The sequence below is a fragment of the Lemur catta genome, chromosome 5 (genome assembly GCF_020740605.2).
Source record: "Lemur catta isolate mLemCat1 chromosome 5, mLemCat1.pri, whole genome shotgun sequence".
In the NCBI taxonomy this organism is placed as follows: domain Eukaryota; kingdom Metazoa; phylum Chordata; class Mammalia; order Primates; family Lemuridae; genus Lemur; species Lemur catta.
The window spans coordinates 30,564,627-30,615,998 of record NC_059132.1 but is presented as its reverse complement, the minus strand read 5'-3'; the positions used below and the strand labels follow the sequence as shown (position 1 = coordinate 30,615,998).

The window sequence follows — 51,372 nt, the reverse complement described above, 5'->3', positions numbered from 1 at the left end:
CTGGTATGTACCAGAGAACTTTCAAAACACAGTAAGAGAAGAAATACTTCAATAAAAATGAGCAAAGTATTTGAACAAGGAAGATATACAGATGGCAAATAAGTACATCCAAACATACTCAACATCAATATTTGGGAAAATACACATTAAAACCACAACGAAATACCATTACATACTTACTGGAACGTCTAAAACCAAAACACAGAAAACCTGACAATTTCAAGTTCTGACAAGGATGAGGGGACAAGCCACTAGAACTCTCGTGTGTGTGTGTGTGTATATATATATATATATATATATATATATATATATATATATATATATATATATATTGCTAGTGGGGATGCAAAATGCCAGCTTTGGAAATCAGTTCGGCAATTTCCTATATAGTTAAAACTATACTTAACACACCTACCAGGCTGGGCGCGGTGGCTCACGCCTGTAATCCTGGCACTCTGGGAGCCCGAGGCGAGAGGATCGCTTGAGATCAGGAGTTCAAGACCAGCCTGAGCAACAGCGAGACTCCATCTGTACAAAAAACAGAAACATTAGCCTTGTGTGATGGTGAGCACGTAATCCCAGCTACTCGGGAGGCTGAGGCAAGAGGATCTCTTGAGCCCAGGAGTTCGAGGTTGCAGCGAGCTCTGAGGACGCCACTGCACTCTGAAGCTTGGGGCAACAGAGCAAGACCTTGTCTCAAAAAACAAAAACAAACAAACAAAAAAACCTGTTCCCAAACTGCTAGAAAAAAATGTTAGTTCAGTGGGGTTTTAATACGCATTTCCTGGATTAGTGAAATGAACATTTTTTTTCCATGTATGTATTGGCTATTGATATTTCTTCTACAGATATCCTTTGTCCATTTTTCTATTTGTTTTTTGTATTTCATTGATTTGTTGGGACCATCTATAATCTGTATGATGTCTACTAACCCTATTACCATCCATATTGAAAATATTTTCTACCAGACTGCCACTTCTCTTTTAATGTTGAGTGTCTATATTCACACAAAGTTTTTACTCTGCATGGAGTCAAATCTGTTGGTATTTACATTTCTGACTTCCGGGTTTCATATGTCTTGCTAGGAAGGCTGAACCATTTATTGTTTACAAGGCACTTTCATTTCCATTTTCTCACACAGGCCCAGGTCATAGGGATCAGTGAAGTACATACTATCTCCACTGTGTAGATAAGAAAAAGGAAGGTCAGGAAGGGTTAGTGACTTATCTTGAGTCCCACGGCTACTTTGGGGAAGACCAAGAGCAGAATCAGGATTTTCAGGGTCTCAGGCCCGGGTAGCTGGTCGCCACTTCCTGCTACCTGTGTTATCTGGCCAATCCCATTCCCCGCACCCCTCAGAGCATCCTTCTGTCGTGGGAAGCAGCAGCTCATGCTTCCCTGTTGGGGGCCAGATCTGCCTCCCTGTGGCACCTGCTTGTCGCTCCCACGGACCCCCAGACAGCTCTGTTCCTGTCCCTCTGCAGGCCTCCAGCCATATGGACAGTCCCTGTGGTCTCCAGAGGTGCCACTTCTCCAGGGTGAGCACCCTGGTCCCTTAGCAGTCCTCCTGGGACGTGGTTTCCAAGTGCATCTGGTCATCCTCACTCTCATCAGATCTTCAACATAGGCGGGGTCCTCCATGCGATATTAACTTCTTAAGGCCCAATGCATTTGGAGGCAAGTGTGGTGACATGGCACAATCAGATGCCACGGGGGACTGGAGGATGGAGAGTCTGTGAGGGCTTCCAGGGCAGTGGCATTAGAGCTGGGCCTTGCAGGAGGAGAAATCCTCCAGGCAGAAATTGTAAGAGAGGGAATAGCATGACACAGTGGGGTGACATCAGGGCTCCCTGGGGCCAACCAGAGTGTGAAGGGGTGGAGCAGAGATGGGAGCAGGGATGGGGTGAGGGTCAAGTGCAGAGGGTTCCTGACCCAAGTGCTGGGTGCTCAGGCTTCATCCTATAGGCCTTGGGTTCTTAGTGGTCTGGAGGCCTCTAGAAGGTTGTACCTCCAAGGACAGTTCAGGGACCCCATCCTCAGAATCGCGGGGGTACCTGTTAAAATACAGATTCTAGAACCTGCCCAGCCTGCTGAATTAGGTGTGGGAGGTGGAACCTGAGCAGGTAACAAGATCTCTAGGAGATTCTCTTGCTTGCTCACAGCTGAGGCTGCTGCCCTTGAAAGTCCCTGGATGGCCTCAAGGAAACCTGAGAACCCTTAACACGGATGCAAAGTTCGCGTTTGGTCTTGGGTTGGGGTGCACGGCTTTCGTGCAGTTCTCACCAAGTCCCTGACCCAGGCTGCAGGAACCCCTCTCTGGTGGAGCATGCCTAGGTGGAGGAGGGATGTGGCTGGCAAGGGGGGCGGAGGCCACTGTGGCCCTGAGGGGTGGCCTAGGCCACCTTGGCAGGACTTGTCTCTGTCCCCAAGATCAGAGGATGCTGCTCACCTGGTCATTTCTGTCCACCCAGCTAACTCCTACAGCTCCTTCAGACTCTCTACCTCCAGGACTCCTCTCTGTCCCCGCAGGATGGGCAGGTGTCTTCCTGTGCAACCCAGGCCTCCGGGGCTCACCTTCATTCCAGCACTTTCCTTGGGTGGGAGGTCTCAAAGGTTTACCAGGTGCTCACTATGTGCCGGGCAGCGTGCCAAGTGCTCTTGGGAGTTTTCTCATTGAATCCTCAACCTTAGAGGTAGGTGTGCTGATTAGCTCTGTCTCGCTGAAGAGGAAACGAAGGCTCAGAGAAGTTAAATCACTTGCCTGAGATCGCACAGCTGGTGGCAATATTTCTGCCTCCTGTGGCTGTGGTAGACCCGACCATTCTGCTCCTCTGACTTTGAACGAGTCAATGAATGAATGCTGTACCCCAAAGCCCTGTGGGCAGGATGGTGCTCTGCCCTCCAGGGGCTATGGCATGTGGAGCCCAGTATTTTTTGAGTGCTCTTTGTGTGCCAGGCACCGTGCCAAGCTCTTTACTTAGCTATCTCATTTAAGGTTCTTAACCCATGAAGCTGGTTCTATTAATTATCCCCCCACCCCGAGCTTTGTGGATGAGAACACCAAAGCTCAGAGAGGTTGGGTCACTTGCCTGAGGTCCCAGAGCCAGCAGATGACAGAGCTGAGTTTAGAACCAGGCAGCCTGGCTGCAGAGCCTGTGCTTGGTGCCCACCACTCTGCACAGGGGCACCCTGGTCTCCCAGCAGCGAGTGTGCCAACTACCAGTGGACAGGGGCTGGAGGTGCCCTGGGGCTCAGTGGGGGGGAAGCCACAGTGATGAACAGGGACCCCAGATTGGCATTACCCCTTCCGGTCGGTAGCAGAGGAACTTTGAGAAGGGTTTGCATGTCAGCCCAAGGATTAGGAAATTCTGAAGCAAATGTGTGAGCCATGTCACGTTTATGCACATACTGAGAGGCTGGTCCTCGTCTCCCTGCCTGGCTCCTGGCCCCTGGGACCTCCAGACCCCATGTCAGGGACAGCTTAGCCCCCACCCTCCTGCCCACTCCATTCCAGCTGCAGCCCACATGCTGGGACCAGGGAGCGGAGGGGGCCCAAGCCAGAAGCCAAGAACCCAGCACCATGGCAGTTTGGCAGCTGGTCCCACTGTGACCCCAGGCCACATCTAGGGTTGAGGATTAGGTGAGTTCTAGTGTCTAAATTAGAGTCCTACAGGGTATTTGCTCCTATCCACTATCCCAGCCCCATAGTGCGGATCAAGCCCACACCCTGTGGCAGGGCTTGTAGGAGCCCGTGCTGTCTGACCTCTGCCTCCTCTTTTCTCTCCACCCGCCCTCCCTGCCATATCGAATGCTATACCGTCCCCTCCTGCACACGCCACACTCTTCCTTGCTGTTCCATGTGCTCCCGCCTCCATCTGGACCGTACACCCCTCTTCGCCTGACTGTGTCCCTGTCTTATGCGCTCTCATGGCCCCCTGAGCTTCCAGGCACTTCTCACTGTTGGCACAAGCCCCGTGATGAGGGTAGTTTTTGGCATAATGTTGCTCTGACCCCTAGCAGGAGCTCCCTGCAGGGCCTTCCGCCCTCGGGTCTTCTCCCCACCCCCCAGCACTTGGCCCTGCCTGGCAGATGGGAGCTCAGCCAATGTCCGACGCATGAACAGATGTGTAAACCGACCACCGAAAGAAGGGAGAGTGTGAACTCCACTCTCAGCAGTTCATTTGGTGAATGCTTCATCTGTCAGGCCTTGTTCTGGGCCCGGGAAGGCCCAGACTCTGAGCTCTTCCCGGCAGGCAGGGCCCTCACGTCCCAGTGCAGGGAAGACAAGTAGCCGAGTGGCAGGACTGCAGTGCAGCCGATGATGCCTGACATCTATGGACATTGGCGTGATTTATCATCCAAACGGGGACCTCCAAGACTGAAAGGGGTGCTGTTAATAATGGCACTAACACAGGGGCAGGAAGGGGGACTCTTCTGAGACACCCTGTCCCTTGGGCATGCTCCTTGTGCCAGCCTCTGGACTGAGCTCTTTGCACAGATCATCTCACTGACCCTCACAGCCACCTTCGGGGACAGCTGTAATTATCCCACGTTACAGATGAGGAAAGACAGGCTCAGAGATGGTAAGTGACCTGCCCAGTGTCACACAGCTGATAACTGGCAGAGCTGGGTTTTGAACCGAGGAACCCAGAGCCCACAAGTTCAACCACTGGCCTTCATCAGTGGCTGGGGCTCTCAGGAGGGTCAAGGGTAGAGGGGAAGAGTCTGGGCTTTGGAGCCAGACAAACCAGGAATTCATTCCCTACTCCTAGCCCTGTGACCACTCCCTGGCCTCTCGCGGCCTCATTGCTTCATCTGTAAAATGGGGACGGGGCTGGTGGCTTGGATCCAGTGAGACAAAAATGCAAGTGAAGCGCATGCAGCTCAAGGATTGTCCCTGGCCCTGGGGACATGGTGGTGAAAGGGCAGGCGTGGTCCCTCCCTTCTGGAACTCACAGCCTGTTGGTGAAGCCAGGAGAGGAACCAGGCCACCGGGGCTATTGCAGGATGTCCTGGGAGCACAGAAGAGAGGAGTCAAGGAAGGCTCTATGTGAGCTGAGAAGGAGCGAGAAGGATGAGAAGGAGCTGGGGGAAGGTGCAGGGAGGAGGAGGGAATGTTCCAGGAAGGAGAAACAGCACAGCAAAGGCCTGGAGGCAGGAGCATGCACAGGGCATCGGAGGCTAAGGGTGCTGAACAGACGTGAGGGTCCATAAGCGGCACAAAGGACGGGGAAGAGAAATCACTTTCAGCTGAGGAATCAGGAAGGCTTCTTGGAGGAGGTAGCTTATGCTGGACTTGAGCAAGACTTTGACCTTTAGCCATAGAGGGCTGGGCCTTCTAGGTGGTGAGGACAGCACCAACAGAGGTCCAGAGGCCCAGCAGCTCATGGCCCACGCAGGGGCGGCTGGGAGAGGCAGCAGGAGAGGTTGAAGTCAGGTCAGGGAGGTCCCTGAAGATCACAGGAAGGAGCCTGCACTTTGGCAGGCCCCGGGGAGCCACTGAGGGTGTATGAGCAAGGGAGAGCCAGGATCGTCGCTGTGCTTCAGGAAGATCGAGAATGAAGAAGAGAAACTTTCAGACATGGAAGCTTCCATCTTGTCCCTTCAGAGGGGGAAACCAGCACTCAGAATTCTGTGATTTTCCAGAAACTGTTACTTCCTCATGTCTGTGACTTTTCTAGTTCCTTCCCACGATTGCCCTCAAAACCCAAAACCAGAGACTGTGGAACTGTGAAGGGAGCCGGGCCAGGGGTGGGCTGCTCTGAGGCCTGTCAGGAGGGGAGGGGTGTAGGGGCTGCTGGGGAGGGCAGACCTGCCTGCCAAGGAGGGCACAGGGAGGGAGGGGGAGGATGAGCCAGCTGGGGCGGGGGTCACAGGGAGACAGCCTGGCTTCTGTGCTGTCCCCGAGTCCCTGCCCCAGGCCAGGGCCCCCTTACCAGGTCCCTAAACAGCTGTGGCAGATTTTATTCTGAGCTTGGGAACCTATCATGACCCAGAGTGTCCTCAGAACCCCATCCGAAGGGACGCCCACGCAGGGAACTCCAGGAGCCACACCCTGAGTCCCCAGGCTCAGCCTGCTGGCCCTGAGTCAGGAGCTGGACCTAGACACTCCCGGGGAAGGTGGTGGCAGGGACACCAGGCTGGCAGACAAGAGCTCCCTGTGTGTGACCGTGGGTAAGCCACTTAGGCTCTGAGCCCACCTTCCTCACCTGGGCCGACCTTCCCTTGCTCCCCTCCCAGGTCTATTGTGAGGGTCACACGGGACAGGCTCTCTAAGCTGTGAGGGACTTTCTATATTATATTTTTGGCAATGGATTTTAAAAGTACCAGTGTCTATTACATAAATACTTTGATAAAAATTACTTTCCTCAGCTCACAGGACTTTATTAAGGTGGAATCACTGCTAATTACACAGTAGCCACTTGCCTAAGCCAAAATCCGTGAGGTTCACTTGAATTTACAGTTACACAAACTAGAAGCAAATGGCATGTTCAAATTCATAAGGAAATATCCTGACGCCTGGTAAAATTAAATTTTGATTGTTGTAAAACTGACCAATATAGCTCAAATACAGAGGCCTCGTAGAGACAGTGCCCTAATTCAGACAAGAGCGGTGGACGGGGCTGGTGAGTGAGGCCCCCGCAGGAAGAGCTCCTGCCGCCTGTCCCTGTTTTTCCAGGAACAAGGACCCTGGCTGAGAGTGAGACGGAAGGATTGGGTGGCACAAGTGGCTCATCTGTCTGGGAGGAAAATCCCGGCTCACCCATGTTCCCTAGGCCGGCCTGGGTGGGGAGGCTGGGGGGCTGGGGCCAGCAGGGCTGACCTGCAGTTACCCCAGCCCCTCGCACCCGCTCTGCTCAGCGCCCTGAGAGGCCAAGCACATGCCCGAACGACTTGTTATTTTATCTAGCTCTTCCCTCTCACCCACCCCTTTCCTACTCTTTCTCTCCGGGACACACGGCACCAGAAAAGCCAGGAGTTGCGTCCCAGGCTCCCCCACCCTCTGGCTCTGCTACGTGGGGTGGGCACCTCAGTGCCCTGAGTGGTCACTTGGGAGTCAGCCCGGCCTGGGCTCTTACCCCATCCCCGCCACACCGACTAGATGATCCTGTGCAAGTCACGTCGGAACCCCGCTCGTAACGTGGGATGACAGCAGGGCTGGGCTCACAGGATTGACGAGAGGGTACAATGAGAAAATGTGTGCGAAGCAAGACAGCCCTGGCTCGCGGCAACTGTTGGGTAAGCGCCAGCTGGAGCCTTATCACCCTTGTCTCTTTGTGGCATCGTTAGCTCCCTTTACCCCTGGGGAAGCGGAGCCCGCTGTGGTGCCCCCCACCCAAGCTCCCGCAGGGAGCAGCCGAGGTCTCTTGGCCTCCAGACAGAGGCTTTCCCAGGAGCAAACACAATCCCTGTCTGGAATGTGGGCTGTTTTTTCTCTTTACGGGGCAGAGCTGGGTATGACGTTCCTCAGTGCCTGCCACAGCGGGAGGAGCAGAGAGGCCACAGGCTCTGGGCGTTGTCAGAAGCCAGGACCCCCGGGAGGTGGGCTTTGCGTGGCCAGGCCCTGCAGCCACTGGGGTTTTCCCTGGTGTGGCTCAGCTGCCCCTGAGTTGGTGGCTAGGCCTGTGAGTCAGAGCTGCCCCATGGCTCTGCTCCTGTCCCCACTGGTGGCCGCAGCCCCAGACGCCTGGAGACAGTCCAGGGAAGCCTGTGGCTCCCAAACGAGATGCCCCTTCCCCAGCTCAGAGAGAGGAAGGGCTGGTCCAGACGCACACTGAGTAGGTGCTGGATCCCAGGCTGACGCCGGGTCCACCTCAAGTAACCCTCCCACAGGGCCCAGGTGGAAGGGCCAGGAAGCCCCATCCTGGGTCTGAGACCCTTGCACTCTGCCCCCTGCCCCTAGCAGCTCTATCGCTCATGACCCTGTGTCCCACAGGCCTGGGCTTGGCAGGACAGCCCATGGCCAGCACCAGGCTGGCTAGCGGAGACCAGAACGCTGGCCCATGCTGGCCCCGCAGTCACTGAGCTGCCGTAGCCGTGAGGGGTTGGAGCCTGCTGGGTCTATACCCCTCTGCCCAGCCTAGCCCCACTCCCTCCCCTTCCTCTGTTCCTCTTCCTCTTCTCTCTGCTCCACCCTCTCTCCTTGCTTCTTGTTCTCTGGCCCCCCTGGGCACACTGTCTGCCCTGCTCCTACCTGGGACCTGGAATCCAGGCTCTAGCAGATGCTTCTCTCAGGCCACACCAGCCTCAGTCTGGACCCGTGGGCAGAGTGGAGGGGAGGGCAGCGAGGACGTCCCAGCTTAGTAGCCAAAGCCAAAGCACATGGTGGCAGTGGTTGGGGGGGGCAGAGGGGCCCAGGCTCCTCAGCTTTGGAGCATTGAGCAGAGTCCTGCCTGCCCTGCACCCTCCGGCCCAACTCAGGGCTGGGCACTGCAGTGCCAGGAACGCCTTCTCACTTCCCACCGTGGGAGATCAAGCCCAAAGCTAGGTCACCTGGCTGTTAGCACGGGGGAGAGTGCACGTGCCCATTGTACAGATGATTGAGATGAGACCCAGCTGAAGGGTCCTGTCTGGGGAGCCGCATTTGGTCCACCCACCCCACTCCACACCCACCCCCGCCCCCAAGCACAGAGACCCAAACCCAAGAGATCACACAGTCCATGAGTGAGAAGCACCAGGTTTAATATTAAAATCTTTCCCTTAAAAAAGTACACGGATAGGAAAACTTAACAGCATACAAAATAGCACTTTTGTTGTATAAATGTGAGTTAACGTGAGTCCTAAAAATACTTGTAAACCTAGGTGATTATATCTTTGGTACCGTATTGAGGACCCGCTTCCCCCTCCTTGGGCCAGGCTTTGGGGGTCCTGGGTTAGGAAGGTGCCAACCTGCGTGGGGAGCTGGTACCCTCAGATGGGCTGAGCTTCCTTCATCCTCTCTCCAGCCTTCCCCCTGCTGGTGGTCTTGGCCACAGCCTCACTCCCTGGCACCTCCAATGCCCACTGGGCTGGGGACAGTGAGGTGTCACTACTAGGCCTGGGCAGTGATGAGACCATACCCCCATGGGGTACTGCCTCAGGCATGGGGCAGCAGGTGGGTGCAACCCCCAAAGTGCCCACCTCTCACGCCCCTTTCTCGGGGTACCCATCTGAAGCTTCTTGTCCTTTATGGGACATAACTGTCCTCCCTGTCCATGCTGTCTGTGGCACAGGCCCGGGCGGCAGGTGCTAGGTGATGGGCTGCACAAGGTGAGCTGATCTGCCCTCTCTGGCCCCCTTGCCCAGGATAGCTCCAGAGGTCATTGTGGGTACTTAAAGAGGTCCTGTGGTCTTCCCATGTCCCTGGGCAGCTGCCGGGGGCTTTCCAGGACACTGGCTGTCACTCCGAGTCAAGGCCTGGGCAGCTGCGTTCTTGGGCCTTGCCGGGGGCCTGGGCAAGGGGTGCAGTTCCTGAATCCCCGGAGTGTGATATGTGGTCTGGAATCTCCCCAGAGTCCAGCTGACCCCAGAATGGCAGCTTAGGGTATTTGGCCTTGCTTCATCTGGACAAATGTGCAACCACCTGGAATATTCTAGAAGGTTAGTGCTGGCAGGGCACTTGGAGTTAATGAGTCCAACTTGCTCATTTTTCAAAGGAGAAAACTGAGGCCCAGAGAGGGTGAGGGATTCCTCCAAGGTCTCATGGCAGGTCCAACGCAGAGCCAGGGCCACATACTGGCGCATACATGTGGACACTTCACGCTGGCACGTCAACACCCTCATCGCAGATGCGGGGCCCGTCTGGCCCTGCAGACTCTGGTGGGTGCATTAAGACCGAGGGTGATGGAGAAAAGCCCAGGACGGATGGGCCTGAGGACAGGGACGCAGGCACCTTCTACAGCGAGGTGTGCCCCCAGCGCCCCGGGTAAGGCCTGCAGGCTACGGTGTCCTGGCTCAGCCTCCAGCATTAATTAGCATTAATTAGGCACGGATGGCCCCAGACCAGCTCGGGCCTGGGAGAGCGGAGACTGGCATCATAGAGAGACTGGCATCCTTCTGGGTGAGGCAACACTGCCCAAGGCCCCGCCCCAGCTCAGCCAGGAGCCAGGGAGGCCAGGGTCTCTTCCCTAGCTCTTGGGCGGATGAAAGTGCGAGGAGAGAACTATGGCTCCTTGAGGGGTAGCTGGCCACAGAGCAAAACGTGAAGTTACCACCGCAGTAACCTGGGGAGTCTCCCCAGAGATTCCGAGCTCCCTACCCGCCAGCCAGGGAGAGGATCCCAGAGAGTGGCTCACCAAGCCCGACTTTCCCCGCTTACATATGGGGAAACTGAGTCCCCTGGGGGGAACCCTGGCTCAGAGTCACATGGCCTCCCCAGAGGCAGAGGGCTGCTCGCGGCCCCTGCAGTTCTCTTGCCTCCTAAGCCAGCCCCAGAGTGTGGGGCACAACACGCTAGGGGCAGAAGCTGGAAGGGGATAGCTGGCAAGGGCAGCCTGGCTGACAGGAGGCCCGGCCAGGCCAGGCGGCACTGGGTGCTGGCAGAGGGGAGCTTCAGGCGGGGCAGGGAGGGGGCCAGCCCCCTACAGGAAGCTGTCCTCCGCTTCGGCCCGCGGCCCAGGGCAGCCTGAGTCTGGCGGCTGCTCCACCTCCAGCTCGGGCTCTGCCGGGAGCTCCGGCTGGGGCTCGGGCTCCGGCTCCGGCTCTTCCTGGGGCTCCAGGGGGCTGTCACAGGAGATGGTAGAGGAGGTGTTGACTTCATTCAGGGTGGAGCTGGAGGAAGGAGGCAAGTGGGTGAGGGGCTGGGAAGGAACCCAGTAAGATAATAACAGCATTAATTAAGAGCTTTCTACGTGTCTGACCTCGCACCCTGGGCTTTATACACTTGCACGCATCTAACCTTGCAGGGGCTGTGCAAGGGAGGTGACGTCATAGCCCCATGTCGCACAGCGGGCAAGTGCAGGAGCTGGGACTTCAGAGCAGGTCCAGCCGGCTCCTAAGTTCCTTTCTCACCCTCTGCACTCCTAAATGCACGCATTGTCTCTTTTAGGCCCCACAAGAACCCCTAATGGAAGCACTTTTACTGTTTTCATTTTACAGGAGAGGAAACTGAGGTTTAGAGAGTGAGGCTGAGGTACAGAGCAGGGCTGGCACTCGCATCTGAGCTGTTTGAATCCTGCTTACCTGCCTGGGCCCTGGAATGTAAAACTGTCAGAGCAACAAGGCCTTCAGGGGCCTTCTAAGGCCTGTGTGTGCTGCCAGCACATATGGAGAAACTGAGGCTCACAGAGAAGAAGCCCTCCCAGGGCTCATGGCAGCTAGTGGCAGAGCTGCGACTATAACCCAGCCTGGGGTTCCTGCAACTTCACCTTGGGCTGGATTTGTTTTGGGGGTGGGTCTGGCCTCCTGGGGAGCCCTCCTCTGCAGCTGAGGGGAGATCCTGTCTGGACATCAGGTCTAGGCAACAGCTGAGCCTTCCTGCCCACAAATCTCCTTCCCAGTCTGAACTCCGGCCTGAATTCCTGTAGACACCTCTGCTTCCTACAAGCATGTGAGGCTCCCGGTGGCCCCCAGGGCCTGGTGCTGAAGGACAGACCACAGGCCCACGCTGGCCGGGACCCCACAGTGACAGCTGGGGTGCTCCGGATGCTAAGCAGGTTTTCTCCTCCTTGGGGCTAGGACAGGGCCTAGAGATGGGACAGTGTAGAGGACCCGTGGGGACTCCTCTAAGGGAAATAGGCACTTGCACATACGTCCCAGCCCACCCTTTCCCTTCCCACCTTTCCACCTAAGGTCCCTGCCCTTTCCACCTAAGGTCAAATGAGCTCAGTTCTCTCTTCTATTCACTGGCAGGAATAAGTACTCACTCACGCTAGGTCACTTCTGCGCCAAGCCTCACACCGCTCAGACACGCGTGCGCACACACACCATGCACGCCATCGCCTTGGCCCCAGGCCAGAGTGGCTACCTGGCAAGGCTGGGGGAACCCTCCGGGGGGCCCTCCTCAGCAACCTCGGGTTTGGGGTCAGGCAGGGGGATGATATAGTCGTTGTCACCCTCGTTGGGCTGCACAGCAGTGTAGAGGACAGAGCTGGTGTCCAGGGGAGATCGGAGGCCATGGAACCCGGGAAAGCGGGCTTGGGACCGAAGGATGGCTGGGTGGTCGCTCCTCAGAAACTCCTCATCCACCTGCTGGTACTTCTGTTCCGTGGGGCAGGGAGAACCAGAGAACCAGGGATGGTCAGACCAGAATTGCCTTTAGCTATCATCTAACCCGGCCCTCCCCCTCTGTATAAACAAGGCAATCAGTGCTCATTTGTAAGGAAAGGGATTTGCCCAAAGCCACACAGCTGAGCTGCCCTCCACCTCCCATAGCATCTCGCAAGACAAGGTGAGCTCAGGACCACCCAGGGAGGGGCAGTTATGGGACCAGCCCCTGTGACCCTAACTCCCCCCACTTCAGAGTAGACAGGTATGGGCTCTCATCCTGCCTCAACCTCCTTCGGAGGGGACTCAGTTTCCCTTGCTATGAAATGGTGACATTTCCACTCCATCTCCCAGTGAGAGGACGTGAGAAATGGTGCTAAGGAAGGAGCTGTCTGTGTGCCAGAACCTTGTGCGTCTCCTCCTCACTCTGACCCCTGTCGTTGGACAGGGCAGGGTTTGGGGGCGCTACTGGCTCCATTTGCCTTGGACAAGCTTGTGACAGGATCCAAGTGGTCACGTAGCCTGGGGTTCACACTTCTGAAGGAGCCCTACCGTTTGGCATGGGTGCCAAGGCCTGAGGAAGGCTGCAGGATGGGTAGGGCTGTAGGCCCCTCTCCCTGCATCAAATGCACTGGCTTCCATGTAGGATTCAATTTCTCAAAGGTCTGTGTTGCTAAAGTAAATTCAGCTCATAGCTCCAGCCCATGCCCTCCTAATACTGGCAGGGACACTGAGGCCCAGAGAGGGTGAAGGGCGGTCCCCCAGATACCAGCCCATCACACAGAGCCTTGTACCCAGTGTCTGACTTCTGCGCCCACCCCCACGCTGCCTCGACATACCTTTCTGTAACCCTCGCCCAGCAGTCTCTCGAGAAGCAGCACCAGCTGGGAGAAGGGGGGCCGGATCTCAAACTTCTCCTCCCAGCACTTCTGCATGATCTCGTAGCTGGAGAGTGGAGAGGGGAGAGAGGTCAGGAGCGGAGGGTGGGGCTGGGGGCACCCCCTCCCAGGACAAAGCGAGGGGTGGCAGGTGGGTGTTGTTTTGCCCATTACCTCCTCTGGACGTTCCCTCGGGAAGCCCTCCCAGCACCCTAAGTCCACCTGGTTCCATGGGGCCAACTCCACCTGCGTGAGCATGTGACCCAGGTCTGGTGGGTGATTTTCATTCCCTCAGCTCAGTGGCTGGTTCTGGTTGGCATGTGACCCAGGTTGAGCCTTTAAAAGTCAGCTCTGGGCTCTTTGCTAGAACTACGGTGCCAGCACTATGACATGAGGCTGGCACTGCTGGCAGCCATCTGGGCAGTGCCAGCTTGAAAATGAGGCTGTAGTGGGCAAAGCCGAGCCCAGGGCTAGAACAAGAGATCCCGGTGACATCCTCTGAACAGCTGAATCCAGTCATGCCCAGGCTCTCCCGATCTCGGAGCTAATAAATCTATCTTTGGTTCAAGCAGGTGGAGTCGGGTATCTCTCGTTTGCATCCACAAAATCCTCCCAAACGCACAGGCCCCACTCACATCTCATCAGAGGCGTGAGCGGGCTGGGCCATGCGGTAACCCCGCTTGATGGCGTTGTAGAACTGCTCGTTCATGGGCAGCTCCGGGTAAGGGGTGCCACCTGCCGAGGAGCAGAGACAAGAGATACATTGGCTCAGGGGAGTGGACAAGTAGAGGTACCCTCCTCTACAGGACGAGGAGAGCCACGCTGGCCCTGGAGTGGGAGAGGGGGCTGCGCCCTTGGCATTGGGAAACATGGGCTCCCCACGGGCTCTGAAAAGAGACTGCACCCCTCCCCAGGACAGAGGAGCAGAGAACACAGTGCCAAGAAAGCTTTTTGATGTCACTGTCCAACCCCGTCAGCACTCAGATGGGGAGATAAAGATGCCCAGAGAGGGCAAAGGACTTGTCAAAGTCACACAGCAGGGAGAAGAAAGCAGCAGTGGGGACTTCAACCTGACCCCTGACCCCTATCCCAGGGCCCGTCCCACAGCCCCAGCAGGCGGAGGTGCGAGTGGTCAGACACCACGCGATGCCATGCCCCTGAGGGCGGGGGAGGAGGGAAGCGGACCCAGTGTGAAGATCTCCCAGAGCAGGATCCCGAAGGACCACACGTCGCTCAGGGTGGTGTAGAGGCTGTTGAAGATGCTCTCCGGGGCCATCCACTTCAGAGGCAGGAAGGTCTGCGGGGACATGAGGACAGGTGCTGATGTAAGGAGGGACTGAGAGGCCAGGACCCCAGCCCCCCTCTGCCCAGGGGCTCAGCTCCTGCTCACTGCCACACCTGGGAGGGCCCCACCCTCTGCCCCACGCAGTTCCCATGTCCAGCCCAGAAGAGCAGAGGCAGTTTCTGTTCTCATTAGCTGGGGACACAGCAGCTCCTGTCCCTAGGAAAAAGCCCTGGGGTCTGCGGAAAGGGGTGGGGGAGCCGGGGACATCCCAGATCACCACCCAGCTCTCATCCTGGCTGCCTGCCATCTCTGGGCCCAGTGTCCCTTTGCTTGGCACTCACTGGAGAGTGGGGAGCTGAGCGACAGACAGGATGTCACATTTTACCCAGACCGATCCCAACTACTGCCTGTGACAGGCTCATCTGTCTTGCTCTGTCACCTGGGCTTCTTCCTCTGCCTACCACTGCTGGAACGACACATTTGGCCTGGTCCCCCTTCCCCACACCCCTGCCCTATCCCAGCTGGCCCCTTGGCCCCATGCGCAGCTGGGTGGCTCCCCTTCCTGTCCCTGCACACACAGCCGGGCAGGCACAGCCCACACCGCTGGCAGGGCAGGCCACGCGGAGCCCCATACTCATCTCTCGTGAGCTGCGGCCATGCTGATCAGGAAGGAATCTGCGCCTGGGGCCAGAGGCACATGACGACAGCCCCACCGGCCCGGGGAAGGTACTCACGCTGCCTTTGGAGATGTAGTTCGAGTCCCGCATGATGTCTCGAGCCAGGCCAAAGTCACAGATCTTGACCAGCTTGCCCTCGCAGATGAGCACGTTCCTGGCCGCCAGGTCTCGGTGGACACACTGGATTGGGGGAGAGGGGAGCTGAGGCCTTGGGGACAATTGTCAGGAAAGACTCTCCGTGTCAAGGGCTTTAGGAAAAATGCATCACTTTGCAGGTGTGAGGGGCCGCCCAGGTGTGCAGGCGCTCTCTGTCCCTACCCACCAGAGTGGCCGTGAACTTGGAGGACTCTGGCTGGCTGGGTGACCCACCTCCCCACGGCCCCCACCCTGGCCCACCGCAGCCACACGTACATTCTTGGAGGCCAGGAACTCCATGCCATTGGCCACCTGGTAGCTGAAGCCCACGAGGTCCGTGTAGCTAAGCACTGGGGACTCGTTGATCAAAGTTGCCTGATAGGTCCTCTCGGGGGCTAGGCGAGAGCAGAGGGTCACCCGCTATCTCGTGTCTCCTCATGGCCCACGGGACCCCTGCCCTTTGGCTCCTGGGAGCCTGAATGTCCAAGCTACTGACCCTCTAGGTCTCCCCCAAAATGGAGAATAATTCCTGATATCTAACTAAAAGCATTCCTACTCTATCAGTGCCCTCACTGGCCAAAAAAAAAAAATTGGCATTATTAGCCCTTGGTTCACCTTTGCTTAGCCTGGCCTGCCTGCTTCTCAGGGACACTAGACCAGCCTGGGGCCAGCTCAGAGCAGACCACTTCTCCCCAAGGCCCCCAGAGGCCAGGTCTTCCCCCACCCAGCTCTCCCCCTCCCTGTGGGCTGTGTGCACATCTCCGGGCCCATAAACAGGGCTTCAGATCAGGGCTCCACTGCACAGCAGCGTTGGCCAGGGGGCTAGCCTCAGTTTCCAAATCTACGAAATGGGCACAAGGCCCCCTTCCTCCCAGGGTTGTTGCAAGGCTGGGTATGCGAAAGGCTTTGGAAGAATGTATCATGGCGCAGGCGTGAGCCTGTGCATGTAGGTGTGACGACAACACATCTACCCACCAGAGGGAATGTAGTTATCGTAAGGGGCCATGTAGCTGGAGGACTCGATGTCTGCATATTTGACGTCTCCTTTCATGTCCAGCATGGGCACATAGTCCACCGACTCGTCCTTGCTCATGTCCATGTAGCCACCATCGCTCTCCCCAGTCAGGGACACGTGGCTGGGGGTAGAGGAGCAACTCAGGAGAGTCACAGGCTTTCCCTTCCTTTCCCCTCCTGCCCCTTGCTCACCCCAGGGGCCCATGAGGTCCTGCCACTCGTGGGTCTCTTCTCTCGCTCATTCACTTATCCCCTTTCAGTCTGTCACAATGTGAATGACCACGACTGAGCCCCTTCAACCAACCTGTTGGGCTGAGCTGAGCACTGGGGCTGCCAAGATGCCATAAGGCCCGGAGAGCTCACACTCAGAGGCGATTGCAATGCCCCAGGACAAAGGTCATGAGACAGGTGTGTGCAAAAGCGCCTTTTGGTGGCCTCTCTAGCACCACCCAGCCATGATGCCTTGCGAATGCCCAGCCACAACCCAGCCTGGGCAGCAAGGAATTGCCTTAATACCTCTGCCAGCGGCATCAGCTCCCCATAGAGCTATGGGACCATACACACATGCGTCTCCATGGGCAGGAAAAAGACGGGAAGGAAACTGATCAAAAAGTTGGGGAGGACAGGGGTGAGTTTTAATGTCTTTTGTATGCTTTTCCAAAGTTACTCTTATCTTTGCTTTTGTAATCAGCAAAAGAGCTAAAAAACGTTCTTTCTGGAAAAGAGGAAGAGGAGTTGAGTTGCCTGAGGGGCGGTGGGAAGGCTGCAGCGAGGGGCAGAGCTTGGGGCACCACCGTGCAAGTCAGGAGGCCTGGCACTGGTCTCACCAGTGCCTGGGTGCCCCACGTGCCCTGGGACAGGAGGGCAAGACACCCACGACACAGGGATGGTGTGAGGACTCAAGAGGGGCTCGTCTGCACAGGGCCTGGCACACTGGGACAGACCCCATCACCATCATCATCATTACTGTTAGTCCCCCGTCTGGGCTGGACTGACTTGTGGAAAAGCCCTGGCTCCAGGAGTGATTCTGCGCCCCCTCCCCAGCCTCTGCTTCCTCTCCTGGACAAGGAGGGAGTGAGCAGGTGCTCCCAGGTGCCCCACAGATTCAAGTCCCCGGCCTGCCTCCCGGTACCTGGGCAGGGGCAGCCCAACGGGCAGGGCGTTGCTGTAGAGCTCGGCGCTGGGCGGGCGGCGCTTGTCCGAGTGGTGCTGCAGGAAGGTGTGCTTGTTCCGGTGCAGGTAGTCTACCAGGTCGCCATAGCGGCAGTACTCGGTGATGATGTAGATGGGTCCTGCAAAGGGACAGGCTCAGGGGCAGTCCCTGGGGAGGCCTCCAGCTTCCCATCAGGGCCTTGAGGCTAATAACGGGCTAGATGTGGGAGAGGCAGTTTGGCACGATGGCCAAGAGGCTTGGTGCCTTGCAAACCTGGGTTCTTTTCCTCTGTGCTTGCAAGCAAGGCACTTAGTCTCCCCGAGCCTTACTTTCCCCATCTGTTAAGTGGGGCTAATAATACCCACCTCAAAGGGCTGCCGTGAGGATTAGTCAGATAAGGCCTTTGTTGGCCTGGCACATGGCGAGCACACGGTGTTAGCTGTTACCGATGTGTTTTGTTTTTAAACTAAAGCTTGTTTTGGAGTCCAGTATATAAGGCATATAAAAGCAACAGTTTATTATTATTAGTTTACTAATTAAATTCACCTACAATGCATTTACTTAAAGTCAATCAGTGAGAGCTTGAAGATACTGATGAAAACAAAAATTTTGAAACAAGTGATCATTGCGGATGTAAATTAGTCTATGTATCCAATGTACTTCTGTATTTTGTTTTGGTTGCACAATACTAAGGAAAATCCCAAATCTCACAATAAGCAGCTGCGAATGGCGATAACATTTCTTTTCTTTCTTTTTTTTGTTTTTTTGCAGCCTAACCTGTAATCAGAGCTTCAAACAAACACAGTTGGCCAAAGAGGCTTTCTTTTACAATGTGAATGAAAGGAGGTCCCAATTAGCATGCTGGTGGTTTCCAGTGGTGGGAATATGACTCATCTTAGTGTCATTTGAGCTATTATTTATTACGATTTTCAAACTGTATCATAAAAGTTAAAAAATGTCAGAGAACACTTTGATTTGGCAGCTGCTGGGACTGGTGACATGAAGAATCCTTTGGTGGTGAGGGTGCTCTGATTTCTAAATCCCACACCCATCGGGGACTGTGCAATGCGGGCGCTGGGCAGGTGGGTGTAGACCTCTCGCTGGAGTGGACTGAGGGGGCAGGGAGAGGTGGCCCTGGCTGGCCAGGTGCTTTCCCAGAGCCCTCGGGGGAGCGGGTTTGGTACCTCCTTTGGTGCAGGCCCCCAGCAGGTTGACCACGTTCAGGTGGGGCCCGAGGTGACTCATGATCTTCAGCTCTGACATGAGGGCTTGCTTCTCGCTGCTGCGGGCGGTGGCTGAGGGAAAGGGGGTCTCACGCCAGGCCCAGTCTCTGAGGCTGCGTGGAGGCCCCCCCAGATCCTATTCTTGCTCTTCTGCCCCACCCTGGGCTGTAAGACCCAGACGGCCTAGGGGGTGAGGACCCACCCTGGGGAGCGGAGAGATGGGGGGAGGAGGCAGGGGACGGAGGGGACATGGCCAAGGGGGCTAGGATGAGGGACCCTCTTTCCCAAGCCAGAATCGGGAGCGGTGCTGGCTGCAGTGTGACTGCCCGTCCTGTGCCAGCCAATCAGATCAGGCCACTCTGGGAGAGGCTGAATGTGTGGGGTGGCCCAGGGGGCCCAGATATTGGGGGGTGGGTTCCAAGGACTCACATTTCAGCATCTTGACGGCCACTTTCATCGTGGCCTGCGAATGGCTCAGGCCATGAGCCGTGGCCTCCACCACCTGCCCAAAGGCCCCGGAGCCGAGGGTGCGTCCTGGGGCAGAGATGACCCCTCAGTTCCTGGCCCACCAGGAAGCTGCATCCCCCACCCTTCCCGCCCAAGGATGGGGAAGAGCCACTCTCTTAGGTCAACTAGACATCCCTCAAACCACCAGAGAGCACAGCTCCTCTGTGCCCCTCAGCCTCCCTAGCTAGACCAAGCACAGGCCTGGTACTCAGCCTGTCACCAATGCCTCCTCTTTTTCCACAAAGGAGTCCCATCTCACAAGTCACAGGGTCCTAGAACCTCAATGCTGGACAGTCCCTGGGGAATCAACTTATCCTCATTGTCCAGAGTGGGAGACAGAAGCCAAAGAAGGCAGGAAACCAGGCCTAGGTCTCATAGCTGCTCACGGCAAGGCTGGGCCTGGACCTCCCCCCATCTTGAGTTTCCGAACTGCCACCTGAGGCCTCCCAGGACTGACCAAGCACAAGCTGGTCCCGTGGCACCTCCCATGTGGAGTCATAGGGCAGCTGCATGGGGTCCACGTAGATGTACTCGTGGCCGTCAGAGCTCACAGACTCGATCACCTTCCATCGGATCTCGTAACGCGGCTTCTGCACGACCAAGGCCAGGAACGCATCATCAGAGGGGGTCTCTGGGCTTGAGGCCCTTTAGGTCCAGCCCCTTATAGGACAGACGGGGCAGGAGACCCTGAGGCCCTGTGTCACTTCAACACAGCAAGTGCTCAACTGAGCCAAGGCCTTCATGGGCTCAGAGGGAACAGGACCCGGGGGGCCCCAGAGCGGCAGAGGGGCCTTCGGGACTTGGCAGGCTGAGGAGCCGCTGACCGCCAAGGGCCTGGCTCATCAGAGCCTCCTTCCCAGATTCTCTCAGAGCCTCAGCTGCTCCTCAGAGGGGAGTGGAGGAGCAGGCAGCCCTGGAAGTGACACGAGGTAGGGGCACTCTGCAGGATGTGGCTGGCCCTCCCCATGCTGGGCCAGTCACAGTGGGAATCTCAGACACATGGAACCTTAGAATGTTGAAATCATAGGATGTTGGGATCACAGGATTGGAATCTTAGACTGAGGGATCACAAGGTGTTGCAATGCTGATTCAGGAATCTTAAAATGTTGGAATCACAGAATGTTGAAATCTCAGCACAGAACATTGAAATTACGGATGAATAGGATCAGAAGGCATTTCAGTGGAACCATGGGAGTCTACATGAGTAAGTGGTGGAAGAATCCTGGGGGCCCATATAGTCCACCCTGTGGTCCTCTGCCCTGTGCCTGAGATGGGAGGGATGATGCCGGAGCAGGACCTGGGGACTGGGGGACACAGCAGGGGCAGGGAATCCTGGATGGCTTGGGCCAGGCCCGTGTCAGCCCAGGCTGCTGGGGCTGGAGGCAGATCAGACACCCAGTGTCACTCCATGTGAATTCCCACCTGAGCTCTATGCTGGGCCCTGCACACAGCCAGATCATGCAGCATTTAAGGAGTGCAGGAGGCTCCATGCCAAATAATGGTGTGCCAATCTGCACCCATCGGGCCAGGGTGGGGCTTACCTTCTGCCAAAGCATGATAAGGATGATGAGGGAGATGATGGTGAGGACCACCAAGGCCAGGATGGCTGAGATCACCACCACCTTGAAGGGCAGGGCTGGAGGCAGAGAGGAGAGCAGGCCATGAGCACACTGGATGCTTGGCAGCTGCCCTCCCCTCACTCCAACTCGGGCACCACAAGTCCCTCTGTGCCCATCCTGCCCAGAATGGAAGCCCCCTGCCTCCCCACCAACCTATGCTGTCAGACCCTCAGCCTCCCACTCTGGGCCACACCTCTAGCCTCTCCTGTGAATGAAGGAACTTCCCCAGCTCAGACCCCTGCCGGCCCCCACATCCCTTCAGCCCTTGCCAGGGCCTGGCTGGCCTCGCTGCCACAGCTCTAGCCTGGGTGCAAACATCCTCTGGGCCCCTGCCCATTGCCTGGACCCCCTGCTAGCCCAGGAGCCCCTGAGGGCTGGGCTGTGGCTCATCTCTTCTCTGAGTTCATGCCTTTATAGGGGCTGTTCCGGGAGGTCAGACTCTAAGTTCCTTGCCTGAGTGGCCCACGGACTGAGTGAGTGACCACTGAGGGGCAGTGACTGAGCTCCCAGGGCCTGATGGATCCAGACTACAGAAGGACCTGCTTCCCCCCACGTTTCACCTCGAGGGCCAGTGGGGTCGGGGTAGTGATGGTAGCTATAAAGTGTGTCCCAGGGCTCTGGCGCAAGCAAGCAGCGCTAACACGGCCCCTGCCCTGAGTCTCCCCGACCCCGAGGCCTCAGGCTCTGTGCCGCACAGCTTCGCATTCCTTCCCGCTCTCCCCATCCACCCCCGCCAGACCTGCACCTCCTCTGCCCCGCCCTGCCCACTGGTCATCCATGAGACCCCCTGGGAACCCATTCCCTCCTCTGTCCCCCATCTGCCCTTCTCTGCTCCCCGGGGAGTCCTGTCCCGCCGCCCCCTCTGGGTCTTCTCCCTGTCCCCTCCTCCTTCCTTCCCACTAGTCCACATCCTGGGCGGGCCTGGGGCAGAAGCCCTCTGAAGGCACGCAGGGGCTTCATGCAGCTGTCCCATCCCTGGGCGCTGGTGCGTGGCTTCCCCTCGGGCTTTAGTCGCATGAAAGCTTCTTTCTGCCTCTGCTCAGAGCTGGCCTGCCGCTCGGGCTGTCCACACTGTCTGCCCAGGCGCCCACTTGCTCAGGGGTATGTGTGCACGTACGTGTGGGAGTGTGGGTACCATAAGGGTATTAAAGAAGCCCACCCGTCCACCACAGGGCAGGGGACAGGAGGCAGGTCTGTGTACACAGGCACGTGCATGTACACTCCCAGGGACCTGCCCAAATGCACACACAGGTGTCCGAAACTCCTCACATGGGCTTCAGAGCCCAGGCTGCTCCGGCTCCTGCCTACCCCCATAGCCCCATCCCTTACCACTTCCCTCCCCTTTTTCCCCCACCCCCACCCCTAAACATCCACACACCCTCTGCTCCAGCCAGGTGGAACTGAATTCCTTTCATTTCTCGGAACCAATTTTACCCCTGGGCTTTTGCACAGGCTATTCCCTCTGACCGGAACACTGTTCTTTACCAGGCTAGCTCCTAGGCATTTTTTAGTTTTGACGTACAGGTTCCTTTTTCTAGGACACCTTCCTGAATCCCACAGCTGGGCATGGGGCCCGTTCTCCCTCCAGGCTTTCCACACAGAGTGGTGATGCCAAGTGGGACTGCCTAGTTCCTCATCTATCTTCTCTCTCTCGGGACTGTGGGCACCAGGAAGGCAGGCAGGGCTGGGCCCCTTGACCTCTACACCCCAGTGAGAAGTTGGGTCCCCTGACTATTTACTGAGTGAAGAAACGGGTGGATCAGTGAAGTACATGCACACAGGTGCACGCATGCACAGGGATGGGCAGGTAGACATGCAAAAGCATCTGGGCACTGGGAGGCACTATTCATATGTGCACAGATTACACATGTATGTGAACCTCCAAACAGACATACACTGCACAGCAGGCATATGTGTATGAGGATTGTGCTTGTACACGTTTGCAGAAAGGTGGGCTGCAATTACATGCTTTCAGACATGCCCTATGCCAATTTGCACACATGCACAGAAATTGTACAGGCATTGCTTGTGCATGTGTGTGGGGATTGTGCACCTACAAGTGCGTGTATACAGACGTATGCTCTGTGGGTTTATACACATGTCCAGGGATTAGGCATACTCACATACATGGTTTGCGAACATACACTTGGTGGGTTTACACACACGGATGGGGTGGTCCACGCTTGAGTACATGCTCACGGATGTACACTCTAGCTTTGTGGGTTTATCTGGGGATTGGGCATTCTTCAGTGCAAGATGTATAAATCTACACACAGGGTTTGCACCTGTGTTGAAGCATCAGGCATGCTCACGTACACGGCTTGCAACATACATACAGTTTACATACGCTACGTGTAAGGAGACAGTGTTATTCATATCCATGGTTTATAGACTTGTGTCTGTACACGTGTGTGCCCGCAATGTGTGTTGTGTACGTGCACAGGAACACGTGCTGGTGGGTTTCACAACGCTCCTGTGTGCCCATGCGCAGGCTGACGCTCCCGCTGTGGGGGCGTGGGCACAGGCCCAAGCTGGGCAGTGTCAAGGTGGGAGGTGGGGTTGCCAAGGGCCGCCGAGGCTGGAGGACTCACAGTGCGGCACCACGATGACCTCCTGTGCGTCCTGACTCGCAGCGTTGCGCAGCGTGCAGTGCACTGACATGGGCCGGTCCACGTGCTGCAGGCGCAGCGTGCTCACCACCTCGAACTCCTGCTCCTCCTCCCAGTACGTCACGTTAGTCTCCAGCTGGCTCTCCTCGGAACTGTTCCCCAGCGGTGTGGGTGGCAGCTCATGTGGACACCTGCCAGGAGAGGCAGCAGGGTTGGCTTCCAGCCCCTTCCCTCTGCAGACGGGGAAACTGAGGCCAAAAGCAGGGGCGGCGCCACAGAGCGGTGGTGGAAGGAGGTAGGGCGTGTCCCGTTCCTGCTACCTCCCGCTGCCTGGTCCTGGGCTGGTTCCCGATGACGACCAGCAGAGGGCGCTCCCATCCCAGAACTGAGAACGCTTATTCCCCAATCCACTCCTCTCATTTGACCCCCAGGGTCACCCAGCCTGCAGGGGGCAGAGGCGGAACCCGAACTCCATCCTGCCTCTGCCCACTATAGGAGAATCAGCCTGGCCACGGGCACAGCATGGATCTACTGGGTGGGCGCACAGCCCCTGCACTGTGCAGGGCCAAGGGCAGCCTGGGGTTCAAGGTAAGGAAAAGGGGCCATTTAGGTCACACAGAGCATCTCCAAGGAGGTGGTAGGTAGATTGGTCTTCTGAGATGTGGCTCTAGCCTGGAACAATATGCCAAGAGCAAGAGCCTGGAATGTAACCTTCACTGGGTCCTTCTAGCCCGCTGCAGGCACCCCCGAGACTGAGGCCCAGGTTTGTCACCTTTTGAAGTCTCTGCAGGCAGACCAGGTGATGTTGGGCTGGGGCATGCCTCGGCCGCGACAGCGGACTGTCTGCTCCCCGCTGGCAGGGTGGCTCTCACTCAGCTCCAGCACACGGACGGGGACTGCGTGGAGAGGGCGCAGGGTCAGGAGGCGGGGAGGTCAGAATAGACAGTCGACAGGAAAGGCCCTCAGGGAGGACCCAGGCCAGGTCTCCCCTAGGGGGAGGGGCCGCAGACTGCAGGTGTACACTAAATACCAGGAATCCCCCTCTGGGTACTTCAAAGGGAAAGTCTCAGTAGGGTGCTAGTCTGTCCTTAACACCTCTCTGAGACTTGCTAATCTTCCCTTTTAACAAAGAGAGAGCAGTCCTCAGGCTCAGAGCCCTGGCCAGCCAAGCTCACCAGGCTAGAATTTAGTGGCATTATTTTGTTTTCTCTGAGTTTATTTTAGTGGTTGCTTTATATTTATGACATGTGACGCTGATTTTCCATGTACAATTGAGAGGTTAAATTTTGCCTTTCCAAATAAATTTATTTTTAGAAAGTCAATTGACAAAACATTAAGTCACTATCGTGTCATTCCTCTGCTCAAAACCCTGTGATGGCTGTTCATTTCAGAAACAGTAAAAGCCAAAGTCCATAGCAGGACCACAAGGACCTATACGATCTGCCCTCCCCGCACCCCCTACTACCCTGTCTCTGCTCTGACCTCATCTCCCACCACTCTCCCCCTCCCCCTGTTCTGGCCACACAGGCCTTCCTGCCATTGCTCTGGCCTTTGCCCTGCCTGGGGTACCCCTTCCCCAAATGTCCACTTAGCTAATGACCTCACCTTCAAGTCTTCATGAAAATATTACTTCCTCAGTGATGCCAAGCCCAATGAGGCCAACCCTTATCACTGTATGTAAAAGTGCAACACTCACCAACCCCCTGCCCCCAGCACTCTCAATCTTCCCTCCCACAGTGTTTGTTACCTTCTAACCTATGCAATTTGCTGGGATTTTCCCCTCTACTGTTTAATGTTTGTCTTTCCCCACTAGGATGCAAACTGCACAAAGGTGGGGAAGTCCTCACGAGCCTTGAACACACTGGCATATTGTAGTTGCTCAATAAATATCTATTGAATTAACAGTATAAGTGGTATGTGAGAAGGAAAAATCATGGTGTTAGTACCTGAATGCCTGAGGTTTTGGAAACACTAATCTAGCCCGATGGCCTCCTTGTATAGCTAGAGAAACTGAGGCTCAGAGAGGGGACATGCCAGGTTCACACAGCAGTGGGTCAGTGGCCTTGAACCCAGTCTCCTCAGTTCCAGGCTGCCTCTCCAGCTCCTCCTATGGGTGGGTGGACAGTACAGGAAGCCAGAGGGAATGGGGGTGGGAAGGAGAGGGGAAAGGTGGGGGGAGGGGGTGAGCCTCACCATTGATCTGCAGCTGGAAGGAGAGCTGGGCCTCAGCATCCTCATTGAAGGCCCGCATGGTGTAGTGGCCAGCCTCTGCCACCTTCACCCGCACCAATGTCAGCTCTGACACATACCTGGGAGTAGGACAGGCAGCTGTCAGAGCTGGAAGAACTCTGATAGCCCCCCACCCCTTCCTGGTACAGACAGGGAGGGGAAGGGCTTGCCAGGGTCACATGGGTATCAGTAGCGGAGCCAGAACTCAAACCCAGTCTCCTAAATCCCCACCCGCAGGCAGTTCCACTGAGCCAAGAGGGAGGGTTGGGAGAATTAAGGGGAGGGGTTGGAGGGGAAGTCCATTTCCCTTCACTTCAGAAAGGCCTGACACTGCTTTATCCCAACATATCTCAGTCTCCAGCAGTGAGTGGCCTGCCTGGCACCCTTTTCCCCTGTCATGTGGCCTTTTGCTTCTTGGCTGCTGCCTGCGGGCCCCACCCATCACAAGGATAACTGCACATCTGGGCGATCATCTGACCAGGGTCTGCCTCCTCCACTAGACCAGAGACTCTAGGAGGGATGGAACAGTCTGCTCTGGTTGCTGCAGCATCCCCAGCGCCTGGCACGTACGAGGTGTCAGGAAAGGTGGGCCTAGGTTTGTCGAGTGGCTAAAGGCCTCAAAGAACAATAAAGAGCTTCAAGAACGGAGTGGCCGGGCGGCTGCTCACCGGGTCTCAGACACATTGCGCGTGGACAGGGCGATCTCGCCGGTGCTGGAGTCGCCCAGGGTGCGGTTGTCCTTCAACCACAGGACCGTGGGCGGAGGGTAGGCCTCAAACACCACCTGCAGTGTCCGGCTCCGGTGCAGCTCAGCGAATTGCAGAGCGCCCACGTTTTCCAGCAGCCGCACGAAGCCGCTCTCTGCAAGAGGCGGCCGTCAGGGGCGGGGCTGTGCCTGGCCACCAGTGGGGCAGCGCCTTCCCGCGGCGAGGCTCCTGGAGGCGGGGCATCACTAAATGCCGGAGGAGCCCAGTCTTGGGGGTCGGGGCTTTAGGCTTTAGGAACCCAACTGGTGACGGAGTTAGCGGAGCTGGGGGTGAAGTTGGGACCGGGACTGGGTGAGCTTGGAGAAGGGACCGAATATGAGGCTGATGTTGACGTTGAGGCCGGCGTTAAGGTTGGGACTGGAGTTGTTCTGTTCTGGCTCAGTATTGTGGCTGAAGTAACAGAGCCTGGGACTAAAGCTGATGTTTGATTTGGGGACTGGGCTGCCTGGGCCTGGGATGGCCGTTGGGATAAGAAATCAGGATGGGGTTGAAGTTATGGGTAGGCGGAAAGTCTAGGTTGAGATAGGGTTGGATTCTGGGCTGACACTGCACTTTAGTTTGGGTTTATCCCAGAATTGGGGCTTTGGTTGGCACAAAAGCTAGGGCTGTACTGGAGTGTGGCTGACTGTACCCCTGGCCTGTGACAACTGAGTCGAGCTCAGGCTGGGGGTTGGGGCTGAGCCCCAGGCACGCACCAACCACAGTGACATTGATGGCCTTCTCATCCTGATGGTCGTTCACGCTCTCCGACACGTTGCAGATGTAGGTGCCTGAGTCGCCTAGCTCGGCATTGGGGATGTGCAGGATGGAGACGATGTGGTAGGGCATATCCCAGAGGAAGTCGGTCACTGGCTCCACCAGCCGCCCACTCTGCAGGGACAGGTGGGGCAGGCCCCCCAAATCAGGAGGGGTCCATGAGAACTCAGTCTGCAAGCCAAGATATCCATCCCTGCCTGGGCCCTCCTCCAACCCCTGGCCCAGCCTCACCTCCTTGCGGGGGTACGTCCACTCAAAGTTGACCACCTCGTTCCCGATCACAATGCACATGAGGGTGATATTCTCGCCCTGGCGGACCACAGTCTGCACTGCGTTCACTGAGACGTTGATGAATGACACTGGTAGAGAGAGATTGGCTTAGGGCTGGGGAAGTCACCACCAGCCACCAGCACTATAGCACGGTGATGGGGTAGGGGTCCAGAGAGGGAAGGATGACTGGTATAGAAGATTCAGCCATTTGGCAAATATTTATCGAATACCGACTATATGCTGAGTACTATTCTAGGCAAGGGGGCTACAGCGCTGGACAAAATAGACAAAATCTCTGTCCTCACAAAGTCGATATTCTAGAAGAAATAACGGTCTGGAAATCAAAGTACTCTCTGGGGATCTAAGTACAGGAGAAATTTATTGAGCACATACCATGGGCCAGGTACCTGCACCTTCCGTCTTTCGTTTTATTTAATCTTCACAATAATCCTATGAGGTAGGCAGTCATTACCATCCTCACTTTACAGAGGAGGAAGCAGGCTCGGAGAGATTATGTGCTTCGTGTAAAGTCACTCAGATGGGAGATGGCAAAGCTGGGATTTCAGCCCAGCTGGCTCCAAAGCCTATGCCTTTGCCCAGCACGTTTATACAGCCCAGCTCTGCCACTAATGCATTCTGCAACAGTGGGCGAACTCCACGCTAGCTCTGAGCCTGGGTTTCCTGACCTGTGAAATGCGGAAAACACTACCTCCTTTCCAAGGCTATAGTGAGAACCCAGTGAAAAACAGAGTTGCATGTGTAGACTAGAAAGGGCCACACCTCTGCGAAGGATTATACAGGCCTCTGCTGAGCAGCGGGCCAGAAAGGGGGCTCACCCTGGAGTCTGTAGACATAGAAGGCATCCGAATCCACCTCCCTGTCCCCGATGGTGGTTTTGCAGATGTAGCTCCTGTCCTCAAAGGTGCCAAAGAAGCCACGTTGGTGGTCATAGGGGACAGGCAGTGGGACATCCACTTTCTTCTCATGCAGTGTCACCACCAGCTGTGGGTCTGTCACTCGGCATGGAATTGTGATCTCAGTTATTTCCGTGAGAAAGATGAATAGTTCCTCAGCGTCATTAGGGAGGAAGCCCACGGTGGGATCTGCCGGGGTGGAGCCATGAGTGAGGGTCAGGGCAAGTGGGTGTCTGGCTATCCTCTGAATGGCCATGTGACTTTGAGCCCTCTCTGGCCCTTAGTCTCGCTGTTACAGAATAAGAATGCTCCCAGAGGTCCCTTCCAGCTCTAGCATTTGATACTGACAGTGCCAGGGTAAGAGAGAAGACAAGCCACAAGCTGAAGCACAGCTGATACCTGGAGCTTGGAGATTGGGGACGATGGGGTGTGGGGGCCAAGAGGGAGCAGATTGGAACCAGTTGAGAATATAGCGCTCTTGGGAGGCGGGCATGGGTGGGCTGGCAGGGAGCAGACAGATATCTAGGCCAGGGAGTGGGAGTGAACACACGCCCGGACTGAGCCAGGATGGATTCCGTGATTTGTCTGCGGTTCCAAGACGCTGCATTTCACAACGTCACTGAAGCACTCTCTGAGCTCCCCTGATGCCCTCAGTTGAGAACAGGGGCAGGGAACGGGCACACAGGCCGGGGGTCCTTACCTGGCACAAAAATGTAGAGCCGTTTCCGCTCACCAGGGCTCAGCCCACGGGAGTCATTGTAGGAGCAAAAGTATTCTCCCGTGTCTAGCCCAGTGACATTCGTCAGTGTCAGCATGCTGGAGAAGGTGCCGTCCTGGGTCTTGGTCATTTCCTGCGGGGGCTCCTGGGACATCCGTTCCCACACTACTGGAGCTGAACCCGAGCAGGTCAGAACAAAGGTGCTGGATACATTGAGGACAAGCTCCGGTCCCGGGGGTGTGATGACCAGGCCCTGAGACACCTGTGGTTCCAGCAGTAACAGCAGGGGCAGCACCAGCACCTGGCCTTTGGGAGAGGAGGCATCAGCTGTCAGGGCACAGGGCCCTCAGCACTCTCCCACAGCCGACCCTGGGGGGCGGCCATGTATGCACAGACCCCGAGTCCTTCCAGAACACACTTCCCTTGTCCATCATAGACTAGAATCCTTTACCCATGCCTCTGAGCCCTGCTGATCCAGTGCCAGGGCCCCAGGGGCTCCTCCTGACCTCCTGTCTCAGTCCCTTTAGACCCCCAGCCTCTGAGTCCTTCAGCAGAACTGTGTTCAGGCAGTAGGCACAGGAGGGGTCAGGAAATCCTCGGGAAGCAATTCCCCAGCCTGCAGTTCCTGCATTACTTCCCAGGTCACTTTCTGAGCCTCTTCCCTGCAGCTGCCCCAGCTGCCCAGGTTCCCCCCAAAGCCCACAGGTGGCCCTGCTTAAGAGGGGGGATGGGAGGGAGGGGCCCGGGTAGCTCAGAGTGGGGACAGACCAATGCAGGGAAGATGCCGAGGCCCCTGTGGGCTGGCGGGGACTGGGGTTGGGGGTGTGTGATAAGTGATTGGTCCTCCCCCCATGGCACCCCTGGGGCAGGAGTCTGTAAGCCATGCCCCTGTGCCCCTGGTGATGAAAACCAGGAGAGGCCCAGACAGGTGGGCAGCAAGTCAGCCAGCCCATCCGACACCAGTCTGCCAGGCAGGCCCTTGGCTGGTCATGTAGCAGGCAGGAGTGAGGGGAGGGGAATGCTGAGAAGTTGGGAGCTTCCAGCCAGTGAGGGAGGGGTCCAGGCAGGGGCCGCAGATCAGCCAGACTGAGGAGAGACAGGAGGCTAGGGGCAGGTGCTAGAGGTTGGGGTGAGGTCTGGAGGGCCATAAAAGGACTTGAGCTGATGATTCTGGACAAGTAGAACCGAGCTGGCCATGGGCAGTGGAAGGAGACCTCCACAGAGGCCCACGGCAATCCAGGAATCGGAGTCCCAGGAGCGCAGCCCCTGCACTCTCATGCTCGGGTGCTAGCACGCACTGCCCCTGCCAGCTTCACAGTTCTGCTTGGCAGGTCCCTGAGACCCCTACCCCTGCCCCCAGTCTACCTACCTTTGAGGACCAGAACTGGCATCACACCCGGAAGCCGCATGGTGTCCTGCAGAGTTAAACAGAGGTTAGGGCCCAGGGTGGGTGGAGGCAATGCCAGGGCTCTTCTTAGCACCTGGTTCCTGCTGAGTAAGCCCCAGCCTGGGTCTCCAGCCTCCGTGTCCGTGGGGCTGAAGTCCAAGGCCACCGCGTCCCAAGGCTGAGAGGGCACTCATGACCACAGGCCCTCTTCCCTCCATACTGGGCGCAGCCTCAGGGTGCCTGGCCCCTGCTTTGGCTCTGCCTCTAAGTCTCGTGTGGCCTTGGCTGAGTCCCCTGCCTCTCTCTGGGCCTTAGTTTCCCTGTGTGTACAGTGGGGGTGGGGAAGTGGGGCTGGACAGTGTCCAGGGGCCTGCCAGCTCTGACAGCCTGCCCTCCAGATGACAGTTCCAATACCAGGTTCTTATCTGCCAGGACAAATATTTGGGAAAGTGTGATGAAAGGCCTGGGGGAGACGGAGGGGCAGAGCCAGAGAACTCCCACAGCTCCACAAGCACAACAGGAAATGGAGGCGGCTGCGAGCTGTGGGAAGGGGGGACTCGGGCTGTGGAATGTGGGGGGTGGGCCTGGCCCCCTTTCCTCAGCCCAGAGCAGCGCCAGGAGGCCCAGGGGAGAGGGGCCAGAAGCTGGGCCCGGGAGAGGCCCGGAAGGTCCTTGGAGACCACGGAAGCCAAGCGTCCCACTCCCTCCCCCAGGGTCCAGATGGGGAAACTGAGGCTCTGAGAGGCAAAGAAGTTTGCCCAGGGTTCCACAGCAGAGCTTGCCCAGAGGAAGACAAAGAGACCTGGAATGATGGAAGTCGAGAGAGACAGAGACATAGAGAGAGGGGATGTGTGCAGAGACAGCGCCAGGGGCACAGAGACAAGCAGGGACAAAGAGACAGACTGAACTGAGTGGGTCTGTGCTCTCCCCCTGCCTTGGTGGCCACAACTCAGATCCCAGATGGCCACCAAGAGCCAGGTCTGCCAAGGGTTGCCTGCAGCATGGGCACAAAGGGAGCCGGAGGTGGATGGGGGCCGCAGAGCAAGAACTGTGGGAATGGGCCATGCGACAAGGCGTCGAGGAGCCTCCCAGTGCGGTGGGGCTGCCAGCTTGGCCGGCTGCTGAGGCCACGCCCAGCTTGTCCCCACCTCTGCATCTCACCCCAATTCAGTTTCCAATTCAGGGCGGGGGAGCCAGGTTTGTGCCCCAGGATGCTACCTCCTGGGCCACTGCTACGTCTGTGGCCCGAGTGTCCGGCCCTGGGAGTGGACAATGACGAGTGTACCACCTACAGGGCTGCATTCACGTGCAGGGGCGGGGCAGTGGCAAGGCCCCCGGCCTGTGGACCCCCAACGCCAGCTCTGGCCAACACCTCAAGAAGCAACCTAAGCAAATCTGCTCCTCTGCCCCTCCCTCCAGACCGCCTACCCCAGGGTCCCCTCATTTCTTCCTCTCCCCCTCCAAATGGCTCCAGACCCAAAGCCCACCCCTTCTGATGCCCCTCCATGGCGTCCCCACTCTTCTCCCTCCTGCCCCAGCCCCTCCAGCTGGCCAGCGGGCCTCCTCGGGCAGGAGGAAGCAGCACCAAGGCAGAGCCAGCAGCCCCCACAGAGGCCCATGTGCCCCTTGGTGGGTGCTGCTCTGGCTCCCCACTTCCTGCCCGAGATCTCAGCCAAAGAAAATCATTAGCAGCCCAGGCCGGGGGAGGGGGTCGCTTCAGCCTCCCTGCCCCTCCCCTCCCAGCCTCCTGGGCTGGCCACGATGTTTATTATTCTAAAGGAGGAATTTGGCCGGCTGGCCAGGAGATGGGAGGTCACTGCAACAGGGCTGGCCTGGCTCTGGAAGGCTGGGCCAGTGTGGGCTGGCCCTCATGGCACCAGCCCCCGACCCTGCTCCCACGCGGCACTCAGTCCTCTCCCCTTCGGCCCTCTCCTGCTGGGCCTGGGCTAGGGGAGGCTTAGAGTCTGAGACTCTGAGCTCAGGGGGACCCTTTCTGAATGGGCAGCAGAGGCCCAGAGAGGGACAGAATCCTGCCCCAGTCACACAGCAAAAAGGCAGATTCAGGCTGTGGGGAGAAGATAGGTTGGGCACAGAAGCTCCAGGACAGTGTAGATGAGTTAGGGAGGGTGTAGGCACCCCAGGGATCTTGGACTGGCTTTGCTCTCTATGAAATGAGCATTTCAGCTCCCTTCACAAGCATCTTGGAGTCACTATAAAACTGAGCAAGTCTCTAGCCCTCTCTGGGACTCTGATTTCCCAACCATACGAGAAAAGGTTGGGATGGATCATCTCAAAGGGCTGTCCGTAGTCTAAAGCTCTGCCTTTTTGACTGCCAAAGAGAAGGTTCTAGTCACTATTATTCTCACTGGGGGGTTTGGAGGAGATGGGGGCTGGTAAGGAGAATGGGGCAACATTCCTGAGGCCAGAGTCACACGAGAATCCATCACCCATCTCATCCCATGGATGGAATTTCCCTGACCGTTCGGTCAGAGACTTGCTGTGTGGGCTTTGACAAGTCGTTTCCCTCTGTGGGCCTCAGTTTCCCCATCTATACAATTAGGAGTTAGACAACAGTCTTCAGGTGACTTTCAGCCAATGAACTGGTGACATGAAACCCAGGAGGTAGCAGGGAAAGGGTGTTATGGACAGCCATAAACCAAAGATGGAGGACCAGAGAGGACCACACTAGAGCTCAAGGGACCCAGACATGACCTCCCGGGCCATCCTGGATGCTCACTGACATGCCCAGCTGTCCACCCACTGCCTTCTGGACCTCTTTGTGCTTCCCAGAGGCTGCTTTGTTTCCAGCCAACCCCAGGGAAGCCTGGGAAGGTGACCTGGGGGTGGTGGCTTGCCTGTGACAACTTCCCTTCTTCAGGGGGAGTGCTGTGCTCCAGGGAGAAGCCACCTGGGACAACCTGGATGTCACAGTCAGGCATCCTTCCCCCTGCCTCATCCTCCCACCACACTCTCCTGCCCAGGGAGGCCCCTGCAGCAAACAAAGGGAGGACACCCCTAGGTATCCCCCCTTTACCCATGAAGACAGTGCTGTGTACCAGGAAGATCTCAGATTCCTCCTGCTCTGGCCAGGTTGGAGGGTCAGAGGCCCAAAGGTGGGGTCATGCCCAGCTCCTCACAGTGAATCAGAGGGACCCCTTAGGGGAACAGAGTGAGGACCCTAAGTCCAGGGGAGCAGAGTGGTGGCCCCAAGTCTAGGGGAGCAAGCATTCTTGGAGAGTCATTCTCAGAGCCCCAGCCTTCCCTCCTCCCAGCACATACAATTCTCTACTCCTTTCCCACCGCCTTAATCTAAATAAATCCAGTCCATCTTGGCCACATCCGCTAGCAGCAGCTTCCCTCCCTCAGGGTCCTGAGGCTCCCACGACACAGGCAGGCCAGGGAGGGGGCCCTGCATCGCCATAGGGGGGCCGGGGGAGCCGGCACACGGTGAGCACATGCACGCAGCACAGATGTCTGCCTACGCACTTATTCACACGCTCCCCTGAAACTCACACAAGTGCAACAGGCTGTGTGCGTGCCCAGCCCTCACGTAGGCACTAAACATGTGCATGCCCACACAAAACACACGTGCACGCAGCTCCCACTGCGCCCAGCACATGTGCATACAGCGCGAATTGCTGTCTGGGTGCTCTCTCATGTGCCTACTGGAGATCACCCGTGTGCAACAGATCACATATGTACCTGGTACATACAACATGCACAGAGTATGTGCACAAAGAACCCCAGACTCACCTGAACATGCATCCATACGCATGCACAGACAAGCCAGAAAGCCGACGTGTGTTGTGCATTTACCGCACCAGGGACCGTTCTGAGCACTGGACGTGTATTGACTCACTTGACTCAGTCAGCTCTATGGGGTAGATATGATGATCATTCCCATTTCATAGGTGGGGAAACTGAGAAACACAGAGCCGGTAGGGGCAGGGCAGAGACTGAAGTGAGGTGATGTGACTCAGTGCTCTATGCCACTCCACTCCGCTGCTTCTCTGCTCGACCTGCGTGTTTGGTTGTGTCTGGGAGAGGGCAGTGGGGACTGATCGAAACAGACAGATCTGATATTTACTTAGCTGAGAATCGACGGGACTTGGTGATTGATCGTGGAGGGGCTAGAGAGGGAGGTATCATAGGTGAGCCCCACCCCTGTTTCTGGCTCGGAAGCCTGAGGGGCAGGAGTGTGTGTGCTGACGGCACTCTGCTGCTTTCTGAGAGGAGAGTGAGGCCAGAGGGCAGGGGTGAGAGCCGCCGTGCCATGGAGGGGGCCTAGGATGTGGAGGGTCTGTGGGCTGGAGGCGGGAACAGGCTGGGTAGACAGCCCGGAGACGGGGACAGGCGGAAGTCCTGCTGCGGGAGAAGGGGGCGCTGGGGCAGGCAGGCCCAGGCCAGGGATGCTCTGAATGTACAAGATGCCTGAGGGAGGAGGAGGCCTGGCCATGGGGTCACGGGGGCAGAGTCTTGGAATGTCAGAGCTCCACAGCCCTCAGGGATCATCTATCGGGAGCCGCCTTCCTGTGCCCCATCGTACAGGTGGGGAAACGGAAGCTTGGAGAAGCAAAGCGAGAGGCCCCTGTGTTTTGGCCCAGGCAGGACGGGCGCAGGTGGCTGATGTTGCTGAAGCTCACCTGGCTGGGCAGCCCCAGGCCTCCGCCCCTGCTCAGACGTGAGGCTGGTGGCTCAAGGCCCAGGGTGCAGACAGCAGCTGCTGCCCTCGCCATTGTCACAGCACACTCCTGCCCTGCCACACATTGACCTTTGTATCAGGTCACTTTCCCTGCACTGTCCCAGCCAGGCAGGGATCGGCCACTAGGACTCAGAGGAGGTGACTTGCTGAGTTGCTGGGAGAGTGAGACACAGACTCTAGGCTCCTAGAAGTGAGGGAGTGACACAGGTGTTGTGATGTGGTGCTGGGACACTATTGACCTTCTGACGTTATCAGAAGGGTCATCGAGCCATAACAATGTCGATGACCAACAGGAGGGTAGTGTATGCAGCATGGACACGCCGGACAAAGGGATGATTCACTCCTGGGCAGGACAGACCAGGACAGCCTGAGATGTCATCATGCTACTCAGAACAGCATGAAATTCAAAACTTATACATTGTTTATTTCTGGAATTTTCCATTTAATATTTTTGGACCACGGCTGACTGTGGGTAACTGAAATTGTGGAAAACAAAACTGTGGATAAGGGGGACTACTGTACAGTCCCATCTTGTCCCTGGGCCTCAGTTTCCCCATCTGTACAACAGGGTGGGCAGGGCTGTCCTGGGAGCATTCAGGACGCTGCTCTGGAAGGTTGCTGCGCTGAGTTAGACGCTGGGGTGGGGGCGGGGGCACTGGGGAGGGGCCCCAGCCGGGATGTCATGACTCAGCTCAGAGAAGGCAGCCAGTTCCAGGCCTGGGAGTGTGTAGGGGCAAGAAGCATCTGGAGCCAGGGATGGAGTCCTCCCGCCAGCAGCTGGAGAGGAGGAAAGTGACCACAGCATAGCAGCCCAGACCTAGCAGAGAGTGTGGCCCATGCAGCCTTCCCCAGGCAGGCTGAGATGTGGGAGCCAGGGAGGAAGGCAGGGTCTGTAGGGTGGGGAGACAGTTACAGGTAGGGAGAAGAAACCTGGGAAGGGGCAGAGGTTCCCGCCTGTCCCCCTCAATCCTATACCCACTTCTCTCTGTTGGAAAGGGCTCAGTGCCACACCCCTACACAAGGACTCTGCCCACAAGCCTCAGGACCACACAGTGATGGAGCTTGATCACCAGGCCCAACCCTCTAGGCCATGCTGCTTCTGGATCCAGGGGCCCTCATATTTTCTGGGTACACAAAGTCTCCCTGAACAAAGCAGGAGAAATCGGCTAAGTTGGGGCCTCGCATGGGCTCTAGTTGTGGAAGTCCGAGTGGGTGGAAGACAGTGCCGCTTCCATGGAAGGCCATCCTGGTCCCCCACCCCCACCCATCTGGCACCAGCTCGGTTGCCTCTGGCTGCCCCATTGCAGCCCCTCTCCTGGCTCCTCACTCCCCATCTGTCCCCTCTCACCTGTTCTCACGTCCCAACCAGGGGGACCTTTCTGAAACACCCCGGCCCCTCTTTGGCTCCCCAAGGCCCTCAGGCCAAGGCTGGCTTTGTAGCCCGGCCTTTAAGAACCTTCCCGCCCTGGCCCTGTGACAGCTCCCTCAGGACCCAGGGAGGACGGCTGCCACCCTCCCAGCTCCCAGGGCCCAAGTCAGGGCCCCACATTCGTCACTCACTCTGTGCTTCTCCCCCCGGGGGGCCTCCCTAGGGACACAATGGAAAGAAATGGCCTATTTTCTGGAAGTCTGAAATAAAATGAAACATCTGTCTGGAACAGAGCCAGGCTGATAAAGAACGGACTGATCGCCCAGCCCGAGCCCCTACCCCCACAGCACACCCCCCACCCGGCAGAGTGTGTGCGCCCGGGGTGGGAGGTCACGCCGGCCGGCCGCTTGGAACAGTGCGTGGGAAAGCACTCAGTGTGTGCCTAGCGGCTGCGGGGGCCCCAAGGGAGGAGCCTGGGTCCCCAAGAAGGCTAGGAACAAGCCTGGGAAGGAGGTCAGTGAGGGGGAGGCCAGCTGCAAGCCCCCGCCTGCTGCCACGATCGCACTTCCTGCCTCCCGAGGCGCCTCGCCGGCCTCCCGCACTCAGCCCCCACGGCCACCCCTTAGGCCCAGTGGATCCCTGGCCCAGAGTCCCCTGGACCCCATCGGGGCCCCCAGCAGCCTTTTCAAAAGGAACAGGGACTTAGCTGGCCTTGAAAATAGCAAGAATAATAATAACTACCTTTGATTTAGTACAGTTGACCCTTGAACAACACGGGTTTGAACTGCCTGAGTTCACTGACATGCAGATTTTTTCAAAAAGCGAACCAGCGGCTCCTGCTTCCCCTTCCACCTCCTCTACCTCTTCCTCCTCTGCCACGCTGAGACAGCAAGACCAACCCTCCTCCTCCTCCTCCTCCTCCTCAACCTGCTCAACATGAAGACAACGAAGATGAAGACCTTTTATAATAAGCCACTTCCACTTGATGAATAGTAAATATGTTTTCTATTCCTTATGATTTTCTTTTCTCTAGCTTACTTTATTGTAAGAAGACAGAATATAATACATACGACATACAAAATATGTGTTAATCAACTTTACGTTATCAGTAAGGCTTCCAGTCACAGTAGGCTTGTAGTAGTTAAGTTTTGGGGAAGTCAAAGGTTACACACAGATTTTTGGCTTTGTGGTTGGCCAGCGCTCCTAACCCCCAGGTCGTTCAAGAGTCACCTGTACCTATCGCCCACCACCTGGCGTAAGCTTTTCATGTGAACGATCTCACCAGGTCCTCAGAACAATCCCACGACATCAGTGCTGCTTCATCATTTCACAGATGAGGAACGGGGTGGCACAGAGAGGTTATGTTGTTTACCCGAGATCACAGAGCTTGCCAGGGGTAGGTCCATGCTCCGTCTGGGCAGAATGGCTCCAGAACACACAGGCCCAGCGCCCACGTAACTGTCACTCTGTGGCAGGAGCCAACGACAGAAGCCTCGCGAAGAGCATAGCCCAGTACCTGGCACGGAATGAGCACCACACACAGGGAGCCGCCAGCCTCATTCTCTCACCCGCGTTTTCCCAACTTCTTTCTTTCTTTCATGCTCTCTTTTGAGCTGGGCGAAGCTGAAGCTGAGTTTGTCGGGGAGACAGTCACACGATTTTTCACAGAGCTGTACAATCTTAGAAGTGGGAGGGGCCGTACATATTCTCTATTCGCACCCCCTGACCTTCTCTGCAATTGCACACCTCCCATGACAGGGATCTCACCCCTTCACCGTGGCCCATTCCATTCTTGGCCAGCTCAGAATCCTCAGAGGTCAGGCTACTAGAGACTTTAATTACATGAGCTCGATCTCTCTCACCGCATCCTCTACCTGTTGCTCCTGCTTCTGCCCACCAGCCTCCCCACCCGCGACCCAGGACATCTTTCTTCTCGTTCGTTGTTCTGATGCCCCCCAGTCTGAAAACAAACAAAAGCTCCTACTAATTTGGAGTCAAGCACTCTGCTAAATGAGATGATCTGGGAATTTGGTCTCATCCTGACAACAGCCCTGTGAAGGGGGTACTCATTATCCTCACTTCACAGACGAGGAAACTGAGTCTCAGGGAGGTTTGCTAACTGCCCAAGGTCACACAATAAGCAATAAGCAAAGGAGCTGGAACGCAAAGGCAGGCCGGTCTGACTCCAAAGCCCGTATCCTTTACCGCCACGCCAGACCGCCTGTCTCCTGCCCAGAAACGGCTCTGCCCACAGAGTAGCGCTCCCACGTGGGGCTCTCCCTGCTGAGTCCATACAGAATCCAGGCTTCCAGGGATGAGAGGGCCCTCAGAGGTCGGATCCTGCCCCTGCCCTCGTTGAGGGTCAGTGTGTGCAGGGTCCTGCGCCAGGTCCCCCAGTAATCCGAGAGTCAAGCTAGAGATAGAACTCAGGAGCTTTCTGCAACTTCACTGCAGAGACTGAGGGTCAGCGCAGAGGTGGAGCAGGGACCCTGGGCTGCCTTGAGGCCCATCCCGAGGGCCTCTGGCATCCGGCAGTCAGACCAGGTGTGTGGCCAGCTCTGCCACAGGCCGGCTGTGCTCAGGGTCCAGGCTTGCCCCTGCTGGGGCCCCAGCACCCCTTTCCCCGTTCACAGAGGGCCGGGGCCTCCGCAGCTGCAGAGTTCCAGGCCGCCACCATCCCTCGGCTTCCCTCCCTGTCCCCACCCCCCAGAGCCTCCTCTCCGGCCGGTGCCATGGTAACGGAGAGCACCAGGCCCTGGCAGCCAAAGGAGCCCCTGAGAGGGGTCCCAGGCTGAGGCTGGGGAGGGGGGTGTGGCAGGCGCAGACAAGCAAACCTTCTGTTCCCCGGGCTGCTGCCAGCCTGGATCAGCCCTGGGTTGGGGTGGGGGCCGCAAACAGAATGGGCTCTCAGAGCCAAGTGGGCAGGGGACAGGCGGGCCTCGGGGCCCGTTTGTGCTGACCCACCAGCACACAGCCTCCCCCACCAGCCCGGAGCCCGCGAATCCCGCAGGCGTAGCTAGCGGACTAGTAAACCCGCCATTAATTGGTGCCAATTAGGGAACATTGAGATTCCCCTCAGAGCCTCCCTGGCGGCGGAGCAGGAGGGGAGAAAACGCCCATGTTCCACTGACCCTCTCTCGTTCTCAGCAGCTGCTCTCCCAGCGCTTTCTCCGGTCGTCCACTTAGGCTCTCTGTGCCTCAGTTCCCTCATCTGTAGCTTGGGGCTCGCTGGCCACTGAGCTGCCACGGCCGTCGAAGGAGTTAATGCAAGCAAAATGCTTAGGTCAGGGCCCGGCACACCACCCTCTGCAGAGCTAGTGGACGCGTTATTATTATTCATTCGCTCATGGGAGAATAAGTCACTCACTCACTCACTCAGCCTCGAGCACACAGCCAAGACTCTGCTAGACTCAGCTGTCAGCAGAGGGACGCCTGTGATAAATGAGACGGTGCAGGAAAGCCTCGCCCCAGAAAGTGCCTCGGGAAGGGGTAGCGGCCCTTGTTATTGGGACTGTCAGCAGCAGCAGCCCTTGCTAGTGCGGGGAGGGCCTCGTCCTGGAGCACTCAGGGATTTAGTGGCCATCCTAGGACCAGACTCAAGTCTAATGACTCCCAGTCTCCTGTCTGTCAACTAGTTCTTTCCTGTACCTCTGTCTTAGTCCCCTAATTTAATTTCCCACAAATCAGGAAACCCACCTAACAAATTTTGGGATTTCTTCCAGTTCCTAATATGGGATTAGGCCTACAGTAGGTGCTCAATAGATGCTTACACAGCATGAGAAATCATCTGGCTGTGTAGGGTCAGCTCTTCTGGCCCTCAGGCCTGGGGCCTCAGCTGCCCCCTAATAACACAGGGTTCACCAGGCTGGGGAAGTGGGACGGGCAGGCAGCGGTGACCCTTTCCTTCCAGGGAGGTGATACGGATGGGCTGGTGGGGGCAGAACAGACATATGGGACTCTGAAGCCAGCAGGCTGTGCCCGGTGCCACCCAGGGAAGGGAAATGGCATGGGAGCCCTGCCAGGCCAGGAGCAGCCACTCCAGCTTGAATCCACTCACTCCTGGGTCCAAGTCCCAGTTTTACTACCTCGTAACTCTGTGACTCCTCTGAGTCTCAATTTCCTGGAAAATGGCATGGGAGATCTCTTTTTCCACTGCCAATGATGCAAAGCAACTTGGCATGTCACAGGTGCTTGGTACATGGTAATATTATGGTTATCCCAGTGGGGAGGGCTTCCTGAGGGAGGTGGCCTTGAGCTAGGCCTCCAGAGTTGGTTGGGTTCTTTGGCAGATGATGCCAGGGAGGGGTGTTCCACGGGGCTCCCTGGGAGATGGCAAGGCATCCGGGAGAAATGGCAGAGAGAGATCTGTTTGGCTAGAACTTGGGGCTCTTCAGCAAGGAGCTGGGGGATGGGCAGAGAAGGAAGCAGAGGTCGCTTTGGGAAAGGTTTGGGGTGCTGGGCAAGGATTTGGGCTTTGCCTGGGAGGCACCAGGAGGCCCACTTTTCAGGGCATTGACAGTGATGGTGGGTGGCCAGCTGCAGTAACTCCAAGCACCATGGCGTGTGGGGCCTCCGCAGGGGAGGGTGACACGAGCAGGTTGGCATTTTGTGGGAGGCTGTGGATTAGGATGGGGACATTGGAAGCAGCAAGGCCAGTTTCGGGGATGAAAGCCATGCCAAACCTAGCCTGAACGCACTGGCAGGACCTGCTACATAATTTGCCAGGCCAAGTACAAAATGAAAATGCAGGGCTTCTTGTTAAAAAATTATTAAGAATATCAAGATGGTGATTGCAGAACATTCAACCAAGCACAGGCCCTTCTAAGCATGGGGCCCTCATGAGGTTGAATGCTCAAGAAGTCATCCCTGTTCCCTAGACTAGAGGGGAGGCCATGTGTCTGTCTCCATCTGTCCATCCATCCATCCATCCATCTGTCCACCAGCCCATTTATCCATCCCTACCTGCATTTATTTATCCATTCACTATTTCACTATCCATGCAGCAGCTAGGCCACAGGTTGGGAGCTGATAAGGACACAGTGACAAGTGAGATGGGAGTAGCCCACAGTCCACTGGGTCAAACCTGAGTCTTCACCTTCAATGCTCTGGGTTGGGAGGGGCCAGGGCTCCTGTGGCATGTTTGTAAAGCTGAGCCCTGCCCCTCTAGGGCTAACTGGAAACACCCCGCCCCAAGCTCACTTAGGCTCAGACTCAGGAATGGAGAAGCTGGTGGGGTCACTGCCTCTTGGGTTTTATTTCCCAGTAACCAGAACAGCAACAAGGATGTGGTAAAACAGCCGCAAGAAGCCTGGCAGGGACTCTCAGGGACTAAGGGCAGAGCCAGTTGGACCTCTGGGTCACCGAGCTTCTCCCTAGGCCTCTCTCCACTTTAAAGAAGAGAAAACTGTGGCCAGAATGGAGAAGTGATGTGACTGAGAGGTCCGTAGTCCAGAAAACTACCCGGGGGTCTCTCATCCCTCGTCAGGATGGCCTCACCCCAGAGAGACTGGAGGCTGAGCCCTGGACCACAGAGGTGGAGCTGGACCTCCCCAGGCCTTTAGAGAGGTGGCAAAGATGTAGCACCTGTGGTGGAGCAGAGGCCAGCCCAGGTTCCGGGCTCAGTGCCATCACTGATGATCTTTACGGACTTAGGTGCATCCCTTCCCCTCTCTGAACCTCAGTTTCCCACCTATACACTAAGCAAGTCCAACCAAGTGACCAAAAAGTCCTTTTCATCTCTAACATTCAGGAACTTTCTGATCCTCTACGCCTCCCAAGGGTCAGCCCTCTCCATCACAGGGCGGAGAAGCTGGCACCTCTAGCAGATGAAAGGTTCCAGACACCTGAGACATCAAATAGCCCTGAAGTGAGAAGAGAGGATATTAATGCAGTTAAAGCAATATGCTTTGATTTCCAACCTCCTATACCAGGCTGGAGGTGGAGTGCTCCAGAAAACATCTGGGAGGGGGCTCTGGGGCCAGGGCTCAGGGGTTCAGGAAGCTTTTTTTCCTGAGGCCCTGGACCTGAAGGCTTGGGGGGATGCAAGGTGGGCTTCTACACTGGAAGCAACAAGTGTGCGAATTCCACACCCACTCCCACCAGAGGTGGGCCTCTGTGTCCATTCCTCCCCTCCCCTCTGGACCCCATCATCCGTCTGGGCCAAAGAAAGCCTTGCTTCCTCTTGAAATCAGAGCATATGGGGTTCGAAAACCCAGCACTGGAAGGGACCTAAAAGGTCCCAGTATCCACGCACAGCCCCTAACAGGCCACCTCCCGACCTTCCTTGCTCACTGTCCCAGGAAAATGGGCATGTGAGGCCCTGAGAAACTGAGCGCATTAAGGGGCTGCTCTAATTGCTAGAAAGTTCCTCCTCGTTATTGCAGGTTAAAGTTTTCCATTAGTGGTCATCGATCCTGCCCTCTTTCTGTAATGTGTAGAGAAAGGGTAAGAAGAAATCCTTTCATTGTGAAGTTAAATATGCATGATCCCTGAGTACACAGCAAGGCTTGTGCGGCTGCCAATCTGGGCTGGCGTGGCTTGGAATCCTGAAATTGTTTTAGGGCTGGAAGAAAGCTTAGCGAGCATCTGGGTCAACCTCCTTATTTGACTGATGGGAAAACTGAGGCCCCCGAGAGGGACTGACTTGCCCACAGTCACACAGGGTTCGAGGGTCTGATGACCGCCTCTGGAACGCAGCCCCACAGCTGAGGCTCTTTCTCAGAGTTTACTCTGGAACCCCAGGGTGTCCTGGGCCCCATCCAGCCGCTCATCACGGGACTCCGGAGTCAGAAACACGCGGGAGCAAGTCCCAGCTCCACCACTTCCTAGCTGTGGGACTTTGGGCAACTGACTTAACCTCTCTGGCATTTCCTCATCTGTAAAATGGGGAGAGTTTCTATCTACTTCTCGAGGTTGCTGTGATGATTAAATTAGTCTAGCAAATATTTACTAAGAGCTTACCAAATCCCAGGCAAGTGTTAAGCACTGAGGAACACGCAGTGAACTTGGAGGTAACGGATGTAACACACAATTGAGAGCACATCGAAATGGCGCAGAAAGGTTGGCTCCTGTCATGCCATCCTGCCCACACTGCTTCCTAGCTCAGCGCTATGAGCTCTGACCCCGGGGAGGCACCCAGCACCCCTTTCCTGCTCTCCTCCCTCCCTGGGTTGCAAGGGAGGACTGTGCAAAGAGTCCCATTCCCGGGACCCACTAGCCCACTGGCTAGAGATCCCTGGATCCCTTTCTCCCTCCCACCACACCCCGCAGCCTGTCCTGAGCAAAACACCCCGAGCATCCTCCTCTAGCCTGGGAGGCAGCTGGTCTCGGAGTCAGACTGTGGCTTGTGCCTGGAGGATGGACACAGGCCCTTAGAACATACTTTGTGTCCAGGTCGCTTCCACGGGCACAGCCCTTTGCAGGCCAATTTCATAGCCAGGTGGTCCTGTGCAGCAGTGACCCTCTCTCAGCCAGTGGCCTTAGTCCACCTGTGAAGTGCAGGGGCCGTGCTGAGCACCTTGCCTATGCTGTCGCCTCTTGGAGCCCACATACTGCCCTGCTGTTCACAGAGGAGAAGACCGGGGCCCAGAATGGCAAGGTGCTGGCCCAGGGTCATACAGTCAGCCAGAGTGGAATCGGGATTAATCCACAGTCATCTGATGCCTAAGCCTGATGCCATTTGTCCACAGTGCACATGGTCTCCCAGGTGTGGGAGCAGCCCAGAGAGAGGACACGGGGGTCTGAGGTTGGTCACACAGTGGATTTGAACTGAGCCAGGGCAAGCACCAGGTCTCCTGACTCTACATTCACAGGGCTTTCCGCTGCCCGCCCCACATCTGGGGGCAATTACAGGTCCCAGCTCCTCTTCCCACAGAGCAGGGCGGGCTGCCTGATAACTACTGTCTGCGAGGGGCTGCTGGCTGGATGGTCTCCTTCCTCTCGCGGGACCAAGCCAGGGCCCGGCGGATCTTGGAGCAGTCAGACCCGAGGCTGCACTTTCTGCTGGGGAAGGTGCTGAAGCCAGGCGCAGGCTCTGCGGGAGGATGGAGGTTCTCCCCTCTGACCAGCTACTCCCTGGGGTGCACAGGGGTTAAGTCTTTCGATTCAGGCAGACTTTGGCTTAAATACCAACTCTACTAGCTGTGTGACCCCGGGAACGTCACTTAGCCTCTCCAAAGCTCGGTTTCTTCATCTGCAAAATGGGGGTAACAACACCTGTGTAATAACACCGATTGCAAAGAACTGCTGTGAGGATTACGAGGCACGTGAGGTACGAGCCACTGTGCTTGCATGGGGTGGGTGTCCAGTGATGGGGACCACGGCTGTATGTATGTCCTGAATGCTGTGGATTCAGGGCCTCCTGCTCGGAGCCAAGGCAGGACTGCATGACTTCAGAACATCTCACTAGAGGCCTCTGTGTACTCTGGGGGTCACAGAGGCAAACAGAGACACTTCTCCCTGCTTCCAACAAAAAAATGCAGTCCGGAGGAGCCACGTGATGTTCTGGAAGGGCACCTGAAGGAAGGCAGGAGGCCTGGGTTCTGGGCCCAGTGAGTCCCTCCTCCCCCTCACCAGCATACTTTCTTGGCCCCACTGCCCGCCCCAGGCCTGGGCACCGGGGACAGAACGATTTCTGATGTGCAAAGAGAACACAAACAGGAGAGGGCCAAGCAGCCAGGTTCCAGCAGGAAGTGCATGGCAAGCACCTGGAGGACTGCGAGCGCCTGGGAAGGCTGCCTGGAAGAGGTGGGGACGAGGATCCTTGAAAGAAAAGTGATGAGGAAGGGCATTCCAGGCAGGGGCAGAGGGAGGGCAGATCCCACAGGCAGGATGGTGCACATTCCTTCTGGGAATTCTAGGATCCGAGTGGCAGGAACAAAGGGCCCGAGTTTGGGGGAATGGGCAGGGAGAGCTTACAACCCCTCCGAGCTCCGCCGCTTACTAGCTGCGTGGCCACAGTTACGTGGCTGCTGTGAGCCTCAGTTTCCTCATGTGAATGCGGAGGTAAAAGCAGTCGCTCCCAGGATTGTGGCTGAGCATGACGCCAGCTCGTTCTCATCAAACGCTCAGTACAGGCCTGGCGAGCGGTGCCAGTAAGCGGCAGCCGCTGTTAGGGGTCGGGATGTCTACAGGGCCTGGGAGCCACAGCAGGATCTGGGCGGGGAAGTGGTGTGAGTAGATTTATGTTTCAGGACGGCACGGAGAGGGGGTAGAGGCCAGAAGGAGGGAGACGACAAGGAGGGCCGAGGAGCCGCCTGGGACCAAAGGGAATGGCCCGGAGGCCAAACCCCTCTTCACAGAGGAGCCCCCAGATCGGGCAGCCGGGCCCCAGATCCTCGGCCCCAGCGGCATGACCGCTAGGTGGGGTTGCCACAGCCCTCCTCTCCCTAGAACTTTCTTAGCTGCTGGGGCTTGGAAGGACATCTTAGGAATCTGGAAAATTTGCAAATCCATTTAAATCCCCAAAGGTTGCCTAGCGGCTGCCTGGCCTAAAACCAAATGATTCTTAGAAACAAGGCTTGGGCCAAGGGACAGGGGCTGTGGTCCTGAGGTGCCCAGTGCCCTAACAGGTCCCCTTCCCGTGTAGCCTGCTTGCCTTCTCCCAATTCCCCTCTCCTGTCCCTCCCAGCTCCCCACCCCCACAGACTGTGCTGTGCTTCGGAGGCCCCCACTCGGCACCCAGAAACCTTGAGGGATGTTTGCTGAGGGCAGGGGCAGCAGGGGTGAGGAGGCAGAGGTCCCCGCCCCAGAGCAGGGGAAAGGAGAGAACTGTCCTCCAGTCGTGACATCCCCCGCAGCCCCCCAGCCTTCTCCCATCTGGTTTTGTCAAAAACATTTTCCATTTTTTTACCTACCCAAAGAGGCGTAGGCTGGGGCAAGGGGACAGGGCACGGGGCTGGGGTTCCCAGGTCTCCCAGCACTTACCTTGCTGCCGATAGCTTCTATCACCCCCTCCAGGAAGTCCTCCTTACTGCCCTCTTCCTGTTATCAGAAAGACTTTGCTGAAATGGGCAACAGCTGGGTAGACGGGCAGGCAGGACCGCTGCAGGCTCCCCGACACTCGAAGAAGGGACGGAGGGAAGGGGGTGCTGCAGGGCTGAGGAGCAGCCCAGCTTCGCCTCACTCCCAAAGCATCCTCAGGAGGAGAAGAGCCGCCAGAGGGGCTGCCCTGGGTCTGGCCGTCTGTGTCAAGGGAGCAGAGGCTGCTGCTGGGCGGCTGGGCTGAGGGGCTGCTCTCTCCTCCCCTCTCTCCCCTCCGTTGCTGTGGATCTGCTCTCTGGCTCCAAGATGCTCACACGGCGATCCTGGGTCCCAGATCGGGCAGACAGGGACTTCGCTGCTGGCAGCCCAGGCGCTCACACCACTGTGAGCCTCCCTGCCCCCCCACTTGGGGGAAAGGCTGTAGGGCGGCCTCTGATTGGCCGGGCTGGGAGAAGGGGGGCGGGGGGCAGGGAGGGTGGACTCGTGCGTCTGTTTTCAATTTCAGGTTTTTTTCCCTTCTCTCTTTCTTTTCCCTTAAGTTTCTTGTTTTTCTTCTTCTTTTCCCTCTGCTTGCTCCCTCCCGTCGCCCGTTCTCTCAGGATGTGAAGGGATGTTTAGAAATTCCACAGCCCACGCCAGCCGCCAGCCGCTGAGTCACTTTTATTAAAGAGTGGCCTGGCCCCAATTGCCTGATGCCTGTCTCGGGTGGTGGCTCCCGCTTGCCATGACACCTGGGGGCGGGTCCTTGCTCCGTGCCTCAGTTTCCCCATCTGTAAAGGAGGCTCTGGTAATCTACATGGTTGATTCAGTCAACATTCATTCATTGAACAAGCACACCGAGCACTTGCTATGTGCTGGACACTGTACTGGGTGCCAGGGACACAGCAGGGAGTAAAACACAGTCTCTGACCCCAGGGGCTCCCAGGCTAGCGGGAGAGACATTCGGTGGGCAGGCAGGCGCCCGCTGGGAGGGCGGGAGGCTGAGGGTGCATTTAGAGGGACACCTAAGGCTTGAGAGAGTCAGAGGGCACTTCTGAGAAGGTGACTGGGAAGAGACAGAAAGATCCTCCAAGATGATCAGTCACTTTTCAGAAGGAAAATCCAAGGCCCAGGGGTGAATTGGCACAGAGAGGGAAAGCGATGTGCCCAAAGTTACGCAGCACACTTCTTCAGATTTCCAGACACATTGCTTTTAGCATCTCAAAGCCCCTGGGGTACCAGGAAAGGATTATTTGCCCTGTTATACAGATGAGTAAACTGAGGCCCAGGGGAGTAAAATGAGCTTTCCAAGCTCACACAGCAATGGCAGAGCCGGGGCAGAACCAGGTCTTGTGAGTCACATGATAGAAGGGACATAGGTCATCTGACCCTCACCCAAGACCCACATTCCAGTGTAGACTGGCCCTCCTGCCCAGCCTGCTTCCCGGCTACCCCTGCGGCTTGTTCATTCAGTCAACAAGATATTTTCAACGACCTGCTGTGTTTCATTTCCATCCTCCCCCCCTCCTTCCCCACCAGGGTCTGCCAGGCCTCCTCCAGGTCCTCCGCTGGGTCTCTTCTTCCATCCTTACCTTCTCAGGTCAGAAGAGGTCTCCAGTCACAGACTCCAGTCCTCGGCTGCCGAGGGGCATTGTTCTAAAAGGGCTTAGAGAGCTGAGCTGAGCCACCCCGGCTCTCACTATTATACACATGGGAAACTGAGTCCCGAACGAGGAAGAAGGTTGTCCCGGGTAACACAGCTAGAGCCTGGCTCTGCCCTCCTGCCACTGTGCCCTCTGCACCTCTGCCTAAGCCTTTTCCTCCCCAGCCCCACCTGGGTCCCTGTTCACAGAGCAAGGAGACTTGCTTCAGCTGAGGTTTCATGTCAACCACAGTCTTCTATCTTGCAATCATTTCTTGGTCTTGTCCCGGTGGAGATTGCCCAGAGGAGCACCTGGGCTGGGCCGCATGGAAGGAGAAGTGTTCTCAGACTGGCTCCAGACCATGGGGTGGGGCTCATGAGGGTCCCAAAAGAGAGGGAGACTGGGCCGGGCGTGGTGGCTCATGCCTGTAATCCTAGCACTCTGGGAGGTTGAGGTGGGAGAATCACTTGAGCTCAGGAGTTCTAGATTATCTTGAGCATGAGTGAGACCTCGTTTTTACCAAAGAGAAAAAAAAAAGTCAGCTGGGCATTGTGGTGTGCACCTGTAGTCCTAGCTACCTGGGAGGCTGGGGCGGAAGGATCGCTTAGAGCCCAGGAGTTGGAGGTTGCAGTGAACTACAATGACGCCACTGCACTCTAGCCTGGGCGACAGAGTGAGACTCTGTCTCAACAATGACCACAAAAATTCCCCGAAAAACCAAGGCAACTCAAGAGAGGGAGACTGGCCAGGGCTTGGTGGCAGGGTCACAGGGGAACTTGGGGAGATCCCATAGAGCCCAGGGTCAGGCCCAAATCTTTGGGATTTCTTGTGCCCAAAGACTCCATCAGAAACTTACAGCTCTCCTCCTAGCATGGGCCTTGGCCATTCACCTCAGAAGCCTTGGCCCAACGCGTGGAAGCAGGACAGCTCAGCGGAAGCAAAGAGGTATTTCAACCCCCAATCCCCAAAGAAGGTGGTCTGGAGTCCGGAGACCTAGCCACTGACTTATTGGGAGACCTTGGATAGGTCCCTCGTCCAGCCTGAGCCTCAGTTTCCCCATCTGTACTTACGGGGCTGGACTCACTGTGCTGGAAGGCCCTTGGGATGCTCTGTCTGCATTTCCCCTAGAGCTGGACCCTGGCGAGGGAGAGGAGGCTGGTGGGCCGCGGGGCAGGGGTACAGCTGGGGGCCAGAGATGCAGCACAGAGGGGAGGGGGCAGTTGGTGGTGGCTCCCCAGGGAAGCTGGCGGCCTCCGGTTTCCGGCCAGCCCAGCCGTCCGCTGGCCCATCTGGAATCACTTAGCCCCTACCACCATTAACCCTTGGTGGGCACCAGGACTGCTACTCCTCGTCTCGACTGAGATGTGGGTGGGGGACGCAGAGCTTCGCGAGCACCACGGGGCACCTGCCCAGGGCAAGACCATCGAGGCAGAAGTATCATGACTGAGAGGGCGGGTTCTGGAGCCAGATACAGAGCTGGGTTCAAATCTCGGCGTCTCCAGTGTCAGGCTGTGTGACCTTGGGCAAGTCACTTAAACTCCTCAGTTTCCACCTCTGGAAAATGGAGATAATTCAAAGACTGATTCATAAGACTGTTGAGATTTTCAATGCACTCAAGGGCTCAGTACAGTGCGGAGAAGTGTTATTACTGGAATAGTCAGTTTTCCTCATCTGAGCACCATTCATTCTCGGTGTGCCCCTGGGCCGAGACCTCTCTTCTCTGGGCCTCAGTTTCTCCTTGTGCACTCTGATGGGGTGGACAATGCTCAGAGCACATGGCAGTACAGCACGGTCACGCTGGGGTGGTCAGCTTGGCCCCCAGCCCCACTGTGAACAGGGCAAGCCATGAGCATTCTCCTGCCTGCCCGGACCCTGGGAGCCCGGCCTGGCCTCGGACAATCCTGCCTTGGGGAAGGCTGTGCTGAGAGCGGGTGGGCAGAGCAGGGAGTGTGGGGAGCCCCGCCTGAGGAGGACTGGGATGGGGTGCAGGGCGAGGGAGGGGCTCTGGGTCTTGGGGTTCAGCTCTGCCCCTCCCCACAGCATGGTGGCATGCTCAGGGTTAAGTATCTGCACTCTGATGTTGGCACTTGCACCCCAGCTTTGCCACTTCCTAGCTGTGTGACCCTGCACAGTGATATGACCTGAGCTCTCTGGGCATCAGTACTGCCAACCGTTAAATGGGGACACGTGTGCCTACATCTCAGGGTTGTAGAGGGGCCTGAATAAGCCATGCAGCAGGCATTTTGTGCAAGCTCTAGAGCAGAACAAGACAGTGCCACAAAAGGTGCCAGATGCTCAGGTGTCACTGGAAGCTGTGGTCACAGAAGTCCCCCAGGTCCCCACCATCAGGGCTGAAGGGAAGCTCATCCAAACTGCCCATTTCACAGCTGAGATGACTGAGGCCAGTGATGGAAAGCGACTTGAGCAAGGCCATGTGATGTGTCAGCCACAGACTGGGACTGGAACCAAGGCTTTTGTCTAGACTCTTAGACCCATGCTCTTCTCTAAAGGAGGGAATCAGGCTGAATAGCCCCCTGCTAAGACCCCCACCCACACTTGTCAGAACCGGAAACAGCAGCTCTCAGTGGGGTGGGGGGAGGAGGCCGGAAAGGGAGCCTGAGTGGGAGAATTCCCAGTGGGCCTGCTCAGCACTCGCTCAGGCAGGGCCAGCAGCCGCCACATCTGGCTCTCCCACGCTCCCGGCACTGCCCCCACCCGCACCCCCCGCCCCGTGCTCCCCGGGCAGGCGGTGGCGGGGGTTGATGAGGAAGCAGTACACATGTCCCAGCCATCAACAAAGTCATCTTGGATGTCAGGGCCAGAGGGCCTAAAGGGTGTGTCCACTGTACAGGCATGGCAACTGAGGCCCAGGTAGTGGCGGGACTTGCCTGAGGTTTGGCGCTGGGGGGGCCTTGGTGGCCTTGGAATACAGGACTCCTGACCCCCAGCTCAGTATCCTTCCACCCACTCAGCCTGAGCAGAGCAGGTAGATCCTTGTGCTTATGGCTGCACAGTGGCTGAGTGGGCAGGGGACAGTGTGGGTCTTTGGATCACACTCCTTCCCTGGATCCTAGGATCCTCCTATTGGGCCAGACTGTAGCCACCAAGGTCTGCCAGGATCCAGGAGATGAGGGCTTCAAGACACTGCCCGTTCCGCCTCTTCCCAGACCCCTGCTGGCCTCCCTCTCAATACCTAGGACCATGGGGAACTGGGGCAGGTCCTTCTGGTACACACAGATGGCTCAAGGTCACCAGCAGAGCAGGGCCTTTGGAAGCCACATATCTGACCCACACCAGACACACTGGCTCCGAAGGTCCAGAGAGGGCCAGAACCTGACTGAGAGCACACAGCAGGTCTGGGGTGGGGACACCAG

General features: G+C 57.0%; 1 protein-coding gene across 2 annotated transcripts; it reads right to left on the bottom strand.

Annotated features, from left to right (window-relative positions):
• Positions 1-8,661: 8,661 nt before the first annotated feature.
• PDGFRB (platelet derived growth factor receptor beta) lies at positions 8,662-46,861 on the bottom strand. Of its 2 annotated transcripts, XM_045551388.1 has the most exons (23): positions 46,320-46,861; positions 30,307-30,352; positions 28,920-29,243; positions 28,142-28,408; positions 27,267-27,394; positions 26,975-27,149; positions 26,181-26,373; positions 25,477-25,592; positions 24,056-24,179; positions 23,266-23,474; positions 20,597-20,691; positions 19,513-19,645; positions 18,978-19,082; positions 18,510-18,620; positions 17,305-17,464; positions 16,134-16,294; positions 15,435-15,553; positions 15,081-15,203; positions 14,247-14,358; positions 13,697-13,796; positions 13,023-13,128; positions 11,945-12,177; positions 8,662-10,749 (listed from the first exon to the last, which is right to left on the bottom strand). In XM_045551388.1, exons 2-23 carry the CDS (start codon positions 30,344-30,346, stop codon positions 10,560-10,562), a joined length of 3,324 nt encoding a protein of 1,107 aa, XP_045407344.1. In that variant the 5' UTR covers positions 30,347-30,352; positions 46,320-46,861; the 3' UTR covers positions 8,662-10,559. The 2 variants fall into 2 exon arrangements, with proteins under 2 accessions (XP_045407344.1, XP_045407345.1); XM_045551389.1 differs by lacking the exons at positions 28,920-29,243; positions 30,307-30,352; positions 46,320-46,861 and having other exon boundaries at positions 28,108-28,255.
• Between the last annotated feature and the right edge of the window lie 4,511 nt (positions 46,862-51,372).

What these genes read in the sequence shown, in the direction of transcription:
- PDGFRB (XM_045551388.1), bottom strand. Translation starts at nt 30,346, where the DNA reads ATGCGGCTTCCGGGTGTGATGCCAGTTCTGGTCCTCAAAG. An exon ending in CGCAATGTGTCTGAGACCCG is followed by an intron (nt 25,593 to 26,180) that starts GTGAGCAGCCGC and finishes TCCTACTCCCAG; the next exon opens with GTATGTGTCAGAGCTGACAT. An exon ending in GGCCGTCAAGATGCTGAAAT is followed by an intron (nt 18,621 to 18,977) that starts GTGAGTCCTTGG and finishes CCTTTCCCTCAG; the next exon opens with CCACCGCCCGCAGCAGCGAG.